General features: G+C 38.4%; 1 long non-coding RNA gene across 1 annotated transcript; it reads left to right on the forward strand.

The window, feature by feature from the left end:
• The first annotated feature begins 46,896 nt into the window (after positions 1 to 46,896).
• On the forward strand, positions 46,897 to 59,764 carry LOC140533417 (uncharacterized). The gene is made up of 3 exons (XR_011976914.1): positions 46,897 to 47,057; positions 59,155 to 59,241; positions 59,567 to 59,764. It is a non-coding gene; the product is annotated as an uncharacterized lncRNA (long non-coding RNA).
• The last annotated feature ends 1,184 nt before the right edge of the window (positions 59,765 to 60,948 follow it).

Raw genomic sequence — 60,948 nt, forward strand, 5'->3', positions numbered from 1 at the left:
AAGAGATCAAAGAAAGAGGAAAAGGATGCACATGTACAAAAATGTTTATAGCAATTATTTTTATAGTAAGCAAATAACTGGGACCTAGGAGATTCTCTTTAATTGGTATATGATGTAATGGAATATTGTTACTTAGAAAGATGTATGTGAGTTGAACCAAGGGAACAATTTATATAATAAAACAATATGTTGTAAAGACAAACAATTTTGGTTTTTTATGTTTTTATTGATATTTTCTGGTTTTTACATCACTATAATAGCCTCCTCATCCCAAATATATATATATATATATATATATATATATGTATGTATGTATGTATAATATATATATACACACACACACATATATACATTTTAAGGAGGAAAAAGAGGCAGCACAAATGATTAATACACTGAAAAAATTCAAAAACATGTGCAAGGTATAATACCCATGGATTGCCCACATCCATGAAGGAACAGGTTGGAGGAGTCTTCTCACAATCTCTTCATTTGAATCCCACTTGATCTTTAAAATTTAAATTTACTTTTGATTTTTTGGTACGTCAACATTCTTTCCATTTATAATGTTATATTTACTGTATTCATTGTTTTCTTGGCTCTGCTTACTCCATTCTGTATCCGTTCATACAGATCTTTCTATAATTCTCTGTATTCATCATACAGCATGGTATTATTCCATTTCATTCAGGTACCACAATTTATTTAGCCACCTATTGACTGATGGGCATTTACTGTTTCCATTTTTTGAAATATCACAAAAAGTGTTATTATAAATATTTTGGAGTATACGGGAACTTGTTTCTTATCAATGTCTTCCTTGGGGTATAAGCCCAGTAGTGGATTCTCTGTTTCAAAGATATCAACATTTTATTCACTTTATTTGCATAATTCCAAATTGCTTTCCAGAATAGTTTTAGTATCTCACAGCTCCACCAATAATGTACTAGTGTGCCTATCATTCCCCAAACACCTCCAACAATGACTGATGACATTTTTTATCATCTTTGCCCATCTTTAGGGTATGACATGAAACCTCAGGATTGTTTTGCTTTGCAATACTCTTATTATTAGTCATTTGTAACATTTTTTCACATGGTTGTGAATACTTTGTAGTTTTTTTTGAGGACTGTGTTCATATCCTTTGATCAGTCTCACACACACACACACACACACACATTAAGGTCACATTCTCATTTGGAACAGGCCTGCACTATAAAACTGCATGCCCTTTGACACAGCAATATCACTTCTTGGTCTGTATCCCAACAAGATCAAAAAAAAAGGAAAAGGACCTCTCTGTATAAAAATATTTGTAGCAGCTCTTTTTGTGGTGGCAGAGAACTGGAAATTGAGGGGATTCTCATCAACTGGGGAATGACTGAACAAGTTGTGGTACATGAATGTAATGGAATACTATTGTGCTATAAGAAATGGTGAGCAGGTGAATTTCAGAAAAACCTAGAAAATACTTACATTCTCCTGATGCTGAATGAAATAGAACCAGGAGAACGTTGTATGCAGTAACAAGAACATTGTGTGATGATCAACTTTGATAGATTTAGCTCTTCTCAGAAATACAATAATCTAAGATAATTCCAAAAGATTCATGATAGAAAATACTATCCACATCCACAGAAAGAATTATGGAGTATGAATGCAGATTGAAGTCTACTATTTTCATTTTTTTGTGTATTTTCTTTCTTGTGGTTTTTCCCTTCTATTCTAATTCTTCTTTCACAACATGACTAATGTGGAAATATGTTTAATATGATTGTACATGTATAGCCTATATCAGATTGCTTACCAACTTGGGGAGGAGTGGGAGAAAAATTTAGTGAATGTTGAAAACTATCTTTAAATGTTATTGGAAAAAAATAAAATACTATGAAGTGGAAAGATACAGGAAGTGCGTTGTGCTGGCCTCCTTTATGCAACTATCTCTACAAAACTGACTATGTGAAATTCCCTTAGGGCAGGCCTGCACAACATACTGCTCACTGCCACTTTGCAAGCTTCTTCTTCCTTTTTTAAAGCTTTCTAAAGTCTGGGCCATATGTTGTGCAGGCCTGATTTAGAATGCACTATAGGGTGTGTTGTAAGATTCTGGTCTAAGCCTAATTTCTGCCAGACTGTTTTCCAGTTTTCCCTGAAGTTTTTATCGAATACAGAATTTTTCCCTAGGTAATTTATGTTCTCCACTCTATCAAATACTGTTTCTGAACCTCCCTTTTTTAGTCAGTTCCATTGATCTATTTTTTAACCAATACCAAGATCATTTGGAATATTACTGCTTTTAACTCTAGTTTCTCTAGAAATTTGTTCAGTTTCATATTTTCCCTTTTGTTTTTTCTTTCTGTTAAATTTATCCAAAATGGCTGCAGGGATGGGGAATCTGTGTCCTCAGGGCCACATGTAGCCCTCTAGGTCCTCAAATGCAACCCTTTGACTGAATCCAAATTTCACAGGACAAATCCCCTTAATAAAAGGATTTGTTCTATAAAACTTGAACTCAGTCAAAAGACCACAACCAAGGCCCTAGAAGACCACATGTGGCCTCAAGGTCACAGATCCCCCACCCCTGGTTAGAGCGATATTGACTCCTGTCACTGTTATTATATTGTCTTCTGTCTTTTTGAAGCTCAGCTATTTCCTTTATGAATTTAGATGTTGTATTTAAGGAGGATTTTATTGTCTTTTTAGAGTTTAATTTCTCAGGATCAATGGCCATGGCAATGTCTACTTTCCAGGGGTTAGATAATAACTCTCTGAATAGCCCCAAGGATCCTAGATAGTAATTCCTAGAATCATAGTGACAGGTAGTCCTACTGAAGCTACACCATGAGTGAGATAAGGGTGACATCATGTAATATTTACTACTTTTGCGCAGAATGACAACATTGCTAAAGTTAACCTGTGAGCTTAATGTTGGCAAAGTGCCCTTCTTTGTTGCCCTATAAAGCCAGTGCGCTCAGGTCAGTGAGTGGGGAAACTATGAGAAATCCATAGGGGAATCCATATGGGAACTCATAGGGGAAGATGACTGTGTGTAATGCTGTGTGTCTCAGCTGGCCCCCATTGAGGCTTGAGAGAATGTAGGGGAGTGCACAGGCTGTGCCTGTCTTGACTGACCCCATCGAGATACAGGGGTAGTTGCACCCTCCTTCTCACTGCCCCCTGCGAGAAGGGTGATTATGGAATATTGTAGGAGCTGGTACTCCCATTATCAGCAACCCTTTGACAAGACTAGTCTAGAATAAAGTAAGATTAATAACCTCTCTGAAGCTGTCTTCCTATACTTCCTGTCTGACCAGATCAAGAGTGAACCTGTTAGAGGCTGGAGACTAAAACCTCCAGTGCCTCCTGTGTATTATCTGTGAAATACATTTATAAATCTGGATGCTAAGGTGTTTGAAGCATATGAGTTCATTATTGATTCCTGTTTGCTGTCTATGGTTCCTTTTAGCATAATATAGTTTCCTTGTTTATCCTTTTTATCCTTTTTTAGTCTTTGAATATTTGTTTTTGCTTTGTCTGATAGCATGGTGGCAGCTCTTGCTTTTCTGTAACCACTTGATATATAGTATTTTTTTCCATCTCTCTGTTTTATTTTGTGTATGTCCTTTTTATGTATTTCTTATAAATAACCAATTATAGGGATTTATTTTCTTATTCACACAATCACTTTTTCATTTTACTGGATTATTTAATTCATTCACATTTAAAGTTATGAGAATTAAGTTTATATTTTTTCCATCTGTCTCTAAAATTGGAGTTTTTTCAAATTATGATTTTTTTCCTTCTGCTATAAACACTACTATCTTCCTTTAGTTACTTTAATCTTTGTTCCTACTGGTTCTTTTTCTATCACTCCAAACCCCTCTTTTCATTTATTGCCCCTTTCCTCTTAGGGTTTAGTTTATTACTTCCTCTCTCCTGTTTTTACCAGGTTATGTATTCTCCATCTTTTGTCCTCTCAGTCAAATAGATTCCCCTTTCCACTATTCCCTTTCACCTAGTCCTGTTGATTAGGGTTTTTTTTTTTTTAATTTCATTTTTTGTGCCCCTTTCCAAAAAGGATTTCTCATACTCTCTTCATTATTCATATTCTCTTTCTATTTACTTTAGACCCTTATTCTCTGATTCATGTCTCCTATAATCATTTGGTCTCCCTCTTTTCTCTGTATTCTTCACACAGTCAAAGCTTCCAAATTATCCATTCTAGACTCTCCCCTCTAGGTACCTTCTGTCATTACTTTATAGGGCCTATCCCGTGGATTCCCGTTTTCCATTGTGCCTCACGCTGGAAACCATGACAATTATTGTAGGTATCCCCATGGTAGGATTCCTCCCTGCACTGATCTGTACCCATTTTTGTTGATCTTTGTTTTCCTACATTTGCCCAGAAATCTCCCTGTGTCCATGCTCTTCCACTCCTCCAGGTGCCAATTACCTCCAGGCATTCAAACTCCCCATGCCTCATAGGACAAGTAGACTTTCCAAGAACCAAATCCTCCTCATACTTCATCCATCATAAGGTCCTCAACTTCCTTCACCCAGAGAAGTATTCATGGAGCTTCTCCTAAGGATGGAGGTATTAGGGACCTGAATCCCTAAAAGGGGAAAGAACCTCAGTCTTTGAACTTTCCCACAGATTTTAGCCCAGGTTTGTCTGTGGCAACCAGCCCATTCCAGTCAATAATCCTTTCAACTGTCCTTTCATTGTGGTCCCTGACCCAGTCCAGTCCTCATTCTCCTACTTCCAGACAATTCCAGGTTATTTCTCACTCCTTAATCCAATCCAGACCCCCTCTCTGGATCACTCCAGGCTACTTGCCACTCCCAGATCCCATCTAAATCTTCCCACAATCTTTTTCCCTATAAAAGTCTTGTCCCCACTAAATTGCATAGACTCATTGGGAGTCTGACTTGCTTCTACTGGTGTCACAAATAAACTCACTAGTTTGATTGGAAGGCTTGAGAGGTTAAATTCTTTTGAGGCAGACCTGCACCCTGTACCCTTGCATTTCAGGGTTCCTAACATCCCAAACTGCAACAGTCCCACAAGAGAGACATTCACCCACAGCAATATGTCACCTGGTTCTATACATAATGACCCCTGTCTTCCCCTTCACTGTTACCTCTAGATTTTACTTTCTTCTCATGTATGATTAGAAAGAAGTCTTTTTACTGATTTCTCTGTTGTGTTGCTGTCCTTGCTTGCTGCATTTATTTACTCCTCTCACATTTCTTTTGTTTGGGGCATTTGAGAAGAAAACAATCTCTTCAATTCTGGTTTTCTTTCTAAAAAATATTGTTTCAAATTCTCCTTCATTATTTTTTGTCCTGCACAGTTAATCTCAAATTTGCAGGATAAATCATAGTGGGATACATCCTAAGCTTCATTGCTTTTCTGAACACATTCCATTCCCTCCTCCTTTTTCAATAATCTTGTGTTATTCAAATGTCCTTTTCTTTATATCTGAAGGTCTTTCTTCTGATGGCTTGCAGAACTTGTTTCTGAATTGAACTGTTTAATTTAATCACTATGTGTCTTGGAGTTTTCAGTCTTGGGTTTTTTTCTGGAGGTAATCTGTGAATTCTTTCAAATGAAATTTCATTTTCTATGTTTAGAAGTTCTGAGCAATTTTCTGCTATTATTTCCTTCCTGTCATGCTTTGGCAGACCTGTAATCCTTAAGTTGTCTCTATGTATCCTGCCTGCAAAATCATTATGTTATGCTTTCATATTTTCTTTTAATGTTATTGTTTTTTGCTTCTCTTATTCTAGGTTGTCATTCACTTCTGTATATTTGCATTCCCAATACGTTGTTCTCTTTTCTTGTTTCTTTGGTGAGGTTTGCCATTGCAGGTTAAAGTTTTTCTATTCTGTTTATAGTTTTTCTGTGTACTACATAAATTCTGATCTCATAATTCTTATTTCTTTTTTAAACCACTCAAGAATGTTGAGGTTCTGCATTCTCCTCAAATTCCACAGAATCCTCTGTGGAAATGTTGGATCATTTTCCTTTCCAGTATTTATTCATAGATGCCTGAACTTGTTTACTAGTTCTGGAGGTCACATTTACTTCTTTTGTTACTGTTACTCCTGTTGATTTATCTCTACCTTCAAGGTCTTTGAGATTTCTTCTTCCTGAAATCTTCAGTACTTTCAGTGTTCTTTCCCTCTTATTTTCCTTATCACTCAATTCCTAACTCTGTCCCCTCTAATGATGGTTTCCTTAGGGGCTATATCTCAACAGCCTTCTCCCACACTGAACAATTTACTAGCCTAGGTCTCTACCCCAAATGACTTTTGGGTGGTCAGAGCAAACTTCAGCTGGGTGCTGTGCTCCTTCCCTCAGGCTTGGTGGAATGCTGCACACACTCTCCCCTACACATGGTATCTTCTCCTAGTGACTTGTTCTACTCTCTCTGTTCCTCAGTTCTCTGTTGTGGCACAGCAGTTGAGAAGCTGTTTTCTCTGCAGCACTACTACTTCCTCACTATTTAAGGCTGGTGCTTCTGGGTTTTCAGCCCCTCAAAGGCTTTTTGCTCCTGAAGGATGATGGCCAAGCTGTCTTTTGAGACCTGAGCAAATTTCCATAGCTTTGAGCCCTAGCTTTACACAAAATTAGAAAGTGGGAGAGGGGACTAGAGTATAGGAGTGAATTTTGATGTAAACCTATGTAATATCCTTGGGTCTGCTAGTGTAGCCTCACCACCCCTAAAGTAGGAGGTGGGTGAGGGGACCTAAAAGAGTTCAGGGTAAGTGAGCACCAATTCCTGGGTTTGGTGTTTGCTTTTTTACTCTTTTGGATTTTGGGAGTGCTAAACCATGGGAACAGCTGAAGCTGCTTTATCTTTGGTGCATAATTTCTGTTTTGGAGAAGTTTGAGAGATCATGGGGATTAGGGGGAAAGGTGTAATCTGCCATCTTGCTGCTCATGTGATCCCAAGACAAACAACTTTGAAAGGCTTAAGAACTCTGACCAATGCAATAAGCAATCACAATTCCAAGAGATCAGTGAGGAAGCATAATATCTCCTTCTTGTCACAGAAGTGATGCATCTCAGACACAGAATGATATATTCATTTTTTGGATATGGCCAATGTGGGGATTTGTTTTGCTTGACTATGTATATTTGTTATAATGGCTTTGCTTTCCTTTTTCTTTTTTCTAATGGAGAAGAAAACAGAAGGGGGAGAAAATAATGATGGTTAATTGAAAAAGTCAAAAATAAGGAATAAATAGATGGTTGAGTCTGACTTTAATGAGAAACAGCTATCTGGGGAAAAGGTAAAAATGATTTTTCTAAAGTACAGTTCTGACCAGGTCCCCGCCCTGCTCAATAATGATATTGCTGTTGGTGATGACGATAGCTAGTATTTGTAGAGTGTTTTCAGGCTTACAAAGTACTTGACATATATTGTCTCATTTGAGTCTTATCACAGCCCTGTGAAGTAGGTGCCATTATTACCTTCATTTTATAGTTGAGGAAACTGAGGCTGAGAGAGGTTTAATGACTTGCCCAGGGTCACACAACTTTTTAAATGTCTGACACAGGCTATAAAGTCAAGTCTTCCTGACTCCCCCTGCAGCAATACAAACACCATGCCATCTATTTACCACAAATAAGTTCCAGCAGCGCCCTGTCACCTGTAGGATTACACGCTAACTCCTTTGGCATTCTAAATTCTTTACAACTCAATCCCCCCTTACCTTGCCCTATTACATATTACTTTCCTTCAACACTGGCTATTTTAATGTTCTTCATAAATAACATTTCATCTCTCTGTCCCCATTCCTCTGCATTGCCCATTGTCCACACCTGAGAATATGCCCCACTCTTTGCCTTTACCTCTTAGAAAATCCTTAGTTTCCTTCAAGACTCAGCTCATGTTTGGAACTGAAAATTAAATTAAATTTTTAAAAAGACTCAGCTTGAGTGCTACTTTCTACTTGAAAACTTTCTTAATTCTTTCAGCTACTAGTATATCCCCCCAACCCCAAAAATATTATCCTTCATTTTTTTCTTTAAAAATAGATATCTTCTTGTTTTATATAACCTATATCAGGGTATATATATATATATATATATATATATATATATAGGATATATAACCTATATCCTCCTGTATCACTTCTCCTGCCTCCTTTATAGGAAGAACCATCTCATGTAACAAATAATAAAAAAAATAAAAAATAAAAACCAATCAACTTAGCACAAGAGTCTGACATTATATACAATGTTCTGTACCTGTGGACTCCCACTTTTGAAAAGGAACCAGGGAAAGTGTCTCCTTGTATCTCTTCTTCGGACCCTGGCTTAGTCATAATTTCACAACATTTAGTTTCAATCATTTTATTGTTGTTCCATTTACATTTTTTTAGTCATTATGCATATTGTTTTCCTGGTTCTGTTTGGTTTACTTTGCAACAATTCATATATGTCTTTTCATGTTCCTCTGAATTTGTCATGTTCATTGTTTCTTACAACACAACACTTTCATTACATTCATGTATCATAATTTTTTACTTAGTCATACTTCCCAATAAATGAGCACCTATTGTTTCTAGTTCTTTGCTACTACAACAAGTATGATGATAAATATTTGGTTCATTCTGTCACTTCTAGCAGTGGTATCTCTGGGCCAAAGGGAATGGACATTTTAGTTAATTTAATTGCATAATTCTAAATTCTTTCCTAAATAGTTGTATCAATTCACAGCTCCACTAACAATGTATCAGCTATTAAGCTTCCCCTTGAGATGCCTGTCTACACACACACACACACACACACACACACACACACACCACACACATTTGAATATCCCATGTGCATAGACACATCTTACATGAATACATACACCTTGCATCTGTCCTTCCACAACTCTTCCAGTATTGACTACTCCCACCTTTTGTCATCTTTGCTAGTTTGCTAAGTATGAAATCTTTTAATTTGTTTTCTTCTTATTGTTAGTGATCTGGAGAATTCTTTCATGTGATTGTTAATAGTATGTAATTCTTCTTTTAAGAACTGTTGTTTATATCCTTTGACCATTTATATATTGGGGAACCTAAATGTGTACCTGTTTGTCTCCCCTAATAGAATGTAAACGCTTTGTGTATTGGGACTATTTTATTTTTGGTCTTGGTATCACCAGAACCTAAAATGATTTCCATTGGTTCATAAAAATCCAAAGATGATAGTCCAAGAGGTTCTCACTAAAAATTCTTTAATAGTAAGTTAAGTAATAAATGATTATAGAATAAGTCATGTAATTAAATTTTATATTTTATAATTAAAAACACTAACCTTAAATTAAATTACCTCAAGTTTCTGAGAGAAATTATTATTTTCTATTATATTAATAATTCATTATTAATTAGGATCCAGGCTTTTAATTTTTTCATTCAGGGACTAGCCCCAGTAAGTCAGTAAGCCAGTCTCTGAAGGGCATGACCGATAAATGAGATTGCCCAAATCCTCTGGGAACATTCTCTTCGATCTTGAACAGGACCCAACCCAACTAGGAGGCCTTACTTCTGCCTAAAGTGTAAAAAGTTTTTAAAAAAACCTAATCTAGGTGAATTCCAGCCCAAAGCATTAAGCCCATGTCTTTGTACCCCTTTGTAGGGTGACCCAGCTTATGAAGGAGAAAACCACCCAGAGTGAGCTAGGTATGTATTCTTTTGTCCAGATTACTGGAAGCAGTTGAGTTTCATGATCAAGCCATGTTCTCAGCAGAAGGAGCTGAAGACTTTTAGCCCACCTCCTCATTTAAATGTCTACCCATCAGGGTTGATTCCTCCTGTCAAGGGCATTCTCTTTCAAAAAAATATTTAAGGCATTCAGTATCTCCTTTAGGTATCTCTGGCTATGAAGAGAGAACACTGACCATCAATTTACTGATTTTAGTGACCCTAATTAATAAATTGATTATTAATTACCCAGAAACTCTATCTCTCAGGTTTTTCATTCAACTTAGTTCACAACCCATCTTTTTTTTTCATTGAAAGAGATTTGGGAAACAAAAAACTTTGGCAACCACTGCCCTAAAGCAATACCAGTACATATACATTTGCTTTTTTGGTTGATTGATTGTTTAGAATGAGTGAATTTTACAAAATAGAGATTAAGAGAAAGAATTGTGCTTCAAGTGAAACCTTGAAGCTCTTATTGTAAAAACGTGCCCAGCCAGAACATTGCCCTTAATAATGGAGAAGTAGATAGAATATCTATTTTATGTTCAACTTAGGAAGAGGACCTGGACATGTGATTTCAGGGGTATAAGGAATTTCTGGATGAGGAAACTCTACCAATGCAGGTAGAAAGTGCATTAGAATCCTAGAGCATTAAGAGATTTAATCTGTTACTTAATCTATTACTTTCCCAGGGTCCCAAAGTCAATATGTGTCAAAAGCAGGACTTGAACTCAAGTCTACATAGCTCTGAGAACAGCTCCCTATCAACTACACAAATTGAGATGAGGCAGGGCAATTCTGACAGTACAGAGGTTCATTACTGTCCTGCCCTTGAATTTGGCCCATTCAAATATTGGAAAACTTTGTCTTCTGATGGTATAATTATGGTAAGAAAAATAATCTACAAGAATGGCAATTTTTCCTAGCCTTGGAGTTAGGATACCTGGCTTCAAGCCCCAGCTTTGATCTTAGGCAAGTTATTCTTCACCTCTCCAAGTCCCAGCTTCTTCATTTGTAATGGGAAGGTCATAATACTTGCCTGCCTCACAGGATAGATTTAAAGAAAGCATTGAGGAAGCCTTAAAGATCCATGTAAATATGAGCTTTAATGTATGCAAACTGTGGCCTCCTTATGTTTCTAAACTTGTTCATAAGACATTGTGCATAAAAATAATCCTGGAGTCTGCTAAAGAAGAAGTGGTATCCAGGGCTTTCTGGAACAATACTAATTTTAAAAAAACCACATAGGCATGAGTAGATGTGAGGACTCTTGTTACTAATCTCAGAAAGAAGAAAATTTAATGGCATTTAGTGACTCCCCAAATAGAGGCTGGGGAGTGGGGCAGCTAGGTGGTGCAGTGGATAGAGCACCAGTGCAGGACCTAAGTTCAAATCTCACCTCAGACACTTGACACTCATTAGCTGTGTGACCTTGGGCAAGTCACTTAACCCAATTGTCTCATCCTGGGTCATCTCCAGTCATCCTGATGAATATCTGGTCACTCGATTCAGATAGTTCTGGAGGAGAAGTAAGGCTGGTGACCTGCACAGCCCTCTCTCACTCAAAAACAAAAAACAAAAGTCAAGTGCAAGTCATGTCATCATTTCTCTGATGGCATGGTCTTCTTCAGCAATGAAGGACGAACACACAGAGATTGGGGAGTATCTAGATTCCAAATATAGACCTAATATGGCTAATTTGGAGTTGTGCCATCATCCTATAGTATATCTGAGATATAATAGTATTGGGAAGGGAACTGAACTAGGAATCCCTGTTTCAATAAATGATACCAAAGCAAAGGGAAAGGTTGATATTTTAAGTAAGTAATGTGGCTGCAAAAGGAGCTCTTTGATGAGCTCAGATGTTAAAGGAACATGTACAAAAGAAAAACAAACAAACAAAAAGGATGAATTCTGAAAAACAACATAAAGCTATAAGAATAGTATCAGGAGGAGGATTCTGGGAAGATGACGGGTCAGAAAATTCCAAGCTCTCAAGATTTTCTTCACCAAAGAGATAAAATAGTGCTTCAGGGCAAACATGGGGTGGTGAAAATAAATAAGAGTAGGGGTAGAAGAGTGGGCTACTTGGGACAATCAGAGAAGATATGAAGAAAAATCCCAGGACAAGGTCTCTTCCTTGTGAAGAGTAAACACCTTCAGGCAAGAGACCCTTTAAACAACAGGCAAGCCCTGAAGTTAGCTGGGTTGGGAGCCTGCCTTAACCCCAGCTACAAGAACTTTTACCCTTGGGAGTTGGGTGTCTGAGCCAGGATAAGATCAAGGGAAACTTTGCTGGCAAGGAACACCAGACCCAACTGTGCTGTGAGTGTGAGAAGGAACCAACACACTCCCTAGGAGTGCAAAAACAATGGGGTGGGAATATTGCTAGCTGTGGGCACATACAAGAGTTTAGAGGTCTTAATTTGGATTCAGAATAAGAGGAGAGAACTGAAGGAGGATCTGAGGCAGTAGCACCATCCCCCAACTATCCCAGGGCTAGAAATGATTACAAAATGATTACAAAAACCAAACTATTACCCAAAAAAATGCACAGGCAAAGGAGAAAGAATCCAACCATAGAGAGTTAGTGTGGGAATAGAGAAGACCAGGCTTCATCTTCAGAGGAGGATACTGAAGCAAAGAAATCCTCTTCTATCCCAAAAAGTAATATCAAATGGTCACCTATCTAATAAGAATTCATAGAAGAATTTTTTAAAAGACTTTAAAAATCAAATGAGAGAGTGTGAGAAAAAAAAATAAGAACAATCCAAGAAAAACAAGATTATGAAAAGTATGACCAATTAGAAGAAAATGACTCCTTGAAAATCAGAATTGGGCAAGGGGAAGCCAATGAAGTTATAAAAGATCAAGAAATAATAAAACAAAATATAAAGAATGAAAAAAATAGAAGAGAATGTGAAACATAAGCAAAACTAACCAATCTGGAGAGCAGATCAAGAAGAGAAAACAGACTAACTGAAAACTATGACCAAAAAAATAATCTTGATACAAGAATACTAGAAATATTTAAAGAAAAATATCCTGAAGCATTAGAACAAGAGGGGAAAGTAGAAAGAGAAAAAAAAATCCATCGATCACCACCTGAAAGAGACTATCTGAGGAAAACCCACAGGAATATTATAGCCAAATTCTGAAACCCCCAACTCAAGAAAAAAACAATTTACATATGGTGGTGCCACAATTAGAATCATATACTAAAAGATCACAGGTCTTTGCTCTATCAAAGAGCAAAAGAACTGGGGTTACAGCCAAAAATATCATACTCAGCAAAGCTAAGCATAATTCTGAATGGAAAAAAATGGACATTTAATGAATTGCCAAACTTTCAGGACTTTGTTGTTACAAAAAAAAAAGTTGAACTTAAAAGAAAATTTGACATAAAAGAGCCAAGAGAAATACAAGGTACATACTAAAGACAAAGTATAATCAATAAGGACAGACTGTTTATTTTTTACATATATAAAATGTAAAACATATGTCTAAGATTGTTATTGGCAATTGGATAGTTCATAAGAAAGATTAGGGTAGACCTGAGAAATGACTTCAAAAAGTAAAACCATTCAGGAACAGCTAAAAAAGAATAATTTACCTTATACAAATGAAGTGTGAGAGGAAGAACCAATACAAAGGAATTAAAGGAAGAGGGAGGGCTGTTAGTCCTGGAAACCTACTTTTGTCAGGAATGGGTTCAAGAGGGAAAAATACATATATCTAGAAGAGTATAGAAGTCTTCTAAATTTAGAAAGAAATAAAATGGTAGGGGGATATGGTGGTGGGAGAGGAGAAGAGAGGGGTCTTTAGAGGGGAAGATGAGGGAATAGGTCAAAGGGAGATATATAGAAAGGTGTTTAGATTTATGGGAATAGGAGGATAAGGGAGGGATCATTGGAGGGGGGATAGAGTAAGTAATAGGAGGGAAAGGTAGATAGAAGTAAAGTAGAGGAATCAGGAGAGATGGGAAATAAGAGATTGACACAAATATAAAAATAAAGATTAGGAGTAGAATCTGTTAGGGAAAGGATATGTATGTATTATATTTATATATATGTATGTAGGTAGGTAGGTTTTGTGTGTGTATGTGTATGTGTATCCATCCTTAATTGTAGGAGGAGGAAGAGAAGAAAAACAAAGTAAAAAGTGTACAGCAGAGAACAAAAGAAAACTTACAAGGAAGCAAAGAAAGGATGAACAGATCTCAACACAATGCATAGTATTTATTATGTAAGCTTTCTTGAAATGAAAATTTTTTGCTATATATTTTGAATTCTCTCACATTCTGCTGTATACATGACTTTTTTCTTATTTTATATTCATTTTAATATTTAAGTTTATAATGTTTCTTTTTCTTTTCACATTATGTATTTGAGTCTAAAATTTAAAAAATATTTTTTTAAAAATAGTATCAGGAAAGATAAAGTTCACAATCTGAGACTGTGACAAATGATAAGGATGACAAAAAAGGCAAGAAGAGAAAAGGAGAGATACTAGGGACAGAGAAAGTCAAAAGATGACAGAAAGCCAAGTTATTCTACTTATATTTTATAGCTCAAAAGAAATTCCTACAAAGCAAGATGTAAGCTTCTATGAATCAATGCAGAGTGAGGAAAGTAGAACCAAAAGAACAATTTAACCTGTGACAATAATTGAAATGAAAATCAGACTAAAAGAGATCAGAATCCAGATTAAATATAATGATCAATCTTGGTTATGGAGAAATAATAATGAATCATACTTCCCTCCTCAGTTAAGAAGGACATACTTAGAGAAGTACAGAACATTAAGACACTGGTTTATGAGAGTTAGGAAATAAAATACTGGTTAAAAATCACGTGAAATTATAAAAACAAACATTTTTAAGTACCTGCTATATGTAAGACAGTGATAGGTTATAAGAGCAGGTTACACCAAAATAATCTGATTTTCTTTTCTCAAGGATAAAATTCTCAGAATAATATATTTTATTTTAACAGGCGATTGACAAAGTCTCATAATACACTTGTCAAGGAGAAATATAAGCTGAATGATAGCTTTAAGTATATGTAATTTCAACTGATTGAATAACCATAGTCAAAGAATTTTGAATAATGGATCTGTATCAATATACACACACACCCTTCAGCTATTTGACTCATTTAAGTTATTCTTTCACCAGATTCAAAGGGAATTTAGTAAATGTGATCTGAAATTACCTGAGAAATTACTTTAAAAGTGAAATCTCCCTCATAAATTAATCATTTCTGAGCCCCCATCCTAGAAGAATCTGGGAAACTTTTCCCCTAAGTTTTCTTCCCTCTATTTGTCTCAAATTCTAGACCCATAGGCTTAGCTTAGATACAGGGGTGGGGAACCTGAGGCCTGGAGGCCACATGTGGCCTTCTAGGTCCTCAAGTGTGGCCCAAATTTATTTAATTTTACTACATACTTTGGTTTTTTTTCTTCTTAAATTGGGAGGGGGAGAGAAGAGATATTTTACTGATTAAAAAAATTAAAATTTAATTTTAAAAAAATTACTATTTCCCTATCTATCCTGTCTTTATTCTCCTCTTTTTTTATGTCTTTCTATAGTTCAATCTATCTGTGTGTATATGAGATTGTGTTCAATCTTCCTTTGTCCATTTCAGCTGAAATTAACAATCAAGGGATACCTGTTTCCCCATGCCTTCATCGTACACACCTCTATTATGTGAGGCAGGATTTACCTCTCTTTTCTTTCCGTCTTCTAATACCATCAAAACAGAACAACTTCCAGACCCTCTGTACTTTTTACTTTTATAACTCTTGAAGATATTAGAGTTCTGAGATAACGTGTATATCTTATCCCCCACTATCATATAAACAATTCATTCTGATATTGTTCCTTCTGCTCGAAAAATGTTTATTTGTTTCTCTTTACTTCTGAATTTCCATTTCAAAGTATTTACTCATTTAGGAACTTTTCATCAGGAATGCTTGGAAATCCTCTATTTCATAGTTTATTAAATTTGTTTGTGTCATGGTTTAATGAAATTTATTTATTCCTTCTTAGAATGCTTTTAAACGCATAAAATGAAATACATAAGATTATAAAGGAAGCCAGTTATATTTAAATAAAGATGTAATTTCTTTACATTCAAGTTAAGGACCCCCCGCTCTATTTAATTAAAGATCCATTTTTCCCCTGTTGGGTTGTATTAATTTTGGCCTGATAGATTATTCTTGGTTGCAAGCCATTATTTTTGTATTTTGAAATAGCACATTTCAAAATCTTTTCTCCTTTGCAGTGGCAGTTTCCAAGTTTTATGTGATAATGACATAGAATGCTGTCTTCTTGGCCACCTGATGTATTTTTTTTCTTTTACCAGGAAACTCTGAATTTTTACCATGAATTTCCTGGGAGTTTGAATTTGGGAATTTCTTCGAGGAGGTGACAGGGAGTTACTTGTATTTTTACCTTGTCCTCTGATTTTCTAAGAGATATGGGTAGTTTTCATTTATGATTTGTTGAAATCTCAAGGAAATATGGTATCCAGGTATTGGGAGGGCCATGATTTTTAGGTAGTCTGATGATTCTTAGATTCTCTCTCTTTGATCTGTTTTCCAGGCTATTTTAAAAAATATCATATTGTCCATATTTTCTTCTATGTTTAAAATCTTTTCATTTTGTTTTAACGTTTCTTGTAGCCTTGTTGGGCTGTTGTTTTCTGTTTGATCCCGTCTAATTTTCAGGACATTCAGTTCATAAGTACTATTTCCTACCTTCTGTTCTAAAGTATGAGTTCTTCTTGCCATTTTTTCCTCCCTAGTTTTTCAATTTTGTATCTCTTTTTCTGTTTCTTCCAGACACTCTTATAGTTTTTGCAACCAGTCCATTTTTTTTCTCTTAGATTCTACTTGGACTGTTTTCTTTGGTATTTATCCTTTGCGTATCTCTCTGTCCAAAGTATTTCTTCATTGTACTTGGCACTTTCTTTGTTTTGCTCAGGGATCAAACTCTAATTCTATATTCTTGGATGATGTGGGCAAGACCTGGTTGGTCTTGAGTGCAGTGTTTCTACGGCAGCAACCCTTTTCCCTTGTCTCCTATTGTGGTTCAGACCCAGGTGGACTCCATAATGACAGGGAAACTTTCTTCTTCTGTGGCCAGGGCTCTGGGGCCATCCTGACACTGCAGCCTTTTTCTTCTGCTTCTGTGAGACTCTAGGTTCTTCTCCAAGCCTTTCTCTGATCACACTAGGGATCCAGACCTGCCCCCTCTCTAGGCCTTTCTGCCTACCTTTCTCCAGTTGTTATAGAGGTCCTGGGCCACACTCATACTGGGCTTTGCTCTGAACCTTTCATGGGACTCTCCCCTTCATCCTTCTCTTTTCTCCCACACCAGGAGCTCTGAAGTTGCCCTGCCTCTGGAACTTGGCTACTTCTCATTACAGCAAGCCTTCTACTTGTCCTGTCTTATCCCAGCTTAGGTTCTGCAGGATTCTGGCAGTCTTTTTTGTGCAGGCTTGTACTGGGTAGAAAAGTTTTTAACTGATTCTCTTTTAAGTCTGGTAATTGAATAGCTTTACTAGAGTGTTTGAGGGGCTTCTGAGTTCCTCTGAGTCCTAACACACCATCATTTTCCCAGAGTCCTGCATGTTTTATTAAAGCATATGCAACACTAGCATTATTAGTAGTTCTATAACACTATTGGTTCACCTTGGTCTTGTAGTCAACTAAAACCCTCAGGACTTCTTGCCTAGCACAGGCCTGGATCAATATTTATTGAATAATCACAGGTAGAATATGGCATTGCCAATGAAAATGTAATTTGAGGATCTCTAGGGAAGTTTCTGTACCCAAACATATCTTCCTGTTTGAAGTTTTTCCATTAGTAGGCATTTCCTATGCATTAGACATTTATTTTTCCCTTTTAGAGTCTAACTCTTCCTAGGAAGGTTAATATACAAGTCCCTAATGTCTTAGTTGGTCTATCAGACATGAAAACAAATAACTTTGGGAATGTTGAGAGGCAAATCAGACTTGACTCTTTAAGGGAAAAGTCCAGGAAGGAAAAAAGTCATTCTGCTTACAAATGTCAAGATTCTGTAGTTGTGGATATTTTTAATTTCTGAGACAAAGAGATAGATGATAGATAGATGATAGATTGATGATAGATTGATGATAGATAGATAGATATAATAAGGGTCAACAGTTATCAGTAATTGCTTCATATATTCAAAAAGTTTTAGAACTGGAAGAAAACTTAGATTGTTCTAAGCCTTTCCATTTTATAGATTAGTAAACTCCCAGGCAATGGTTTAGACACTGAAATCTTCTGAGAGAGAACTGATCAGTGTAGCTTCTAAATAAGCTCTACTTTATATTTCTAGTCTCAAGTGTTAGAAGTTTAGATTTATAAACCCAAAGCTAACACTTATATTAATGAAGAAAAATTAAACTGGGCAGAAATTCAGCTATTAAGATTCCAATTATTCCCCCCAAAGACCCATAAGCTAGGAGACATCCAGGAAGAAAAAAAACTAAAGAAGAAACCACCATGATGCAATAGAGATGGATGAAGGGACAACAACTGGGGTTGCTGCTGGGGCTCTGGCTGGACAGCTTCCTTCTGGGGCTGACAGAGGCCCTAAATTTACCCCTCCCTTGGACATCAAGGAGTGGTAGGATCATATGGCTAGAGAATCATGAGTGATATCTTCAGTATCCTACTGGCTACCATGCTGCTTATGGTCATTTGTGCCTACAAGACTTTCACCTTCACTAACCATAGAGCAAAAGGATTCTGCACATACGTTCTGGGGACACAAATGGTGGGTGCTACATGGGTGCCAGCAGAGAAACTCATATACTTTAAATATGGACAAATAGACAACGGAACAGGAACTTCTGTTTATAATCTAATGGTTTAAAGGAACCAAATTCTAACAACCTTTTTTTAAATCCTTTTTTGCCTTTTCATGTGATTAATAGAACTTAGATCTGAATCAAGGTTCTACAAAGAAAAAAAGGTTATTTTTAGTAGTATTTGTAATTGCCTTCTCGGAAGGAATTAATCATTAAGATTTGGAAATATTAAAAAGAGAATCTAAACTTTAGCTTTTTTCTACTTTAGGACTCATGTTCTTTCTTCTGATGAGAACAGAGAATTAAAACAGTAAAATTCTCTTGAATGGCATAACTCATAGTTGATTTAGTCACATTAAAAATGGAAAGCCTTTTTTCAGGGAACTAGTACAACTATGCAAACTTGACTATTGTGTCTGCTTCTTCACTCTCAATTTTACAGTCTAATGCTTCCCTTTCAAAGCATTACCATAATTTAGTCAGGCTTGTCATATCTGCCTGGATGGCACTCTTGTTTAACCGAAAACGTTGTGTGCTTTTGTGCATCTTTATTTATTTATTTATTTTTACTTAAAGCACTGAAGCTCTTTTAATAGTTATTTGAAAAGGTCAAGATTTAAAAGACACACTGAAAAAAGGATTTGGGAACAAAGCTGAGGCACAGAACTCAAGTGCAACACTTTGAATGTGGAAATTTTTGCTTTTAAAATGAAAATCACTGTACATTTTCTAAAACTAGAGGCTCATAAGAAATCAAAGCAAACATTTCTATAGAGTTATTTTTAATAATAATAAATAATAGCTAACATTTACATAGTACTTACTGTGTGCACTAAGCATTATACTATTATTGTCTTATTTGAATCTCACAACAACCATGCTTCCATGTATGTGCTACTATTATCCCCACTATACAGATGAGGAAACTGAGGCAGACAGCAGTTAAGTGACTTGTCCAAGGATACACAGCTTGTTGGGGTCTGAGGCTGGATTTGAATTCAGGTCTTCCTTTCTTCCAGACCAGCTCTGTGACACTTTGCTTAAAGGAAAGGCAAAGCCCAAGGCACATTCAGTTCTGAAGGGTGAATAAGAGTATTTTAAAAGAAGCTTCATATTTATTCTATATGAGTATTTGTTGTTCAGTCACGTCCTATTCTCTGTAATCCCATTTGAGGTTTTCTTGGCAAAGATATTGTCGTGGTTTGCCAAATCCTTCTCCAGTTTATTTTATATATGAGGAAACTGAGGCAAACAGGGTTAAGTGACTTGCCCAGGGTCACACAGCTAGTAAGTGTCTGAACTCAGGAAGATGAGTCTTCCTGACTGTGCTGCACCACCTAGCTTCCCCTGTATGAATATTTACACAAACTAAATCTTAATTCTTTATAATTTTTGCTATTATTTTACATGGTTAGAGTGAACTAGAAAATTTTTTTTCAATACAACAAAATTATTCTACAAGTATAAAGGTGTTATTAGTATTCATTTCACATTCATTATGTAAATTTTTATGTAAAAAATGGAAAAAAATTAAGATTACATTATTATGATTTATCAAAATAATTACCTCAATTTATCATACAATCATATGTATACCTATATCTATTTCTCTGTATCTTGTATGTATGTAGTGTTTTGCATGTTGTCACCCCCGTTAGATTGTGAACTCCTTGAGGTCCCTCCTGAGACAGCCTGGTGGCCCCCTGCTCTGGGCATCTCACCATATTGACAGCACATTGAGTACTGACTCTGTTTTGGCTTCAGCCCCCTGCAACTCAAAAATCTCGAGCTTAGGCACTCCACCAGCTTCATTCTCTCCCAGTACCAAGATCTGTAGGTGTGGACCACCACACTAGGCACAACTATTTAATCATATAAATTGCCTTCTGTATTGATAGCTTCCTCAGTGAGTACTTCTCACACCAGTGAAATAGTTGATCTAACTCTATCCTTCCCTCCTTTCCCACACAAAAGGAGAGAGCATAGATCCCTGAGGCAGATAGAGAGGGACTGTCACCAAGGGAGAAAGGGAGAGAACAGGGAAGCTGGAGGACCTGTTCACAATTTTACCTGGATCCAAAACCGAGTCTCTAAAGTACAGTTTGAAACAGTAATAAGGGCAAAGTTAGGTACCCCCCACTTCATACCAAGCATTTCCATTTCAGTCATTTATCCACAACTCTTCAAACCCCAAAAGGGACAACAGTAAGGGAAAATATTTTTCAGATGTCCCTGAAGGGTATAATAATGACTGACCTGTAATTGAAGCCCTTATGGTCAGTGGTAAATCATTGATCAATTTATGAAGCACCTGCTACATGCAGAGTACTGAGTTAAGTAGAAAGAGAGATACAAAAGCCCCATGTAGTTTGTCATTATCATGAGATCTAGCTCACTGTTTCAGTTGCATCTTACCAAAAAAGAGGAATCTGTTAGAACAGTGGCCCACTTTGTGGGAATCTTCATTCAGTTCTTGTGTATCAAGTACCTAGTATGTGGAAAGCATTGTACAAAAGCATCAAAAATAACAGCTACCACTAGCTATAATAAGAGCTGCCATAGTGCCATAGTGCCTACTATGTTCCAGGTACCATACTAAGAGCTTTACAATTATTTCTTCATTCGATTCTCACAACAACACTGGAAGGTAGGTGCTACTATTACACCAAAACTGAGGCAGAGATTTAAGTGGCTTGCCCAGGGGTCACATAGCTAGCAAGTATTGGAAACTGGATATGAACTCGAGTCTTCCTATGTATTTTGTATTTATTATTTGTATATTTAGTAAGGTAAGCTTCTTGGGGCCAGGAAGAAGGGGTTCATTTTATTTTTGTCTTTCTCCAGGACCTAGGATATTATCTAGTATTTATGAACATGTGGTGAATGAAACTGAGGACCAGTGGGCATCAGATCATGTCAGATCTGGGACTAGAATTCAGGTCTCCTGCCTCCTACACAGAATTCCCAACTTAGGGCCTGTCTGATCTAGGTCCTCACACTCAACTTTAACCCGTAGATTCATTGTTACATACCTAGAATTCCCTGCATTCCCACTACATTGTGAAACCATGTAGAAGTATTTACATCATTACAAATATTTCATTGGCTATAGCCATTATAGGATGCTGCAATCGGCAATTGCTTCCATTTTTTTCCCATGATAATTGTCCACTGTTCCAATGTTTTGTATTTTCTCTCAGTATATTTTTGGAATTCTTCTGTCTGATTCTGAAAGACCTAACATTCTGGGATTCTTCTCAGCTAATTTAACATGCCTCTGTCATTCTGGAGTCTTGCAGAACCCAGATTATGCTGCCAAAAATAACAACCGGCAGATCAGCAGGAGCTTGATTTCACAGAATCACAGAAATTCAGAGCTGGAAACAATCTCAGAGGCTGTGAAGTGCTTGTCTCTGAAAAAGATGCCTTCCTATAACCTGACAACTGGTCTTATAGCCTTTTCTTAAAGGCCGCAAGATACAGGAAACCCAATACCTTCCCAAGGAAGCCCAGTTCATGTAGGGACAGCTCTGGTGGTTAGGAAGTTTGTCCCAGCATCAAGCCTAAATTTGTCATTTCCACCTCTCATTCCTAATTCTGTCCTCTCGGGACAAAGGGTACCAGTCTATCTCTCTTCCATCTGATGACCCTTCAACTAGCTGAAGATAACTTTTTACTCTGTTACTGCATTAATATGCTCAACCATGGAAGGGGAGGGAGAGGGGAAATGGCCGATATGAAAAATACAAATCAAAATAGAATCTCAATTGAATGAGAAAAATGAAGTAAAAATGACCACCTGTAATACAGTATCATCTGAAATGTGAAGACAACATCTACACAATCCACATGAAAAGGACATTTTGTTATTACCTACTTCATTTGATCATTGGTGACCATATAGCAGTTTTGGGAACACTGGGATGCTGCTTCCATTCAGAATTTTCTTTTCTGAATGTGCCCTGTTAGTTGGCCAAGTTTTAAACCAAGTAGAGGTACAAGATTTCACAAAACCAGTGTTTGTAAGTAAATATGGATATATGTTCTTCTGTCACCATTCTTCTATCACATCCTCCTTTTCTCAGAAATTTAACCTTGATTTGTCACCTGTTCTAACATAAACATACATATTATATGTATTCTGTGAGTTAATTTGCTAGTACATAACTTGGTAAAGTGAAAAGAATAATGAATTTGAAGAGGCTATGGGTTGGAATCTTTGCTCTCCCAGTAACTAGCTGTGCGACCATGAGCAAGTCATATGACTTCTTGAGGTTACTGTTTCCTAATCTAGAAAATGAGAGAGTTGTGCTAGATGGCGTCTAAGGTCCCTTGTGACTAAAAGATTATGAATCATGTGCTTTATATAATAATGAAAATATGCCCATCACCCATATAATGCTCTGGTATCCTCATTCCAACTCATACTCACATTGATGAGGGTTCTGGGGGTACCTCTAAGGAGTTTGGAAATTATCTCCTAATGCTGTTAGCTGCAGACCCAATGCTTGTGTGTTCTTAATCTCAATTGCTAATGATTGTATCACCCTTATAAACACTCTCTCATGATTGGTTTCCCAGCATCATTTAGCCGATTTTCATCAATTTGCTTTTACACAGGGATATTTACTAAGATATACAAGAAGTACAAACATTTCTTCTTCCCAACACTTAAGGGCAAGGTTTTCTTTTTACCAACTCAGTCCCTAGAAAGAGTAATTCAAACCCAAAACAGTTTCTACAAACTTTGGCCCACCAAATTTACTTCCAAATGTGGCATAGCAAATGGACAAGTCCCTTCCTCTTGTAGGACCTGGCTTCTTGGCTTTAAGGTCAAATAGCAATGGGGCTGACTCCTAGTCACTCCTCTAGGCTCTGCTGATAGATTGCCAAACCTTGTCAGGAATCTGGTTCCAGGACTTCTAGCAGCTCCCTCTCCTAACCCTTTGAAGCTTACGAAGTTATAGATAAAGGTTGTTTTAATTTGCACCCTTAAGCTACAGTTTTGTAAACTTCAAAAGGTTAGAAATTCTAAAATATTTATAAGCTGGTCTTTTCATGGTGGCATAGAATTGGAAATTAAAGAGATGCCTATCACTTGGAGAATGGCTGAACAAGTTGTGGTATGTAATTGTGATGGAATACTGATGAGCATGATGATCTTAGAAAAACATGGATAGGCTTGCATGAAATAATAAAGAGTGAAGCAAGCAGAATCAAGAGAACATTATATATGGTAACAACAATATTGCTTTAAGAATAACTTTGAGTGACTAAGTCATCTTGAGTATTATAAATACCCAAATTAACTACGAAGGACATGTGAATGAAGATATTATCCGCAGCCAGAGAAAGAACTGATAAATACAAGTATGTATAGAATGGTTTTACACACACACACACACACACACACACACACACACACACACACACACACATTTGTGTCTAATGGTAGCCCTCTCCAGGGAGGAGAAAATGGCAGAAAAAAAGGGGAGAAAGAAAAAGAGTTACATGATACCTATCATATATTTTAAAAGAATAGTAAGTTGTACATAATAGATGTGTACTTTCATGTAAAATCATCTTTTTTTTCTGTTCTGCTATGTTATGGAAATGCTTGTTTTATTTCTTAAGTTCAGAACAAATTTTTTTTTTAAATAAAGTTATAGCTTAGTCTGGTACTTCACCTAAGAGCGAGAAAAGAGACACAATAGAAACAAACAAAACCATAAAGTAAAGCTCTCAGAAGACACATGGCAGGGGCCTAGTTAGGGATAGAAAGGCCCAAGGCCACTCTCCACACAGGAAGGCTTACTCCACACTTAAAAGCAACCAGGAAGGAAAGGGGGAAAAAAAAACATGTTGGATAAGTGCCTTTACAATGCACTCTCAATTCCAGTTCACCCAAGAGGTTCCTCTTCCTCATATGCCAAGCAGCCTACAAAGAATACCTTTGCATGTTCTGAAGTCCACTTGGGGACTGCACCTACAGAGAACACTGTGAATGTTCATAATATGGTTCTTTAGCCAGTCTTCCTATTACATAAAGAATAACCTTGATAGGAAAACAACATAAAAAACAGAATCTAAAGATAGAACGAATCTCCTCCAAACCCCAACTGTTGAGGGGTTTGCCTATGTTCACATAGGTAGACAGCATCCAAGCTGAGATTTGAATTTCTGTCCTCTAAATCTAAATCAAGTGCTCTTTCCAGTATACCACACTATTGATCAAATCCCATTATACTTGAGTTTGTTCAGCATTTCCCTAATTTCAATTCATACTGCATTTATTAATATCTTACTGTGTGTTAGGCACTAATTCATATACTGTTGATAAAACGATCTTCCCTCAATCCTGAATTACCTGCAAATCTTTCCTCCCATCCAGAAGTTTACATGCAATTTTTTTAAATGAATGAAAAAACCATTTGTTAAGTATTTTCTAGATACCAAGATGTACGGTAACTGCAAGAATACAAACAGAAAAAGCTTTCAAGCTCATTATCTGAATATGGGAGACAACCCATAAAAGAAAGTTCTGCTATAGGGCAGATTGAAGAGCTCAGAAGCCCTAAGAACACAGCAATAGGATTAGATGGGAAGGTCCGGGCATCCTTTGATGGAGTCTGTACATCAGATGACAGTGCTAGGGGAGGGGCAGGGAGAGAAGCAAGGTTTGCACTTAAAGCAAATGTCAAGGACAGGAGGACCTTAGAGGCAACAGCAAGATGGATGGTAAAGACTAATGGGTCCTCCCTCTCAACAGATGGAATAGAATTGGCAACTTCCATTAAACAAAGCCATGTTGTTATAAAAGCTTATTGTTGATATGAACAGCCAAGCAGCCCAGATGGGTTCTAGGGGGCCAGGATGGGAATTATGGCAGAGTTTAGCAGACCAGACAGAGATAAATGAGGTGATATCTGTCTTTCTCTGATTATTAATGAATGTGAACAACTCCTATGGTTGTTTGATAGTCTGCATTATTATTTTTTGTATTCTTTTTTATAGAAATTATAGGAAGACCTAGAAAGTACATGCAGAAAAAGGGGAATCGAAAGTGGTCAAAGATAGCCATGGAATATAGATCTCTGTATTAGTCCGCTCAACTGAAGTAATCTCTGTGAACAACAACCCTGTTTCAGCTCATTTCCCAAGCAGATTATCTGTGTATACAATCAGTTTTTCCATATTTGGACCCTTTACTGGCTTGGTTGCTTTGGCTGTTTCTTCTAATGCTGCCGTTTTGGTTTGTTTGTTGTACAGAATGTACACATACCACTGATGTTTAGAGCATGATCAGGTCCCCAGTAGGTAACCATACTTTCTTGCGCCCCATATGTCCCATTATTTCTGCCAGAGCCCTTTTACATACACCATGTTAGAGTTCAATCCCCATCAGTAATGCTGTCCTAACCTTCTAGCATCACATGTCTACCAATCATCAGAAAAGCCTCCCCAACCTCCAAGTCCCGCTTACAGCCTTCCCAGCTCTCCTCCAGCCTCTCTGTGAGTTTAGTGGTTGAGTGATGCTGTCTTTTGGGAAATATAGGAACTTACATTCAATGCAATTTATTGTTCCTTTGACAGCCACTTTAAACCCGTTGTCTTATTCCTGAACTTATAGAAAATATTTTCTTTAAAACTCATCAGTTCAATTAAAAAACATTTATTAAAGCTTACTATGGGCTAATCTTTGTGGTAAGAAGCAGTAGGAGTACAAAGATAAAATTAGAAAACATCTCAAGGAGCTTTTCTTCTCTCTTATTTATGCCTCTGCCTTAACTTCCTTTTCTTTCTCTTTTCTGCTATTTTAGCCATAAAGCTTAACATTCTTACAGAACCACTCACTTTCCTGATTGACTTCTAATTTTTCCATGACTGCTAGATTTCCTGGTGTTTTTCTCTTTATGAGAAGAGTGAAGTATCTCCTTCCCTCTTCAAATTTAATACACTAACAGTGTAGACAGTCATAGGGCTTAAAATCTGGTAAAAGCACAGATGTGAACGATTTTTGTACACAGCCAAAGAAAATTCTAGGTAACAAACTGATCAAATTAAACAGAACTCCCCTTTGTGGTGTAGCATAACAATTGAATAATCTTTTTTAAAAATCATCCATACTAATTCATTAACTTTACATAAGCAAATAGTAACTCTCTTACATCAATCTCTGCCTTTTTAACATTGTAATGCAAAAAAAAAAAAAAAACCCTGGAAAACTGAGGTCACTCAGAATGATACAATTGTGTATAACTATCTATAAGTATATTAATGGGGGACTACAGCATTTAAGACTCCATTATAAATATAATTTGTTCATGCCTTTTATTTCTTCTAATGAGCATCCCAAGGAGGGAAACCAGGATTGTAAAGGGCTATAAAATTATGCCATATGAGAAAGAACTGAAGGAATTGGGAGCATTTGGACCAGAGAAAAGAAAATAGGGCAACATGATAGATTTCTTCAACTTACTTGAAAGATTGTCATATATGAAAGAAATTAAACTTGTTCTGCCTGGTCCCAAAGGCTAGAGGAATGGATACAACAATAATATAAAATAAAACATTGCTAAAAGTATCAGAATGCAGGTCAGTACATTAACCAGTCAGCTTCAGAGGTGGAAGATCATTGGTGAGAAATGAGGTATATATTAGCAGACATGATCAATATTCTTGTTGTTTTGCCTAACCATATTTTATTACCAGAGAAGTTTCTATTGGGAATACAGCACTGGAAAATATTAGCAAGAAAAGAAAGAAGGAAAGAAGGAAGAAAGGAAGGAAGGAAGGAAGGAAGGAAAATATTAATAAAAGTGGGATTTTTAAGTGGAAATTGCAAAGTAAAAAACTTCCTAATAATCAGCTATCGATTTTGGAGATTGATGATGATGGTGGTGGTGGTAGTGATGGTGATGATGACTAGCATTGATGTAACACTTTAAGGTTTTCAGAGCGAGCCACACACACAGACACACACAATCTCATTTGATCCTCTTAACAATCCTATAAGGTAGGTGCTATCATTATTATTCCCATTTTATAGACAAGAGAACTGAGGCAGGCAAAGGTTAAGTGACTTACTCAGGGTCACACAGTGAGCAAGTTTGTGAAGCCAAATTTGAACTTCAGTGCAGTGTAGTGGTAGGTTTCCCCTCTGCAGAAGATTTCAGACAAAGTCTAGACAACCAAATAGTTGTTGAGTCTGCTGTGGAAGGGATTCTTGTACAATTTAGGATCATACAAGATTAGATCATAAGTGCCTGATGCTAGAATGCAGCCCCAACCAGATTGAACTATAATTGGGAAATATTAATCAAAATAAATGAAAATACAATAGAACAGCGGTGATATTAATTTTTGGTGTGCTGAGCTAATATGAGGCCTGCAGGGATACTTACACATGGTTTATTGGCTTTTCTATTTGAATTTCACACAACTCTATTGGATGATCTCTGAGTTCTATTCCAGCTCTAAGATTCTGTGTTTATAGCCTAATTTTAAAAAATCTCTTTAAAAAAAGTTGTATTGCTGCCTTCTATTTTTACATCACTGTCATTTCTGGATTTGCCCACTGATAACTTGCCTAGTGATACTTACCTTGTTACAAAATAAAAAACTGTTCAAACAAACAGAACACATTCACTGCTGGCTGACCAGGTAGGCAACATTCTCTATCTTTATGGTTTCCCACCTCTCATAATTACATAAGCATCCAACTTTGTTTTACTATTTTTTGTTTTTACTATTATAGTCAATATATAAATATGTGTGTATGTATACATTGTATATGCACATATACACATACGCATGTGTGTATATGGGTATACCTACATGCAAATATCCATGTATATTTTTTTCCTGGTACTGCTAAACTCATTCTACATCAGTTCAATAGTCCTAGATCTGGGGTCAGGACCAAGATTCGTATCCTGTCTCTGATGTTTGGTTCTTGTGTATATATGATCAAATGATAATCTCTTTGGCCTTGAGTTTCCTCATGTGTAAAACAAGCAGGATTGGTTCATAAGATCTCTTTTAGCCTAAGGTCTCCCAGTACATCCTGGGTCATCTCCAGACATCCTGAGGAATATCAGGTCACTGGATTCAGATGGCTCTGGAGGAGAAGTGAGGCTGGTGACCTGCACAGCCCTCCCTCACTCAAAACAAAGCCAAGTGCAAGTCATGTCATCATTTCTCTGATGGCATGGTCTTCTTTGGCAATGAAGGATGAACACAAAAAACAATGATCCTACAGTTTCTTATGACACAATAATATTCAGTTGCATTCATGTTAGACAGGCATAGAGTAGTAGATGAAAAGCTTGTCTTGGAACAACCAAGATCTTGGTTCAAATCACACCTGTGACATGCTGTCTTGTGACATTTTTAGAAGATTCTTATAATTGGTTAAAAGTCTATATTGCATCATGGAAGACAGAGACTTAGCCCTCCAAGAGTTGTTTATGGTTTGAGAAGGGGAAAAGGCCTTCTTTTCTTCCACCCTAAGCAATCTCATGGGAGAAAACACCTATCAAATTTTAAACTTTTCTTGCAATATGGGGGCAAGACCTTTCCTCTGGAAACACAGGATTATAGAGGATGCTGTCTTTGCATTTGTCCTTCATGGGGGGGCGGAGCCAAGATGGCGGAGTAGAAAGATGCACATACTCTACCTCCAAACCCACAGCCCATAAAATATCTGTAAAAAAAGAACCACCTGCAAATTCTGGAGCGGCACAAGCCACAGAACAACGGCGTGGAGGAGATTTCTGCTCCAGAGAGCCTGAAAACCTCTCGCAAAAGGTCCCTTGCACCCTGGACCCAGAGCAGAGCCCAACCCTGCCTCGGCGGCACGGCACGGAAAGGAGCGGGTTCGAGCAGGCTTCAGGGACAGAATCTCCAGAGGTCGCGCGGGTCCCTCCACCCACAGGTGACAGGGGTTGGTGAGAGGGTCTCTTCGGTGGGTTGAGAGGGGTGTGGGGTGCCCCCATAACTCAGGCCCCCTCAGGAGGCAGCAACTGAGGCAGTGGTAGACCAGGGCTCCCCAAGCAGGCAGGAGCCTGGATCCATTGTTGAAGGTCTCTGCATAAACCCCCTGAGGGAACTGAGCCCGAGAGGCAGCCCTGCCCTGACCTGAGCACCTGAATTTAATCTCACACTGAATAGCAGCCCTGCCCCCGCCCAAAGCCCTGAGGCTGGAGAGCAGCATTTGAATCTCAGACCCCAGGTGCTGGCTGGGCGGATCTGGAGGGGAGGTGGGGGTGGAGAGGACACTCAGAAGTCAAGTCACTGGCTGGGAAAATGCCTAGAAAAGGGGAAAAGAAATAAGACTATAGAAGGTTACTTTCTTGGTGAACAAGCATTTTCTCCCTTCCTTTCTGATGAGGAAGAACAATGCTTACCATCAGGGAAAGACACAGAAGTCAAGGCTTCTGTATCCCAGCCCACTCAATGGGCTCAGGCCATGGAAGAGCTCAAAAAGGATTTTGAAAATCAAGTTAGAGAGGTGAAGGAAAAACTGGGAAGAGAAATGAGTGACATGCAAGCAAAGCATGAAAAACAAGTAAACACCCTGCTAAAGGAGACCCAAAAAAATGCTGAAGAAAATAACACCTTGAAAAATAGGCTAACTCAATTGGCAAAAGAGGTTCAAAAAGCCAATGAGGAGAAGAATGCTTTCAAAAGCAGAATTAGCCAAATGGAAAAGGAGATTCAAAAGCTCACTGAAGAAAATAGTTCTTTCAAAATTAGAATGGAACAGATGGAGGCATTTGTCCTTCGTTCTCAAAGAGGACCATGACATCAGGAAGATGATGACATAACTCACAGTTGACTTTGATTTGAGGGAGGGAGGGCTGATAGAGGCAAGTTAAATAAAAGCAGAAAGTCAGTACTTTGAAAATGGGGATATTCTGCACAGTATCACAATTTTCCTCTAGATGGCACCACATCACCTCTCCATGGAACTGATCCAGTAGGCTCTCTAAATCCCTACTATTGCAATAATTGAAGTAAAAGAACTGGATGTGCTCTTTCCAGAAGATTCCAAGATCCAAAATAACCCCTCTTTCCATTTGAAATGCTGCTTTTTAAGCAGCCAGAGTTTTCAAAAAAAAGATTACAGTCCCTAGAGTGGAACAGGTGAGGATTGTACTTCATAAAATCAAAGGCTCTTGAAAGGACATCTGTTTTATTTCACTACTTAATGGCAGAAATGCAATTAAGCCCTATTAGTGAGGAGCAAATAAGCCTAATTAGTGATGAGCAACTGGTGATTCTCAAGGCAACTCACTGGACTTGTGGACAGCACATAGTCAAGTCAACAAACATTTACTAAGCACTTACTATGTGTCTGACCTGTGCTTAGCGCTGAGGATACAAATATAAGCAAAGAAAAAGATATTCTCTGCCCTCCAGAAGCTTGTACTATAAGGAGGTGGGGTGGGAGTGGGTAAAGGGGAAGGAACAAAGCTTAAAAGTGAGGGAAGGTACCCACGAAGAGCAGGGAAGGAAAGATAACTGGTCTAGGCCTTTTCTCAAAATGGTGGTTCCAGGAAGAATTAACCAGTGGGAGAAAGGGACTGTATGGGGATTGGAGAAGGCAATTGATGCCTGGTGACAAAGTCTGGAAAAGTTAGGAAGTTTTTTAACTGATATTAACCTGATACTTGCCTCACTCATTGCTTCTCATTCTGCTTACTAGGGCCAACAAGACTAAGAAAGACTTGAAGAAAGCTATTATATTCCACCAAGTCTTATCTTCTGCATCCTGGGCCATCTCCAGTCATCCTGATGAATATGTGGTCACTGGATCCAGATGGCTCTGGAGGAAAAAATGAAGCTGGTGACCTTGCACAGCCCTCCCTCATTCAAATCAAAGTCAACTGCAAGTCATGTCATCATTTCCCTGATGTCAAGGTCCTCTTTGAAAACAAAGGACAAACACAACAATCCTCTCTATGCTATACATCTATGCTGACCACCCTCATTGGTGTGGGTCAAATCCTCTTGTAATCCTATGCTCAGTCTTCTGCACCTGTTTCGGTTTGTCAGACTTCCCAAAATGTGGCACTCAGCACTATGCACAATATGTGCGATGTAGTGTAATCAGCCCAGGATGGGACTGTCACTTTTCTTGCTTTGGATGATATTTTTGCTATGATAACCTAAGCTAATATTCGTTAATTTGGCTGTCCTGTCAAAATTTTGACCCATTTAAACCTTTTTTAACACTAAAACCTCTAGGACTTTTCTACCTCTTCCACCATCTAATATTTGTGCTGTTAATTTGATTAAAAAACTGAAAAGTAGATATTTGTATTTATCTCTACTAAATTTCATACCATTAGATCTGGATGAAATCTTTTCAGATTCCAGTTAAGGCGTCCAACACATTAAGGTGTAATAGAATCTCGGGATTGGAAGGGACTGTCGCTGATTTCACACAGGCTATTATTCCTCAGTTAATTCAGCCTAAAACTACATTAGTTCTTTCCAATTCAAATCAATAAGCTTTTATTTATTTTATTTTATTTTTTATTTTAAGTCTACAATGTTTCAGGCACTACACTGGGAACTTTGGTCAACTCACAGCAATCTTATAGTCCACTATAACTTTAGATCTTTTTTAGATGCACTGATATCTAGCAATGTCTCCCTGGGCTTTATTTGAAATACTGATTTTTTTAAAACCTATACAAGATTTTACATTTATCACTATTTCAATTTTTTTATTGATGCCTTTTTAAAAATATATCCTGACAAACAAATACATCCTGAAGTTGAAACATCCATTATTATAGAAAAAAAAAACAGGGAAAATCAAATGACGAAGCAAACACGTCTGATTGTGTGTGCAACATTTAACTCCCACAGTTCCTCATCTCTCCAAAGAAAGGAAGGAAATATATTTCATCATTTGTTCAATAGGGCCAAAATTAGTCATCAGTCTATCTGATTTTGGTTGTCTTTTAGTGGTGTTTTCAATGATACTATTTTAGCTCTATTGTTGTCCTAGGTGGCTTTTTTTCCGCTCTGTATCAGTTCATCTACATTTAGCATTTGAACGTTCTGACCCCACTCTCTCTAAGCCAGGTGGGCTACATCTCTCTTCAGCCTTCTCAGGTACCCTAAGGTAATTAAGGTATCTCTCTTCTGTACTACCATCAATTCAAGCCCTTAGCCACTATTTTCTTTCAAATTAGTGGGCCAGCATCCAATACACAGTTTCCATTTAAAGACTTAACATCAATTAGCTTTTGCAAATAAATATTTACTACAAAGATCTAGCCAAAACAAAGCTACAAACACTTTCCCCCAGCACCTGGGGGGCATAATCCCTCCCATCACCACCTGGAGTGGAGGGGTTGAATTCTTTATTACTTAACTCAGTTCCCACATAGCTTTGTTTCCACCACTTCCAGGTCCAGAGGCAGCACAACAGTCACTTGACTTTTTCGCCTGATCTGGAGTTGAGAAGGTCATTCCCAAAGATAAAAGATTGTGCCTGACTTCTTGGACTATCAATGCTAGGCTGGCCACAATATCTGGCCTGGATTCCACCTCCTAGATTCCTGTAACTTATGCTCCTGACCCAGACTGAAGATTCTACTCATGAACCTAAGGGGAAAAAAACAAACGGGACAAGGAAGCCTAATTTCTTGGGGTCCAAATGACTTCAGAGGGGAAGAAAGCCATGAGACCTTTTTCCCTAAGCCATAATCTCTCACCAGACACTGAGTGAAGGAGTCACCTTGCTATCCCAAGGCACAAATGCAGCAAAGGCAAAAAGAACATAGGCACAGCTGAAAGACCTTTTTTTAACGCCTCTTCAGCCCTGTCAGAGAGTTTTCTCTTCATCATGTGGTTAACGGATCAGAATCAGTTACAGAAGGCCCACACATGCCTCAGTTTCTCCAAGGTATTTTCCCTTATAAACTATCATGATTCTCCAGAAAACCACTCCCTAGCATCCTCCACAAAGAGAGATGCCACTTAAGAAGTCAGACTATGCTCCAGACCCCTATTACACACATCTTCCCATGCTTTTCTGAATTCCTTATATTTGCCATTTCTTAAGGCATAGTAATATTCCATTATGTTCATATATCACAATTTGTTCTACTATTCTTTAGCAAATATACACTCACTTTGTTTCTAGTTATTGTGTTCATACTACCACAAAAAGTGTTGCTACAAATATTTTAGTACACACGGGGACCTTTCTATCTCTGACTCCTCGGAGTATATGCCCAGGTCAGGCCTAGCTCAGTCCAGTACAGTAATTCAGGCTTGGAATTGGAATTCAATAAAACATTCATGGACATAAAGTTTAATAACAAATAAATTTACTCACAATAAGATTTAAAAGGGTATAATTTACTTAAAATGGACTCTACTCCCACCCACTGAATTTGCCAGTATAGCAGCACTGAGTCAGGGTACATTCCCACAGAGTAATGAGAATTCCACCAAACTTCTGGAGTCTAGGTTCTTTGTATCTCAGGAGGCAAGGGAGCCATGCCAGTGGTTCAAGTCTTAGTCCTCTTAACTAGCGAAATCCTGAGGATGATCTGCTTTCTCTCTTAAAGGAAAGCTACCCTAGTCTATACAAAACAGATACTCTCCCTGCCATGTCCCACCCTAGAGTGGCAAGGTCCCAAAAATCCTCCAGGGGACTTTATACTATTTAAATGGCCTTGGGACAATTATTAAACAACTCTGACCTCAAGAAGAAGATGAATGTAGAAAGCACTTTAGAGGGAGTTCAATACAAATAAAAGAAAAATGAAAACATCACTGGATCAAAGAGTATGATCTGGTTAGAGACTTTCCTACCTAGAAAATTACCTTCTATATGATTATATAGTTCACAAACAAATCCCTTTACAAATGCATTCTTGAATTTTGCTCACTAGTCTATAGTTTGAAGAGTTGATTCTCGTTTCCCTTCTGAAAACTGGGATATTTATCCAATTCCTATTTCCCACAATTTTTCAAAGATCGCTGAGAGAGATCAGTTATGACAATATATAGCTTGGGGTTTTTTTGGTACTCTGGAATATAGTCCATCAGGCCATACCAGGGGCCCTGAAGATTTAGTTCTATGAATCTCAAAGATTGAGAGAGGTTTAACTCTGGAAGACGGAGGTCAGTACAAAATCCCAAGGGATTCATGGTGACACCAATCTTGGCTGATCACTCTCCCCCAAAAGTGGGGGAGGGAGCAAACCTTGGCCTTGTCCCAAAGCCCCGTTAAGGAACTAATACTTGAGAAATGAGAAGATTAAGGAATGCAACAACCAGTATAAAAAATATTATTTTAAATAAAATAAATAATAAAATGAGAAGATCCAAAAAGAGAAGTGAATAACTCTATAGCCCCTTCAAACAGAGACTCAAAGGAAAAAAATAGATTTTTCATAAGGAGTAGATGAAATTAGATAAATCACTTTTAAGTGCTTAGTGTATGCCAGACACTGCTAACTAATTTGAATACAAATAAAAGCCAGGAAGACAGCCCATGCCCCTGAAGAGCTTTTGTAATGAGGGGAAGACAACTTTGGGTACTGGAAGTTTGGGAAGAGGACGCAAGTGGAGAGGCAAGGTAACAATGTTGGGGCAAAGTGGAAAAGTCATCCAGTGAGTCAGCAGCTTAGCCAGATTAGAAGTGAGTGGAATGTGCTACTTCTCCTCTTTGGGAATATTTCTTAGATATCTTAGAAAGGACTGAACAAATTGTGGCAGATGAATGTAATGGATCATTTTTGTGCCGTAAGAGACTTTTTCAGAGAATCCTAAATTCTTGTTGTTCGACCCTCATTCTCGAGGAGAAGCAGCGACACCACGGGGTGAAGTGAGGGGAACCTGAAGAACCGTTTGTACAGAGACAACAAAGTGGAAAAGAGCTGTGTTCGAAGGCCAAAGTGCAAATATTTGAAGTGGTTTTGAATATAATACATCCAGAACAGAGCCCTCTGCTGTGAATGTCACTTTTCTTATCTATGAGTCCACTCAATTCCTTAACTGCTGGGATATCTGGGTCAATAAAGGAAAACTCTGGACAGAAGCCAGCAATCAGAAGTCAGGAGTGCACAAAGCTCTAGCAGTTACAAGGAAAGATTGGGTACTGTGTGGCAAGAATCCTTTCTTGACTTCCTTTTGATGAAGACCTGAAGAATATGTCATAGGATTAGATTGAGAACTGGAAAGGGACCTTAGGAGTCAAAGTCCAGTCTCCTCGTTTCACAAATAAGGAAAGTGAGGCACAGAGAAATGAAGTGACTTGTCCAAGGACACATAACTAGTTAGTATCTGCGGCAGATTTTAGACCAACATCTTCATGATTAAGTCCCGTGAAGTATCCATTAAGGCATACTTTTATCTTTAGAGAACTGTCCTTCCGTGTCCTGGGGACCAGACAATAATGTACAATGAATTATTGTACAGGAAAAATAAATGGAAATAGGCATTTAGATGACCCCTACTACGTGCCAGGCACTGTGCTAAGTATGCTTTGAAAAGATTATTTCATGTGAGCCTCACAAAACCCTTCAGAGGAGATGCTGTTATTATCCCCATTTTACAGTTGAGGAAACTGAGGCAAAGTAACTTGCCAGAAGGTCACCTATCTAATCTAGCAAGTCTGTGGTCAGATTAAAACTCATGTCTTCCTGACTCCAGGCTGCCTAGCTCTGCCACAAATTTATCCACTTAATTTCCCAGGAGATCCCCCACCCAACCAGTTGGGTTTCCACCATTTTAAAGGGATAATGACTAGGTCCCAGTTCCATTTAATCATTTAACATCAATTTGTTTTTACAAAGGGATATTTACTTCTAAGATAAGCAAAAACAAACATACAAGCTTTTCCCTCTAGAATATATGCTTCCCTCTACCACCTAAGTCTCTGGGGGATTAGGCTTAACACTTAACTCGGTTCCTATGTAACATCATTGGTCCCACCAAGTTTCATGTCCAGGATTATTATGACTGGATGAATCCTCATCTCAACTTCCACTGGCTTAGATACAGGTCACTCTTTGCTCCTAAGGACATGGATGCTAGACTGCCTGCAAGACCCAATCTTGAGAACAATGGTGCCCTCCTGACCCCACCATATCCACATAACATCAAAGAAGCTCCTCTCCCTCCACCTAAAAGGAAAAAGAATAAATGAAAAGGCTGAGGGCTGTTTCCTTCCCTTCCTTATTACATGGTCTCTCACTGGACACCATGAATGACAGAGGAACCAAGATCCATCCAAGTGCACCTAAGGCAAAAGAAGTACCTGAATTTGACCAGCCTTTCTGAATGCCTCTGAAGCCAATCAGAGAGCCTCTCCATTCACCAGAACTGACCAATAGTAGTTATAGAATGTCTACACACACTCTACGGTCTCTCCAAGGCATTTTCCTTATACATCATCACATTTCTCTTGGAAGCAAGGTTCCTAGCCTCTTCCACATGGAGAGAATGCATCCACTGAGCAAGCTGATGGGGTCTACAGAGGAAGTAGACTTCTTCACCCAATAAACATACAATTAGAAGAGGAGCTGGGACAGTCATGGTATGAGAGTAAAGAAGGAAAGGTGGACAAACCGAGTGTGTATTGGTAAAAAGAACTTCTGAACTAGAAAAACGCCTCAGGCATATTAGCTCTTTATGAATAAAGAATGTTCTGTTCTCTGTATTCTTATCCTCAGGATCTGCCTGACACAGAGTGGGTGGTGTTTAATCAAAGTTGTTGATTGATTAGAGCCTTCATGAAAAAGGCTCCAGCCCAAGAGGCTGGAGGAAATGAGGCATAAAGAATCAAGAGGAACATAGAGAAATTAGTATCAACTGAAGAACAGGGAAGTAATTAGAACCAGTAAAACAATCAACAAAACAACTTTACCAACGGACACTGAAAGAACAATAAAGTGAAATATCTCATTGTGTAATTACCTTGACCAGTCTTGGCCCTGGAGAAGAAGTGAGTATCTGCTGAATATCTACAGAAATGGGTATGAGCCTTAGAGGCATCATGGTGGAATGGACAAAGAAGTGACCCAACAGTCAAGAACCCCTAGGTTCAAGCCCCATCTTCCACACTCCCCTTACACCCAATCTTACTTAAGTTGCTTAACTTCCCAATGCCCCAAGTCACCAAGACTATAAGTTGTGGAAAAGGTGTGAATTTGTTTTGAGAGATGCAGTTCCTCGCTAGGAGAGTCCTCTGTTGGGAAAACAGAGATATGTTCAAACAATAAAATTTTTTAAAGGATGCCAATAAAACTTAAAAAGAACTGTGCAAGATGAGAGGGCATGGACTGATGAATGAAGTACTCACATCGATGAGATCATAAATGGATGGATGTAGAAGTGTTTCAGTAAGTCTAATATGGGACCCAATGACGTGACCATTATTCTTTTCCCTCTCTAATTTCTCTGAGTCTTTCTCATTCAACTCTTTCTTTTCTGGGGTCGAGCTGGAATTACCTCTCTGAGCAAAGGAGGCTAGAAGATAAAGCCAACACAAACCAGGGACTTGTTCTGACACAGACCCACCATCTCTCCCCCTACCTCCTATTGCTTTCCACACAATTTGGGTAATAATAGTGACTAACTTCAAAAGTCTCCATAATGAATATCTAATCACTAAGTCACTTCTCATATCTAGAACACCAACAGAAATGTTGCATCATTTGTCAGTTCTTGTAGGTGTCTTAGGGCCACTAGAGGGCAGAAATATTCTACTTTAAGTAGAAAAAAATGTAATTTTGTTTTTAAAGCCATCAGATAGTTAACACTAATTTTATAGATCCCATTTACACAAGGGCTTCACTACATGCCACTAATTACATTCACACCCATACTCTGGGTCATCTTGTATGGAGATTACCAGGGGTTCAGAACTGTGACATTGAGAAAAAAGAAATCTGTAAGGGCTCTCTCCCACATCTTCCAAAATATTAAAATTGTTCCATGGGGATCAACAGAAGACCCTAAGACTGCATAACCCTTTAGCGAGATGCACAGGCAAGGAATACCTATCTTTAACTGGTTCTAGAACCCCCTATACCTAACCATCCACACCTCAAGAGTACATTAACTTCAAGATATTCATAATTTCAAGAGTACTCTGAACTCTGGGGCAACTTGGTGGTGCAGTGAATAGGACTCTAGACCTGGAGTCATGAAGAACTGAGTTGAAATACAGTCTGAAACTCTTGCTGTGTGACACCTGGGCAAATCACTTAACCTCTGCCTCAGTTTCCTCATCTGTAAAATGGGGATAATAATAGCACCGACTTCCCAAGATTGTTGTGAGGATCAAATGAAATAATAATTGTAAAGTGGTTAGCACAATAAGCACTATGGTAATATCAGTCATTACTACAAACTCAGAATCAGCTCTAAAGGATCACATGTAGATGCCTACCCTCCATCATGGTTATTCCCTAGTATTTTATTCTCATTCCTGCCCACACTTAGTGACTGATCCAGTTCCATTCTCTTACAACACTTAATAATCATGCCATGCTCCATCACAAATGTACCCAGGGATCAAGTTTCACACCACCAAACCCAACAAGGGCCACCATCTTGTTGTTCATCCTTCATTCTCAAAGAAAACCAATGACATCAGGGGGGTAATGTCTTTACTTCCAAGAGAATGGGATTGAAGTAAGCAGAGCTGTACAAAGTCATCAGCCTCACTCTCTCCTCCACAGTCGCTGGAGTCCAAAGGCAAGACATAGCTCAGAACAACTGGTGATGGCCCTGGATGCAAGGCAGCTGGCAGATGTTGGCCTTTTAAAGCTAAGGTCCCAGGATGCAGTGAGAGACCTTGGCCTTTTTAAACTAAGATCTTTTCCAGGTCTGTTTATCTGAGGCAATATCCATTCAGTAATTAAGACTAGGTGTGTGTTCATCTTTAGTTGCCAAAGAAGATCAGGCCATCACAGAAATGATGACAGGACTTGCGCTTGACTTTGTTTTGAGTGAGGGAGGGCGGTGCAGGTCACCAGCCTCACTTCTCCTCCAGAATCATCTGAATCCAGTGACCAGATATCCATCAGGATGACTGCCGATGACCCAGGATGAGGAAATTGGGGTTAAGTGACTTGCCCAAGGCCACACAGCTAGTGAGTGTCAAGTGTCTGAGGTGACATTGGAAGTCAGGTCCTCCTGACTCCAGCACTGGTGCTCTATCCACTGCACCACCTAGCTGCCCCCAAAGGAGGTAATATTTGTAAAGTGTTTAGCATAGTGCCAGACACCTAGTAAGCACTATATAAATGTTTATTATTATCTCCTTTGATCCTCACCACAGTCTGGAAGGTTGGTGTTACTATTAACTCCATTTTACAGTTGAGGAAACTGAAGCAGACAGAGGTTAAGGGACTTTCTTAGAGGCACAGAGCTAATGAATGTCTGAGGCCACATTTGAACTTGTCTCTACCTGGCTGCCTATTCTCGAAAGGCAGAGAGATTAGACAGAGAGCCCTAATTTCTAAGTCTCCCCCAACTGACTCAACATTGAGCCTTCAGGAGGTTTTGTCCAAGATAGAAAAATCATTAGGATGAATACTTACTAGCTTTCTCTATGAATGGCTAGAAGACCTAGGTTTTGGCTTACCTGCCAATAAAGGGAGAGGTTGCCTAGTCTGGGAAGGAGTCATGGGCTCTCTCATTCTGGGTGATTTAATAGATTTGATTTTGTTCATTCCTGATACTGCAATTAAACAGGAGTAAATCATACACTTTTGTGTACCTCGCAAAGCTTCACATTCTTTTTGTAAAGAACCTCAATTGAAATAAAGCATGTCTAGAGATGAGGCATGGAGTTTTTCTAAGTGGGTGAGTACCATTTTGATATAAGATTGCAATTGAATATGTCCATATCAAACCCCTAGACTGCAAAAAGAATTTAACCTGCCATCCAGGGGGGCAGAAGCAGAGCAGTGAGTCATAGCAGAACCTAAGAAAGGCTCCTAGGAGCTGAAGGGATTTGTCAACTTGAGTTGAGTGTCTTACCCTGATCTTTGCTAATAAATGAGGTCAAGCATTAGTTAACAGTGTGGCCCCACTACTCCCATCACACAAAGCAAGAGATAAGACATTCCCAAATAATCCTTCAAGACTCTTTCACACTAAAAGGAAAGCAGGACTATACAAAACCATAGCCTTAACCATCATAACCAGGGGCCACCCTAGTTATTAGGAGTTGAAGAATTAGATGCTTCATCAAATAGATTTCTAAAGTAAAACAAAAAGTGTTACTTGGATTCTGCCAATGAACCAAGAAGAAATGGATCGGTTGTAGTAGGAACAACCACAAACCTATCATTTATAACAACTCTTAGTACATTATTAGGCTTTCTGATCATTAGTAATAGCATGGGAAGCCAAACTTTAGGTAAGAGCTAAGAGTAAGGTGTCTTAGGGAAATAAATCCAGTATTTGAGAATGAGGAGAATGCTACTGCAGAAGTCATAGAATATGAGAATTGGAAGGAAATGTTGAGGTAATCTAGACCAATGCTATTCATTTTAAAGATGTAGACAACTTGTTCAGGATCACAAACCTAGTGACACAGTCAGGAATAATTACTCAGACTGTGAGACTCCAAATTCTATGTATTTGGGATTACACTATGCTTCTCACAAAGAGCTCGTGGCCCAGTGGATAGAGACCCGTCTCTGGAGTCAGGAAGACCTGAGTTCAAATTTGACCTCAGACCCTGGGCAAATCGCTTATCTTCCAGCTTGCCTCAGTTTCCTCAACTTTAAAATGGGTATAATGGTAATACCTACCTCCTGGGATTATTGTGAGGATCCAATGAAATAATATTTGTGAAAAACAGTCAGCACAATATTGGCACATTGTAGGTTCTATATAAATGATTATTCCCCTTTTTGGATGTTCATTTCTGAGAAGCTGAGTGACAAGTAACAATTTTGTACCATATATTTGTATTCTCTCTCATTCTCTTTCCTCTCTCTGTCTCTCTGTCTCTCTTTGTCCCTCTCTCTCTCTTTCTCACCCTCTCACACACACAACACATATATATATATACAGAAGTCACATACATTTCCACCACTCTCTTGCTGATATCTAATTTACATCACTCTAACCTTCCCTTCTCTTCCCATCTGTCCCTGTCTTTTCCTCTTCTTTTTACAATAATAATTATTAATTACCTCCTCTATCCCTATCTTTTCCCCCTAAGTCTTCTCTTTCTCTACCCTATAAAATCTAATCACCTAGACCTCACTCTTCTCATTTCTCTCTCCAAACTCCTCTCCTTCTCTCCTCTGTTCTTCCCTTCTCCAAAACTCCAGGTAGTACGCAAGGTAGTAAGCTATGGCCACATTTGGGAAATGTGGTTAGGACTTGTGGGAAGAAACCATTTTCAGTTCCCTTTCCTCCCACCCCAAACCTCGAATAAAACTAAATGAAAAACTTCAAAATCACAAGCCAATAAATGCACAGCCTTTCCCCATAAACACCCTGACCTCTCAGTGCTAACTATTTGGAATATTTGAGCCACCTGGAAAAGAGCAGAGCCTTTGTAATTCATATAATTCTCAGAAAGTGGCAGAGAATCCAAATCAAAGCATGAAGTTTATGGGTTTTTTTCCAGCAAAGGGCAGGGACCGAGCTGTAACTAGGAATGTTGGCACCAAGGACAAGAGGCAGAAAATGTGCCCTCAGTTATAGGGGGAGAGTTGAAGAGTCAGATGCCCAGAAACCCTCTAGTAGGATTATGTTATGGAGGACGAGTGAAGTACTACTGCTGATAATCTGTTAGCTTCCATTTGGACTAATTATTCTTTCTCTAAAAAAATATTTATTGATGCCTTTTGTTTCTAAATCAGTCATTTTCAGTATGTACTTAACCCTTTCTCTTCTCTCCCACTGGAACCCTCCTTTGTATCAAAGAAAAGCAGAAAGAATAGACCTAGTGGCCAAGCTTCCTATTTGATGTCCGAAGCATTCTACCCCCTGAGTCACTCACTCCTATCCTGGGAGGACAGAGGTATATTTTATTATCTGTGCTCTAGGACCAAGATTGGTTATTACAGTCATTCAAAGGTTGTCTTCCTTTCAGTGCTCTTTGCAGTCATATTACATAAAGAGGCAAGGGGGTATAGTAGATAGAGAGATGGTCAGGAAGAACTGGGTTAAATCCTGCCTTTGCCACTCATTCTCTCAGCGCTTCATGCTGCTTTCTAAGATAAAATATGTTGACATTATACAATGTTATACAAATATTTTATGCATTTCTGAGTTTCTAAACTTTTTGTGTGTCATCTGCTGGCATTCATGCGTCATCTGCAGCTTTTGCAAAACACCCCTAAATTCCCATTTAATTTCTTATTCTGAGTAGCAATATATGGAAATCTCAATGGGGAAAGTTGCAATGTGGGCCTCTACTTCTGGTTGGCTGGCTCCTCCAGAAGAGCTACCTCCCTTCCCCACAGATTTTTCAAATCAAGGCACCACACTCTTAAACCCACCCCACCCCCATGTGGAAGGGATAACTGTACTTCTAATGGGTGAGTTCCAGGGCTGGAATGAAGCTTCAGGATGCTCACTCTCGGGCGTGGTAGGTGCAGAGTGCAGCCTGGCTCCACACCAATACAACATAATGAAATTAAACTCCCCAAGAAAAGAATGAGAATGCAGTTCTCTCTCCTAATCTAGCTCTAGCCCTGCTCCTTCTCAGGACTAACATACATGAGGGAGTCACAAATTCTTTTGAAACAAGAAAAGAAAAGCCCCAACCAACTGATGATCATATAAGAGTCACCTGTCTGTGATTACGCAAGAAAATAGCATGAAAACCATCTGGCAGGAAGTGCTGAACCTTAAAGTAACGGCTTAACTGGAACACACAGGCTAGGGAGTTTCTCAGCCAGATGCCCTTGATCCAAAGAAAAGTCCTCTTCTCCTGCTTGGGCCTGCAGAGAACAAATATTCTCACTGGCCATTTACTGATTTCTCCTCAAGAAGACTTGTTTTAAGTTTTATCTTCCTCACAGGAGCCCCTCTCAACACCAAAAAGAAAATCACTTATTCCAGTGATTAAGCAGGAGACAAGATGAGAGACCTCCATCAAGATGCAAGACAAAGCTGTCTCATTAGGTAGCATTGTGCAGTTATTTAACACAGCTGAAACCCTACCTTATAGTAAGCAAACATGCTGTTTTGTTAGCCATGGGGTTTTCATGACTCACAGCTGGGAATTGTCACAGTTTACATTAGCAAGCCCGCAAACACTAGAGCTCACACGAGCTGATGTCTAAAGAATGTGACTCCATGTAGCACATCAAGCATGCCGTTTAAAATAGCCAGAACTCTTCCGTGTTAGAATTTCCAGGTTCACTGGAGAAGGCCAACGTGGCTCCCGAGGCTGTCCCTGGGCGTTTCCAGACACCTGCCCCAGTCACTTACCGCACTTGCTCTGTGGGATTTGTCAGAACACTGTAGCCAGCTGGGCCCTAAAAGCAAATGACTAGATCAACCACTGAGGTGACACAGTTAAAACAGGACACATAAATTAACTGCATGTTTAAGTGACCCTGATTCATGTGAAAATGTCCTGTGGGATATGAGTCTCTGACTTCTATATGGATTGTAAATGTCTGAAAAACTGTTGAAAAGGTCCAGTAGCTGGTATGCGATATATGCCAAAGGTCATATTGATTTAAGTTTATTGCCATTGGTCTGATTAGGATTCATCCACATTTATGATAGGATACATATACCATCACAGATGATGACATTGAAAAGGACAACTTCTATCTTCAAAAAGCTTTCCATTCTAAAAGTATGAGAATTGAAAGGTGAATTATGTCTCACTTGTACCTGAAGAAGAATACTCTGCAATTAAATGGGGGCTGGGGGGACAGAGAAGGGAACTACCTTATGTACAAAAAGAGAATGACCGGTTTGGATCAACAAGAAGACAATAAAAAATAAAAGTCTGAGAATTAGGAAGAGAACATTTGGGCTTCCATATAAGAAAAGATTTCTAATCAATACCATCACTGTTTGGAAAATGTCCTAGAGAAATGGATAGAAACCTTATCTCCCAGGACATTTGTGCTAGGTGTGTGTTCATCTTTACTTGCCAAAGAAGACCATGTCATCAGAGAAATGATGACATGACTTGCACTTGACTTTGTTTTGAGTGAGGGAGGGCTGTGTAGGTCACCAGCCTCACTTCTCCAGAGCCTTCTGAATCCAGTGACCAGATATTCATCAGGATGACTTCTCTTCCAGAGCCATCTGAATCCAGTGACCAGATATTCATCAGGATGACTGAAGATGACCCAGGATGAGGCAATTGGGGTTAAGTGACTTGCCCAAGGTCACACAGCTAGTGAGTATCAGGTGTCTGAGGTGAGATCTGAACTCAGGTCCTCCTGACTCCTGCACTGGTGCTCTATTCACTGCACCACCTAGCTGCCCCTCTCGGGACATTTAAAACTAGGCTATCGGAACAGGTAACACCATACTGTCCTATGTGGAGAATAAAGTAGAGAGGCCCAAGAAGAACGCAGTAAGTAAATCTTCATTGAATCTCTATCCAATTCTAGCCCTGCAATTCCTTTGCTATCTGACCCTGAGTAAGTTGCTTAAATTCCCTAATCCTCACTTTTCACGTCTTTATAATGGGAATAATAATTTCTGTTACCTACCAACTAAGCAACAGGATAGAAGGCTTAAATTGAATACTTTGGCTTCCTGGGCCAATTTTTTCACATTTGACTTTATAGAGCACAACGATGTGTTTCCTAGAGCCATATATTTATATTCCTCAGGTGTGTGGCACATAGTAGGTACTTAATCAATTCTTGTTGATTGATTGGTATTGAAAAAGCTTGGTGGAAAAGCCATTACCCCCAACAAATTCACTCTGATGAAACCACCAATTTGGTTATTTGAATGTAGAGCCATCTGATGGTCAAATTGTATACCATAATGCCTCAGTTAATTACTTTATTAAGTGGTACCCAGATTTTCTATAGGTTTGTAGAAATAAAGGCATGAGACAGCTGTGGGCAGCTAGGGCTCCTGAGCAGCTTAAGGTTCACCTGGACTCTCCGCCAAGTGCACAATCAGCTGAGCAAGCCCCACTATCACATAAATATTATAACTGTGGAATTTTCCTTCAAGCATTTGATCTTTTAAGCTTTCCCATGAATACATTTTTTACCATTCAGGCTTCCTTAAACTCATTAGGACCAGACTTAATAGAAATACAAAAGAGATACGACACAAAGCAGCAACTCACACATTTGAGGGACCCAGGAAGGCTCTTATACTGCCAAATATCTCTACCCTTCTCCTTTTGCTTGAATCATTGCTATTAGGGATTCATCCATGGTAAGCATGCCCCTACTCTTGATAGCCATCATTGAAAATACAAATAATTGCAGGTGTCATGACTGCACACCTGCAATCCCTGCTACTAAGGAAGGCTGAGGCTGGTGGGTTATTAATCGAGTGTCCAGTATGAATACCACAAGTTGGGGGAGGATAAAGAGGGGCTAAAAACTCGCAGATCAAAAGGAGGCTGCTAAACTTCCAGCCTGATTAAGACAGAGCTAGGCTCAAAAAACAGAAATCGGATATGAATAAGTGTTTGAAGAGGTGTATCTTGTAAATCACTAACATCTTAGTGCGAGTTTCTTTATTAAACCGTTTTCCCTCCTTTATAAGGAGTCTAAGCTACTTTAGAGTACCATGCACTCGCAGGCAGAAACTCTGGAGCGGGGGTGGGGAACCTGCAGCCTCGAGGCCACATGTGACCCCCTAGATCCTCAAGTGTGACCCTTTGACTGAATCCGAACAACTCCTTCTGTGGTGTCTGGATGCAGTCAAAGGGCCACACTTGAGGACCTAGAAGGCCACATGTGGCCTCGAGGCTACAGGTTCCCCATCCCTGCTCTGGAGGATAGGAAATGAACACAGGGAAGGCAGATGGTTATCCAGTTTCCTGGGAAACGATAACAACAGCAAACATATTCTATTTGTTTAGGGTAGAAGAGAATGAGCCCAGCAGGGCAATCTCTAGTTTAGGAGCAGTTCAGTGGAATAGTGACCAAAACAAGTATAAACCAAGGAGCTGGGAAGTAGAGACTGCTCTGGGAGTCTGCTGCTATTTGTGTACCTAAGGGATTCTTTCCTTTGTCCTAATAACTGCCTTCTATTTACTTATCCTGCCTGTAACTGTAAAGGGCCTCAGCACACTGGAATACTTCCAAGAGTTATTATTTCAAGAAGGTTCCTAGTCATCAGCAAAAGGGTAGGGCCAGAGGGAAAAGTGAAAGAAAGCCAGGTTACTTTTGCTGAAATGTGTCTTTTTTCTTGTCTCTATTTCCATTTTCTTTTCTTTTGGGGGAAGATTTCTCAACTGATTGTAAGGAAAGACAGCATCCTGCTGACAGTGGAATCAGGAGACTAGAACAGAGTTAGGACTAGTGGGTGGAAGATACAAAGAGGTAAGTTTAGCTTTGATAAAAAAGAATAAAAAATCCTACCAATGAGAGCAATTCAAAAGTGAGATGGACTGCTTTGGGAAGTAGTTTGTTGTTCCTCTGGACTGGTGACACAATGGATAGAGGGCTTGAATTGGAGTTCGGAGATCTGAGTTCAAATCCCTCCTCGGACAGGTAGTAGCTGTGTGATCCTGGACAAGCCTCTTGACCTCAATTTCTTCCACTGTAAAATTGGGATAGTAATAACACTTACCTCCCAGTTATTGTGAGGATCCAATGAGATCATATTTGTAAGGTGCTTAGCATAGCGCAAAGCACCTGGTACACAACAGGTCGGTAGTAAATGTTGATTGTAATTGATGGATAAATGCTTGTTTTCTTCTTTTCTTTCTCCTTGTGAGATATGTTGCAAAGAGGATTCTTCTTCAGGCACAGGTGAGACACAATGGCCTCTTGGTCCCTTCCATGCTGATGCTGCGGATCTAATTCTGTGACCTACGTTCCTCTCCTAGCTATTAATCATGTGAACCTCAGTTCCTCATCTATAAAACAGAGAAAATAATAATAATATTTGCACTTTCTACCTCTCACAGCTGCTGAGAGGGAATCATGTTATTAAAGTATAATTCCTAGAAAAATGAGTTATTAATATTACATGTTTCATTACTCTTCTGGTAATCTATGGTTTCTACATCCTCTGTTAGACTGTTTGTCCTGCTCTGATCTCCACTGTTATCCTAACTAAACATTTCTGCTTCGAAAGGGATGGCGGAGCCATGCTAGGAAAAGAGCAGCTAGGTGGTGCAGCAGATAGAGCACAGGGCCTGGAGGCAGGAAGAACTAAGTTCAAATTTGGCCTCAGACACTTTGGCAAGTCACTCAACCTTGTTTGCCTCAGTTTCCTCATCTGAAAAATGAGCTGGAGAAGAAAATGGCAAATTACTCCACTATCTTTGCCCCAAAAATAGTCCAAATGGGATCATGAAGAGTTGGACAGACTGAAACTACTGAATAATGTGCTAGAGAAAGAAGGAACCTGCCCATAAGGAGGCTCTCTTAACCAAAAAGTGTAAGCAACTGAATTCAAAACTGTGGTGTAGACTTTAGCTTTCTTGCACTCTGTCCCCACTCAAGGACTCCTTATTTCAACTATCTTAAATGTCCACTATTCTAAGCCTCTTTCCTGCTCCTTCTTATCAAAATCTGCTCTCCCAGAAAGCGAATGCTAAGTGGTTCAAGCAAATATGGTTAGGATATGTAAATAGGGAACTCTCAGTGCAGGGATTCTCTTCACAATCCTATATCTGTGATGGTAACCTATGGATTACCCAGTAGATAAAGACTCAGGGGTTGCTTCTATGACCATAGAGGTCATAGAACTTATCCAGAGTTACTCAGCCTACTACCATACTGGCCTCTTAAAGTGTTTGCACCAAGGCACAAATAACACCTAATGTAAAATAGTGACTTTTCCATGAGTATCTGCATTTTAATAAGAATCAAAATTTTAAAATATTGAGACACATAGGAAGACTTGCATGAGTTGATACAAAGTAAATAAAACCAGGAAAATAATATACACAACGTAAGTAGTGTAAATGGAAAGAACCCCAACAAATTAAAACTCCTAAGAAATTCTAATAGCCAAGCTTGACCCCAAAAAAGAGACATGAGAAGGCACTTGCTTCTTTTCTTTGCAAAAGCAGGGACTATGAGTGGAACACTATATATAAATATATATACATATGCCCACATATATATGTATTATGGATATTAATATATATATAGAGGGAGATGAGGGAGAGAGTGAGAGAGAAATTAAGGTGCTGTAAAAACATTGTTTTTAAATTAAAAAGAATCAAAACTTTAAACCAAAGGCATAAAGTAGACTTTGAGGCATTAGCAAGTAGGTACTGTCAGGCAACAAAAATATCTTGAGAACAGTTAAAAGAAATAATTTATAAGAATAACCAAACTATAAGACTAACTTTCTATCTCCTATGCTAGGCGACAGTGCTTTGCACATAGAAAATATCAACAAATATTTATTGTTTTTAACTTTCTTTTTTCATCTTGGACCTAAATGTCCCCCCAAAAGAGAGAAGGAACATCTCCATATAAATGGAAAAGAATATAATTGTATATGAAACTGTGAATCTCCTCTTCATACCAGTTGTTTCCATTTTTAAAGTATACAAATTCCATGCACCAGTTTCAAAATTATACTGCTGTCTGTACATCCTTCTGAACTGCTTTCTCTTCTCCCTACTTTTTTTTTAATCTGTTCCTTAACTAGCCTCATCCCATTGAGCAAATTAAAAAAAATCCTTCAATATATATCTACATGGTCCAATTAAAAAAAAAATTCCTATATTGTCCATGTCTAAAAATGTATATCTCTTTCTGTATCTTAAGTTCATTACCTCTCTGTCTGAAGGAGAAGAGTGTGTTTTGTCTTCATTCTTTGAATCTTGTGGTTTATCTTTGCATTGATCAGAATTCTAAAATCTTTCAAAGTTGTTTTTCTCTATAATGTTGTTTTGTTATGTACAGTATTCTCCTAGTTCTCCTCCTTTCCACTATCAATTCATGTCTTCCAAATTTTTGACTATTACACTATTTCTGTAAATATACATCATTTTCCTCTTTCCTTGAATTCTTTGGAGTACTGACCTAGTAGTAGTATAAATGATAGGAACAGTAACTTTTTTCTTTTTTTCACATGTGCAATCATGTAAGCATATTTCCACATTAGTCATGTTGTGAAGGAAGTCACAAAAAAAATGAAAATAGTAAGCTTCCATCTGCATTCAAACTTCATAGTTCTTTCTCTGGGTGTGGATAGCATTTTCCATCATGAGTCTATTGGAATAGTCTTGGATCACTGAATTGCTGAGAAGAGTTGTCAGTCATAGTTGATCATTATACAATCTTGCTGTTACAGTACACAATGTTCTCCTGGTTCTGCTCACTTCACTCAGCATCAGTTTATGTAAATCTTTCCAGGTGTTTCTGAAAGCAGGAATCCTGCTTGTCATTTCTTATAGCACAACAGTATTCCATTACATTCATATGCCACAACTTGTTCAGTCATTCCGCAGTTGATGGACATTCCCTGAACTTCTAATTCTTTGCCACCACAAAAAGAGATGCTATAAATATTTTTGTACATGTAGGTCCTTTCCCCCTTTATATGCTCTCTTTGGGATACAGACCTACTTGTGATATTGCTGGATCAAAGGATATGTACAGTTTGATTGCCCTTTGGGCATAGTTCCAAATTGCTCTTCAGAATGGTTGAATCAGTTCATAACTCCACTAACAATGCATTAGTGTCCCCATTTTCTTACATCTTCTCCAACATTTATCATTTTCCTTTTCTGGCATATTAGCCAATCTAATAGGTATGAGGTGGTACATCAGAGTTGTTTTAATTTGCATTTCTCTAATCAATAGTGATTTAGAGCATTTTTTCATATGACTATAGATAGCTTTAATTTCTTTATCTCAAAACTGTTCATATCCTTTAACATTTATCAATTGGGAAATGATTTGTATTCTTATAAATTTGACTCAGTTCTCTATATATTTTAGAAATGAGGTCTTTATCAGAAACACTGCTATAAAAGTTGTATCCCATCTTTCTGCTTTCCTTCTAATCTTGGTGGCATTGGTTTTGTTTGTGCAAAACTTTTTTAATTTAATGTAATCAAAATTATCCACTTTACATTTCATAATGTTCTCTATCTCTTGTTTGGTTATAAAGTCTCCCCTTCTCCATAGATCTGACAGGTAAACTGTTCCTTGCTCTTCTAATTTGCTTATGATATCATCCTTTATGTCTAAATCATGTACCCATTTTGACCTTTTCTTGGTATATGGTGTGAGATGTTGGTCTGTACATAGTTTCTGCCATACTATTATCTAAGTCTTCCCAGTAGTTTTTGTAAAATAGTGAGTTCTTATCCCAGAAGCTGGAGTCTTTAGGTTTATCGAACAATAGATTATTATAGTCATTTACTACTGTGTCTTGTGTACCTAATGATTTTATTAAGGGGATTTGTTCTGTGAAGTTTGGATTCAGTCAAAGGGACACGAGGACTTTGAGGGCCATGAGTGGCCTCAAGGCCATAGGTTCCCCAGCCCTGAGTTCTAATCAATTCCACTGATCCACTACTCTGTTTCATAGCCAGTATCAAATAGTTTTGATGATTGCTGCTTTATAATATAGTTTTAGATCTGGTATGACTAAACCACCTTCCCTTGAATTTTTTTTTCATTAATTCTCCTGAAATTTTTGACCTTTCGGAACAGTAACTTTCTAAGCATAGTTCCAAAGAGTTTTCCAGAACAGCTGGACCAATTCACAGCTCCACCAACAGCGTCCTTGTGTGCATGCACTCTGCCAGACCCTCCAACATTCATCATTTTGCTCTTTTGTCATCTTTGCCATTCTGATAGTTATGAAGCAGCACCTTAACATTGCTTTAATTTACATTTCTGTAATTCATATGATTGTTAATAGCTTAGGTTTCTTCAGAAAATTGTCTGTTCATGTGCTTCGACCATTCATATAAGGAGGAGTGACTCTTAGTCTTATAAATTTGAATTGGCTCTTTAATCTTGGAAATGAGGCTTTCATCAGAGAAACAAGCTGCAAAGATTGCTTTCCCAAGTTATCTGTTTCTTTTCTGATTTTTACCACATTTTTGTTGTTCAGTCATTTTTCAGTTGTGTCTGACTTTTCACGTCCCCAGTTGGCACTTTCTTGGCAAAGATACTGGAGTAGTTTGCCATTTCCTTTTCCAGCTTATTTTACAGATGAAGAAACTAAAGCAAACAGGGTTAAGTGACTTGCCCAGAGTCACACCGCTAATAGGTGTGGGCCAGATCTCAGGAGGAAGAGTCTTCTTGACTCCAGACCCCGCACTCTGTCTACTGTGCCACCTAGCTATCTTTACATTAGATTTAAATTATGTATATTATATATTATTGTATGTTACAGGTATTATATTATGTATCTTATATAATGTGAATGTTATTTATGTGCACATTTTAAAATCCAAATTATCCATTTTATTTTGTGTGATCCTTTCTACCACTCATCTAGTCATGAACTTTTCCCTTCTTATTTGCTTTATATTTGGATGGAGTACCTTAGATCCTTAGTGCAAGGATCTAAAAAATGACTTCTTCACTGCTACCTTTTTTCAGGCTCTCAAACCAGAAATGGAGGCTCAAGGGGGTTATTTAGATGAGTAGGCTTCAGATGGTATATTGTATATATGTGATATTGGGGAGGGGGAAATGGGGGAATGAGTGCCACTGCTCCAGGACTTTTCACATGGCTGGGGACATCAGCAAGAGGGGAAAGAATATCAACTAGAAGAACAGAATGTTCACACTTCCTTAAAATGATGTTGGTTTCCTAGAATCCAGGGTTCTTGCCTAAGTATCAAGAAATGTAGTAACCTTAAATATGAGGGTGGTCACATCTGAGCATTCTTTGATTACTCCTAGACTTTGTCGAGGAAGTGAGTTGCAAAAACAAATTAGCCAGAGCAAGTTTCAGGAAGTCAGTGCCTCAGAGTCCTAATTTTATCCTCAAGACTACTCTCTTTACTAACATCAAAACCCTTAGCAGACAGTTTCGTGAGCTGCTGTGGCTTCTGATGATGAAGCCTCCTGAACACAACTCACTTGGCCTTCAGGCAACCTGAAACTTTTCCAGTTTAATAGGACCTGCTAAAATGAGTTCTCCAATGACATAACCTTGACCCAGGGTCATTCACCTTTCTGTCTCAGAGGATGTGCATGTCAGGGTCACCTTCATATGTCAGAGGTAAATCAATTTAAGAGAGGCAACCTACCCTAATGGAGAGGTGTCCTAGAGAGATCCATGAAGGCCCAAGTTCAAATCCCCCATATGACCCATACTACCTTGGGCAGGTTCCCCACTTCTGGTTTCACCTCTGGGTATTCCAGGCAATGTTCAAACATTGTAAGTCAGGTCTGTACAGGTGACTCCTCTGCCACCTCTACCTCACTATCCTAATGAAACCACAAGTCTATTTTCTTTTAATAAACCTAAATTAAAGCTGTCACATACAACTTGTGATTTAACTTCCAAAATGATTGTTTTGCTTCATTTTGTTCTCTGATAAATAGCCAAATACAAGATCCTGTGGGTGTGTTGCAAAGGAAGTGGAAAGTTGAGATTATCTCATAAGTAAATAAGGAAATGGGTGTTTGAAATGGTTGAAAACAGGGAAAAAATTCTGGGAGTTAGATGGTCAAAATGAAGTCCAGTGACAATTCCGTCCCATTGTCTTCACTGCTTTCTGTATCTTTTGCTTGGGTGGTACCCTTCCTTCTTAAAGATGCTGAACACATAGAGTTTGTTTAAAATTAAAAAAAAAAACCTATAACTCTACAGCTTAGACAGTGGTGGGAGGAAGCTTGAATTTATTCTGTTTCCCTTCTCTGGATAAAGTCTCTTGCTAACAGCATTGGCCAGATTCTCTGCAGACCTATCCTCCCAGAGCACCATTCTATACTCCAAAATATTGTTCCTTCCTTCTCACCTCCACGGGGACAGGACTAATACAATAGGGAACAATTACATAACACTTCAAGGCTTGTGAAACACTGTACATATATTATCTTATTTGACCCTCATAACCACCCTGGGAGGTAGAGGCTGTTATTATCCCCATTTTATAGATGAGAAATATCAGACCTGCCCAGAGTCATGTAACTTATAATTATTAGAGGCAGGATTAGAACTCGGGTCTTCCTGACTCTCAAGTCTAGCATTCAGTGCACCTTGCCACCTAGATGAATAACTATGTCTTTTCTTCTTTATGTTCCCCTCAATCCCTAATACAGGGCTGTGCAGTAAAATTAAAGATACAAATTATTTCTATATGTATCACTATCGCAGTGCTGACACTGAAATCTCTTTTGATATGCATTTCATTAAAATCCTACTTGACTCCCTTGTGGAGGTGTGGAGGTGACTCTAGGTTCACAAAGGCTATGCCAGGGGAACACAAGCCTTGGCAGGTTCTGCCAAACTGGAAAGTCTTCATGTATGGGCCTAGTGATTACCATTTGTGTACAATGGATGTGAGTCAAAGTCTAATGTGAGAATTTGTGCAGCTGGGGCGCCAGAAATAATTCCAGGAAAAACATAAATATAAATTCTAGGAGGAGGGAGCACTACTGGGAGAGAAAAGATTTTCTAGCTGGAGTTTTGGGTTCCCAAATGGTCCAATGTGATTATGTCCTAATATGAGGGTACTTCTCATATCTCACTGCTTTGAGCTGAATATCACAGAGAGAGGTAAATGGAATCAAAAAGAGAAAAGGAAAAACATAATCAAGCTGCTTAGGTATAAACTGTCCAGACTTGTCCTGCTCTCAAATGACAGATTAAATAAGTGGCGTGTTATTTGCCAAGCATGGCCAACCCCAGGCAGTGCTATGAAATTTCTCTTTGGCTAAATGTGACTTCCTTTTTCTTTGCACCTCTCTCATCTCTTATAATCCTCACTCCTACATTTATCAGGTAAATAATGCTGTCATACTGTCCATTGGACAGGCTTCCTCTCCCTCGGGCCATCCTTCCCCAAGCGATGCCTCATACTTCTGGCAAACATTAGAACTTCTATTCCTTTATGTCCAGGATCTCACCTTTATGTTAGGATCTCTGCTAACTGCCAGGAATAAAACAATCTGATTTTTCTTTTAATTTCACTCTAAGGTATCAATGACTATGAAGCATCCAATGTGATGATTCTTTTGGGAGGTATTTCTACTTTTAAAAATTCTGCCCATCAGATCAAAAGAACTATTTTCTAATAGTGGATACTGATAGTATGATTTTAGAGGGAGATATATCTCTATAGAAACAGGGACAGAAATAGAGATGATAGAGGGGGAGAGAGGGAGAGAGGGAGAGAGAGACACAGAGAGAGACAGACAGACAGAGATACAGAGACAGAGACAGAAACAGAGACAGAGACAGAGACAGAAAGGTAAGCATAGAGATAGGGAGATCTTTTTCACTTCCTCAGTATATAGCACTTTGGTGATCTATGGTGTCAAAGTTAGGGGCAGGTCCCCAAGGTCCTGGCTGATCTTTGCATTACAGACTGTTAATAAAATAATGAAGGGATAATAAGAGGTTTTCCTGGCAACAAGAAATTTCCCCTTCAACAACTATCAAGAACTACTAAATAAATGGTTTTTAGAAACAATAACAATTGATTTATCAGATAAATAAGATGTTCCCTGTTTTAAAAAATTCAGACATAAAATAGGTATATTAGAGGGTGGCTGCAGAGAGAGTATTATCTTTACAAGAGTTTCCTGAAGGATGTCTTGACACAGTGAACTCCTTTGCTAGTTATTAGCTTTGTGACCTTGGGCAAATTAATTTGGATTATTTAACCTCTTTGATTGCTGCTCTTTCCTGGGCTACCTAGATGCTGTAGTGCTAAAAATTATGATGGCTAGTGGTCCGTTCTCAGTTTATGCTATGTTATCCAAGTCAGGGCAGCTAGAGGTGGCACAGAGGACAGAGTGCCAGTCCTGAGTCAGAAAGACTCATCTTTCTAAATTCGAATCTGGCCTCAGATGCTTACTAGCTGTGTGGGCCTGGCCAAGTCACTTAACTCTGTCTGCCCCAGTTTTCTCATCTGTAAAATGAGCTGGAGAAGGGAATGGCAAACCATTCTAGGATCTTGGCCAAGAAAACTCCAAATAGGGTCACATGACTGAAGTGATTCAACAACATCCAAGTCAGACCTTGGAATTGTAGATCTGGAAGAAATCTTACAGATCACTTACTAGGGGTGAGGAACCTGCAACCTGGAGGCCATATGTGGCCCCCTGGATCCTCAAGTGTGGCCCTTTGACTGAATCCAAACTTCACAGAACAAATCCCCTTAACAAAAGGATTTGTTCTGTAAAACTTAGATTCAGTCAAAAGGCCACAACCAAGGACCTAGAAGGCCACATGTGACCCCAAGGCTGCAGGTTCCTTACTGTCTTAGACCATCACTCCCATCTCACATATGAAGAAACTAAGATTAAAAATAAGAGCCATTCCCCAATTGATGAATTTTTAGACAAAGTAATCAAAGCTATTTATAGTTGTATGAAGAAATGCTCTAAGTCACTTTTGATTAGAGAAATGCAAATCAAAACAATTCTGAGGTACTACCTCATCATGATTATTTTGGCTCATATGACAGAAAAGGAAAATGACAAATGTTGGGGAAAATGTGGGAAAATTGAGACACTAATGCACTATTAGTGAAGTTATGAACTGATTCAACCATTTTGTATAGCAATTTGGAACTATGCCCAATGGGCTATCAAACCATGGAACCAACCCTTTGACCCAGCAATACCACTACTAGGTCTGTATCCCAAAAATGTAAAAAACAAAAAGGAAAAGGACCTATATGTACAAAGATATTTACAGCAGCTCTTTTCTAGTGTCAAAGAATTGGAAATTGAAGGGATGTCCATCAATTAGGGAATGGCTAAATAAGCTGTGGTATATGATTGTGATGGAACAATATTATACTATAAGAAATGATGAACAGGATAGTTTCAGAAAAAACCTGGAAAGATTTAGATGAACTGAGGCAAAGAGAAATGAATAGAACCAGGAGAGCATCATATATAGTAGCAGCAATATTGATGATCAACCGTGAATGATATATTTCAGCAATACAATGACCCACACCAGTTCTGAAGGACTTATGATGAAAAATGCTATCTATCCCCAGGGGAGAAAAAAACTGACAAAGTCTGAATGCAAATTGAGGCATACCTTTTTTAACTTTCTTGATTTTTCTTGGGTTTTTGTTTTTTTTTTTTGGTCTGTGTTTTCTTTCACAACATGACTAACATGGAAACTTTTTTTGTTTTCCATGACCATACATGTATAACCTATATCAAATTGCTTGTCTTTTCATTGAAAAAGGAGGGGAGAGAAGGAGAGAACTTAGAACTCAAAATTTTAAAAAACAAATATTAAAATTTGCTTTACATGTAAATGGGGAAAAAATAAAATACTAAAATAAAAAGGAAAGAAAAGAAACCAAGACCCATAGAGGTAAAGTGAATTAATGGCAGAGAGAACTAGAACTTGGGTCTCTTAACTACTAGTCCAGAGCTCTTTCCATGAAAGCATACAGATTAACTGACCCTTCCTGTAGAAGCCTGCCAAACCAGAATATCATTACTTAATGGCTAAAGTGACCACTTGTCTCAGTTTTCTTTTCTGAAGGACACAGAATTTCAGTACCAGAGAAATCTCATCCAGTGTTAAAAAACAAAGCTCTTCATCCTTCCATTTAACTATTCCAGAATAGCTATCCCCCAGCCTCTCACTGGCAGCAAGTAATTTCTCTATTGAACTTAATAAGGTAAACAAACCTTCCACAGGCAGTGGGGGAAACTTTATTTTGCTATTTTACCTGATTTGAAGCAAGAGCACTGATATAATTCAGTGGTGTAGTAGAAAGACTTTTGAATCTTTAGTCAGAACAGACTTGGATTTGAGTCTTGCCTCTGACATTTACCAGCCTTGTAATCATGAGCAAGTCACAACCTACTTTATCTCAAAAATGGAGACACTAATACCCATAGTACTTAGCTCATGAGGTTGTTGTGAGGTGTGATGTTTGAAAAGTTCTAGAAATAATTTCTGGGTAATTTAATAATTTTATTAATAAGACTAGCTTGTTTATTGGTAAGAAGAGGTCAGTGACACTCAAATTCCAAAGACCCCTTTTATGGATGTAGGTTCACAGTTTATATGCCCTTGGAAGAACAGATTTCCCTCGTTGGTTGATTTCTGGATGAAGGAGAAAAGGGGAAAAACCTTGACCCTGATACAGTGATTAGTTATTAATACAAGAGAGAAATAATCATTTTTTCATAGGATCAAATGAAATAGGTGCAATATGAAAAATCACTTTGTACTCTTTAAAGCAACATGTAAATATTAGTTATTAAGCATGAAGTCTATGTACAGATATTTTATCCTTTACTGGGAGTTGTTGTCCAGTTGTTTCTGTCATGTCTGGCTCTTTGTAACCCCATTTGGGGTTTTCTTGGCAAAGATCCTGGAGTGGCTTGCCATTTCCTTCTTCAGCTCATTTTACAGATGAGGAAACTAAGACAAACAGGGTTAAATGACTTGCCCAGGGTCATGCAGTAAGTAAGTGTCTGAGGATGGATTGAACTCAGGAAGATGAATCTTCCTGACTCTAGGACTGGTACTCTATCCACTGTGCCACCTAGCTGCCCTTTACTGGGAGACTGTGGGGGAATTGTGGACGCTCTTTGAGTAGTGCAATTTGTAAATTATATATCTGAGTCACATATGTGACTGTCTCAGTTTCCTCATCTATAAAATTGGAATAATCATATTTGGTTTATGTGCTTCTGTATACTTTAAAATTCTATACAAATATAAGCTATTATTTCTGTTATCTAGATCAAAGGAAGATGGGCTTGACTTGACTCCAGAATAGTTCACTACAAGCAAAACATAGAAATTGAGAAATTGACAATTTTGGTTCTAGTATAAAAAAACCCCCCAAACCAAAACTATCTAACAATTAAGAACTATCCACCAATGGAATGTGTTTCCTTGAGAGGTAGTGGGTGTGTCTTCCTCCCCCCCATGCCCCCAACCAAACCAGAGGTCTTCAGGTAAAGAATGACTTCTTGAGGGTGTTGGATTACAAAGATGTCCGTATAGCTACAGGTTGAACTCCATGGCTTCTGATGTTTCTTCCAGCTCTGAGATCCTATAGTTCTGTGATTCTCTGATAGTGTCTCATACAATAAAGCTATCAAGGGTGCGAATCCCTGTACATCCACCTTGAAATGAGCCCTTGAGAATTAATGTCTGAGAAGCACTTTGAGACACTCAGAGAGATGTACAAAGTCCATGAACTTATGATATATTTAATATATTACATAGCATCATTCACGCATGGCTTTCCAAATATTTGCTAATAGTCATTAATATATGCAATATGCTTATCATGTTATTAACTCCATTTTATAGGAGAGGAGCCCAAGAGGTATTAAATTACTTGACCAAAGAAAATCTTTAGATCACTGGCAACATCAGAACTAAAAAGATGCAGAACTGGTAAGTTTTCTTCTCTGGAACACATACACTTGTCTACTATCCTAGAGAAGTCAGTATATATACTTTCCTGCAGTTGTTCCATATTACTATGTTGGTACTGTGAGGGCTGGTCTATTGCTTAGATCCTAGATGACAAAAGCGACTCCACGTTTGATCACTGATTGACCCATCTATGTGCCAGGAAACTCTAATCACTGGTTGTTGGCTTAATTTAGGTAATTAATGAAAGGGGTCTTCTGATTATAATTAGTTTGGCAAACTTCATCCAATCCAGGGATGCAAAGTGAGCAATCTTTCCTAATCACAAGGCTCTTGTGATCAACAGGGGGAACTGCAGTCCAGGCCACCCACTGATTGACTATCCCTGAGGTCTTCCCCCATGGTCCCTGTGAATCTTCCCCGAAACAACAGACATGAAGAAGGAGACTCAGAGTTCTGTGTTACCTTCTGAGATACACATTCCACCTTGTGCCCTCTTCAGCCCCTGTGCTTGCCTATGGATTGAAGGTAATAAACTGCCTCAGTGGTGATCCTTGAGAGCTATCTTCTTTCTCAGTACCTCAATTCAGACTTGGAGATAACACGGCAATGATAACCATATATTCTCATATGTACTGAATACATAGAATTTGACAGAGAATTAATTATAAACATTTATTAAGCACCTACTATGTGCTAGGTACCGTGTTGAGCACTAGACATACAAAAAGAGGCAAAAGACTGTCCTGCCCTCCAGGACCTTACAGTCTAGTGAAAAGAGAAACAGATCATTACTTGCATTATTACTTCTTTACTTTTTGCCATCCAGAAATGACATGTTATTGGGAATAATTAATAATAATAATACTTTAAATTTCTACAACACTTTTCCACTTAAGTGTTTTCCAAACTCATAGTGGGATTTGGAGTCAGAAAATCTGGATTGAAATCATGACTTTGCCCTTTACTACCTGTGTGACCTTGGGCAAATTACTTAACCTCTCTGAACTTAACTTTTTTCTCATTGAAAAAGTTTGGGGATTAGATTAGATGACTCTCAGGTCTCCTCCATCTTTAAATCTATTACAGTTATTATTCCCATTTTACAGCTAAGACTCAGAGAGGCTTAGCCACTTCTCATGGTGATGCAATTAGTAAATTGTGGAGCCATCCATAAAACCCACCCCTTCTGCACAGCCCACTGTACTTTATATTACACAATACCAAGGCCCTCTACCCCATTAAAGGTATGATTCTGGATAATTAAGATGTACTCAGCTTCATTCCCTTTTGTAAAATTATTGGGGGGGTTTTAAATCAAACCCTCTTCCAAATCTGTAAGAAAATTTTTATCTTCATAAGCCTCAATACATGATATGATCATAATGCTAACAATTACTCTGAGAAACGTTTTCTTGATTTCCTTTCTTCTATATTTTGGAATATCTATGATCTTGCGGGCAATCTTTCCCTTGATACAGGTTACAAACCATACATATAGGATAATAAATTTGGATCTAGAAAGAGATCTTGGAGGTCATTGAGTTCAACCTTTTTATTTTTCTGATAGACTGAGGGCCAAAGATACTAAGTGACTGCCCAGGGTTATATAGTGAATAAGTGTCTGAGGCAGAATTTGAACTCAATCCTTCCATCTTCCTATTCTGTAGCATGCTTATCCATCTTTTCCCACAAATCCTCTGTAGATAAATTAATTACTTAAATTAA

This window comes from Notamacropus eugenii, chromosome 3 (assembly GCF_028372415.1).
Source record: "Notamacropus eugenii isolate mMacEug1 chromosome 3, mMacEug1.pri_v2, whole genome shotgun sequence".
Taxonomy (NCBI): domain Eukaryota; kingdom Metazoa; phylum Chordata; class Mammalia; order Diprotodontia; family Macropodidae; genus Notamacropus; species Notamacropus eugenii.